Source organism: Schistocerca americana, chromosome 2 (genome assembly GCF_021461395.2).
Source record: "Schistocerca americana isolate TAMUIC-IGC-003095 chromosome 2, iqSchAmer2.1, whole genome shotgun sequence".
NCBI lineage: Eukaryota > Metazoa > Arthropoda > Insecta > Orthoptera > Acrididae > Schistocerca > Schistocerca americana.
The window spans coordinates 659,109,704-659,181,792 of record NC_060120.1 but is presented as its reverse complement, the minus strand read 5'-3'; the positions used below and the strand labels follow the sequence as shown (position 1 = coordinate 659,181,792).

Genomic DNA, 72,089 nt, shown 5'->3' with positions numbered 1-72,089 from the left:
GTTGAACAATAATACGATCTTTTTGTGGTGCTGTCTGTGGTGTCACCGCCAGACACCACACTTGCTAGGTGGTAGCTTAAATCGGCCGCGGTCCATTTAGTACATGTCGGACCCGCGTGTCGCCACTGTGTGATCGCAGACCGAGTGCCAACACAAGGCAGGTCTCGAGATACGGAATAGCACTCGCCCCAGTTGTACGACGACTTTACTAGTGACTACACTGACGAAGCCTTTCTTTCATTTGCCGAGAGACAGAATAGCCTTCAGCTAAGTCCATAGCTACGACCTAGCAAGGCGCCATTAGCCTTACATAGTTTGATAGTTATCATATGAAATGTCTCATCAAGAATGCTGTATTCACATCAAAGAATAAAAGATAAGTATTCGAGGAGCTGCATACTTTTCTTATTAGAATTCACTACTTATCTTGTTCCAGAATTCACGCCCGTCTGCGTTAGATAGCGTGCATTTAGGCCGCCTCTATCTACAAGGTGTTGGCACATTTACCAACACATCACTGTCATTTTGGAAGAGGCCGTGCCTACCCTCCTCGCGTTCTCTTCACCACCCGTTCTTCAGGTATTGCACTTTGGCAAACTGAGCGACGTATCGACACGATCATTCCACGTCTCTCATACCAATGATTCGATCTTTGTTGAAGTTCGAAAGATGGCAGTAAGCTTCACATAGTAAGGCAGAATTGAATAAAACAATTTATTTTACAAAATACCTTTACAGACTTTCGGAGTAATCTCCATTCTTGGTAATGGCAGCTTCGCAACGTTTTGGCAACTTTTGTGTTCCAGACAGCTGTCTGATTATTCGGGTCACGTCGCTGGAATCTTCATCAACTGTATCAAAACGTTTTCCACGGAGCTGTTCCTGCAATTTGGGAAACAAATCAGAGTAACTGGGGCTCATATCAGGACCGTACGGTAGGTGGGAAGTATTTCCCACTCATATTTGTCGAGCATTTCTCTCATGTAGGGCAATATGCGGTCTTGGATTAGTGTTGAAAATGAGTGGTTTTTGAGGGTTTTTTGGGACCAAAACATTTTGCAAGAGCAGTTTATAGTACGCACCTTTTACAGATATCCTTAGGGTACTCTATTTGCAGCTACGTCTCTATTCATGACATACGCGAAAATCATCAACTTCTTCACCTTTGATTGCCGGCGGCGGAAATTTTCAGGCGTGGAGGATCGGGACTTTTCTATTGTGACGACTGACGGCAGTTCTGGCTCAAAATGTCATATCCAGGTTTCTTCAAGTGGAACAATTCTTTTCAGAAACTGTTCTCCTTCTTTCGAGAACGCTGGAGCAGTTCTTCTGCGATTGCTTTGCGATCTGTTTTCTGCTCTTCATTCAGATCATATCCAACCCATCTGGCAGCGACTTTTGTCATCTTTAACTTTCCGCTAATGATTCTGTAAACTAATGTGACAGACATTCTGGCCTCATATCCAATTTCCTCACATGTTTTTTCGTTGATCCTCTCTCAAAATGTCACCATCAATAATCCGGAAGTGTAGTCTGTTGCAGTTGATATCCCTTCACTTCTTGGGTTGTCCTTAGTGCTTATCCAACCTTCACGGATACGAGCAGACCACAGTGATACTGTGCTACACCCCCCTCCCAAAGCGATGTAAATTTCCATTGGGTTCTTTCTATGCAGGGATTCGATTTTGATGCGGGGGGATGGTCACTACGTGTGATCCATCCTGACTCGGTTTAAGCTTCAATTTTAAAACTGAATTACTGAACACACAGCCACGTGAACCAGCAAATACATATACTATCGCCACGCTTAAAATCTCGCGCACAAGTGACATGAATTTCAACTTGATCACGCACCGTGACGGTTGCGCATACGCAGTGTGCAGGACTTTTGAAGTGACCGTCATATTTCGTAACGTTTACCACAGCTGTAATCGTCAGTGAAGTGACAGTGTCTGTTCCTTCAGATGTGTATGCAAGACTGAAGGACATCGTACTGGTGAACACAGAGACATTGTATAAACACAGACAGTGTAACCATAAATGATGTGTTCTTTCAGACATGCATTATAAAATTTAAGGGCTAGGTTGTGCAAACAGTGAAGCTAATTAATAATTCGTGTGAACACTTACTGAAATGAACTTTGTAGCGGAAAATAGTGTGTTTAGTTATTATCTGACCCAACGACATGGCAAATATGAACAATAAGCATCATGTACTCACACTGTTTTTCATTTGTAGGAATGGCTTTTTCTGAGCTACAGTTAAGGTCGCATAAGGATCAATTTTCAATAAATATAACTCACAGGCATATAAATATTGGAGAATCATTTTGAATAAAATAATTTGGGGCATTAGGTCGCGTCATTGCAAAACGCTAAATCGATTAAATCGCGCCGCGCGGGATTAGCCGAGCGGTCTTAGGCGGTGCAGTCATGGACTGTGCAGCTGGTCCCGGCGGAGGTTCGAGTCCTCCCTCGGGCATGGGTGTGCGTGTTTGTCCTTAGGATAATTTAAGTTAAGTGGTGTGTAAGCTTAGGGACTGATGACCTTAGCAGTTAAGTCCCATAAGATTTCACACGCATTTGAACATTTTTGACTAAATCGCCGACGTTTTGACCGACTTGCTGCGCTCCTCTTCATGGTGGTTAACTGCCCTGAAGACGACCGCAGCAACTTGGCAGTTAAATTGCCTTAGTGTTTTACTATGGCGCGTCCAAATATCCAAAATTATTTTATTGAAAATGGCACTGACGGTGGAAGCCTACGAACGTATTGGAGAATCAGTCCGGTAGCACCCTGTCAAGGCGTTCATGGTGTAACAGTTAAAATTTGCAATTGCGTATTCCTAGGAACAAAATATAAAACATATAGAACAATATATAGGAAATGTTGGGCGTAGTATTTATGTAAAGATGCAAAGACTGTCGCAGTATAAGAAGAGGTGAAGGGAAAATTAAAAAGATATCTTACCTTATTAAATTCAGTTTAATTTTCTTTCTTTGACAATGTGAGCTTTTGCTGATCGCTGTCTTGCTCTATGGACCTTCGTTATGATGGTAGCAGGTTTGTAAGTAGATCTGAAAATCGACGGATCACAGAAGTATCTTTCATTGACCTTATAGTTACAAATTACACAGCGAAGGTTTGCATTCACCAAACTTACCAGATTCATGTCAATCTTGCCATGGAGTCGTAGATTTTTGTTGATTTTCGGGGTCAAAAAATTAAGCGGAGAATACAGAAAAATGGAATGCCCCAGGGCAGCGTGATATCTCCATTACTATTCTATATTTGCACCAACCACTCCCCAACAACACAAGACTTTTACCTATGGAGAAGACCTTCCGCTAGTTACCCAGCACGTAACCTTTGAAGAGGTAAAACTCGTAAGGCATAACTCACCCTTAATAGAGCTCTAAAGAACTTGTCACATACTACAAGGCTAACTATCTCAAGCAAAATTGATCAGAATCCCAACTTCGCGCTATACATCTCAGGAAAACTAGGCTCCAAGAAAATTACAGCTCTCCTTTCATCCCAGAGTATCTCGGAATAACGGTGTACCACTCCCTGAATTTTAGAACACACTACTCGAACATTAGGCATAAAGTCAGAGCCAGAAATAACATCCTGAGGAAGTTATGAGGTACAAATTGAGATGCAAAACTATAAGTTCTCAGAACCACAGTATCGGCTATGTTTTATTCTGCTGGAGAATATGCATCACCTGTGTGGCATACGTGATCCCATGCCAAGATCATGGATCCTGCCTTGAACGAAGCTTGCGACTTAATCAATGGGTGGCTAAAACCCGCCCCTGTGTGGAAAGATACACTGTTTTGCTGGCACTGCAACTCCAAGTATTCGTCGAGAAGTCGCTGCTGATCAAGAACGATTGAAGGCAGAGAACGTTGAAGCTCACTCACTGTTTGGCCGACAATAATTTCAACTAGGCTTAAATCATTGAAAAGTTTGATCCAGACACCAATGTCTTTGGAAGTACCGCCAGATAAGGCAAGACTCACTGTGGAAATACCAGCACCAAAACTGGATGGAGCCGGGTGAGCATCTTCCGGCTGGTTACATCGAGGACTGGAGAGCCCTTAATAGAATAAGAACTGCTGTCGGTAGTGCTAAGTCATCATTTAAGTCTTGGGGCTTTTGAGGACAGCAAGCTCGAGTGTGGTCAAGAACAAACGGCAATATGTGCCACTGCCCTCTTTGTCTGTTTTCATGTTCGGAACTAAATTCATTGCTTGCCGGTGATATTGCCCTTGATGTGACTCAGTTTTGGAAAATTTTTATGTGAATGCAGATTGGGTCAATTCCTTTGTCTTGTTAATTTAGCTTTTTGTAATCTACGTACAGCGTGTTTCAAAAATGACCGGTATATTTGAAACGGCAATAAAAACTAAACGAGCAGCGATAGAAATACACCGTTTGTTGCAATATGCTTGGGACAACAGTACATTTTCAGGCAAACTTTCGAAATTACAGTAGTTACAATTTTCAACAACAGATGGCGCTGCGGTCTGGGAAACTCTATAGTACGATATTTTCCACATATCCACCATGCGTAGCAATAATATGGCGTAGTCTCTGAATGAAATTACCCGAAACCTTTGACAACGTGTCTGGCGGAATGGCTTCACATGCAGATGAGATGTACTGCTTCAGCTGTTCAATTGTTTCTGGATTCTGGCGGTACACCTGGTCTTTCAAGTGTCCCCACAGAAAGAAGTCACAGGGGTTCATGTCTGGCGAATAGGGAGGCCAATCCACGCCGCCTCCTGTATGTTTCGGATAGCCCAAAGCAATCACACGATCATCGATATATTCATTCAGGATATTAAAGACGTCGGCCGTGCGATGTGGCCGGGCACCATCTTGCATAAACCACGAGGTGTTCGCAGTGTCGTCTAAGGCAGTTTGTACCGCCACAAATTCACGAAGAATGTCCAGATAGCGTGATGCAGTAATCGTTTCGGGTCTGAAAAATGGGCCAATGATTCCTTTGGAAGAAATGGCGGCCCAGATCAGTACTTTTTGAGGATGCAGGGACGATGGGACTGCAACATGGGGCTTTTCGGTTCCCCATATGCGCCAGTTCTGTTTATTGACGAAGCCGTCCAGGTAAAAATAAGCTTCGTCAGTAAACCAAATGCTGCCCACATGCATATCGCCGTCATCAATACTGTGCACTATATCGTTAGCGAATGTCTCTCGTGCAGCAATGGTAGCGGCGCTGAGGGGTTGCTGTGTTTGAATTTTGTATGGATAGAGGTGTAAACTCTGGCGCATGAGACGATACGTGGACGTTGACGTCATTTGGACCGCAGCTGCAACACGGCGAACGGAAACCCGAGGCCGCTGTTGGATCACCTGCTGCACCAGCTGTGCGTTGCCCTCTGTGGATGCCGTACGCGGTCGCCCTACCTTTCCAGCACGTTCATCCGTCACGTTCCCAGTCCGTTGAAATTTTTCAAACAGATCCTTTATTGTATCGCTTTTCGGTCCTTTGGTTACATTAAACCTCCGTTGAAAACTTTGTCTTGTTGCAACAACACTGTGTTCTAGGCGGTGGAATTCCAACACCAGAAAAATCCTCTGTTCTAAGGAATAAACCATGTTGTCTACAGCACACTTGCACGTTGTGAACAGCACACGCTTACAGCAGAAAGACGACGTACAGAATGGCGCACCCACAGACTGCGTTGTTTTCTATATCTTTCACATCACTTGCAGCGCCATCTGTTGTTGAAAATTGTAACTACTGTAATTTCGAAAGTTTGTCCGCCTGAAAATGTACTGTTGTCCCAAGCATATTGCAACAAACGGTGTATTTCTATCGCTGCTCGTTTAGTTTTTATTGCCGTTTCAAATATACCGGTCATTTTTGAAACACCCTGTATATGTCACTGTGATTGTTATGTAATCAAGTATATATTTAATTGTATGCCGCGTGGGATTAGCCGAGCGGTCTAGGGCGCTGTAGTCGTGGACTGTGAGGCTGGTCCCTGCGGAGGTTCGAGTCCTCCCTCGGGCATGGGTGTGTGTGTTTGTCCTTAGGATAATTTATGTTAAGTAGTGTGTAAGCTTAGGGACTGATGACCTTGGCAGTTAAGTCCCATAAGATTTCACATACATTTGAACATTTTTTAATTGTATGTGTGCACGTTCTGATACGAGTAAATAAAAAAGCAAGTAGATTGATAACAGAGCTTATGAAGCTTACACAAAGTATAGTAACAGCAACGTACGTGCTGTGCTGTTACTTGGTGTCACTACTTTTAATGTTTAGGTTTCGTTATGTTGTCTTCGTAGCTTTCATGATATCTGTATCTTATTGATTATTTATTGACATACGGGAAGAAGTGTTGACATGAGATGATATCAGACCAAGGAAAGGTTTGCTGTGAGAATCCAATAGCGCTTGTATTTGGATAACAATATGATTTTTTAGGTAAAAATTGCGATCTTTTTTAAAAATTATTCAAAACGAGTTTAGGAACTATGAGTCAGTGCAAGATCTGTTACTGGTAGAAACTTGGTCATAAATAAAACTGACTGTGTTTACTGAATGCGGCATGATGCTTTATCTAGACCTGATATGGTATGAGCTAGCAGTTGTAGATAAGGAGGCAAATGGCGTTACGTCATTGCCTAATGCGCTTCTGATGAATGAGCGTCCTTGACGAATATATTTGCAACGTTATTTCACTCAGTATATCCTGAGGACGTCTTGCTAACTGTTTTAGTGTCATCCTGTACACCAAGCAACGAGTCCCTACTCATCAGGGACTACAGATGTTTTAGGATGGATCCGCTGGATCCATAATGGGAACTGTGAAGCTGAGTTTCACTGGACATTTGATTCATTTTTTAACGTGGAAAACAGAAATGTGCCAGAATGCTCAGGGTCAACAATATTTCAACAAAAGAAAGAAGTGTAGACATACAAGTGAAATTCAGTATTATGGGAAAATCATAATAGAATATAATTATATAAATGAGGTGCACTGAGGGTACAGCTTCCGTGTTAAATATTAACTAATATCAGAACATTATTCAATGTGGAGGAAGGCTACTGAACACATGTCTTTCTAGTACTTGCTTACCACAGCACAGAGCACAAATAAATTATCGTTGGAGAATGTCGTGAAACTAAATAAGCTGTTCTGTGAAACTATTGTGCGATGCTGCGAGCAGTGCTGGAATGGGTGACATCACAATACGTGACTTGCAGTTCCAACACACAAAGCTAACAGAATGAAAATGATACATAAAATTACTAATTAAACTTTGAAAGAATGAATCACCCAAACGTTTCACTAAGATCCCCTGTGAATTCACGTACGTAATCCGACTGAAAAAAAAACTACAATCCCTGAACAATCCACAGGCAAATGTAACAATGCACTGTGAGGGCAGCTGTCTACATATGAAATGGGATCGGAAACAAACTGATCTGGTAATGAATTTTGAAAAGCATAGCTAAATGAATGATCTAACTGTACTGTAAACTGATCCTAAAAAACTTCGTGTGGTTTACCTGTGACAACGAAAACTCGGAACTGCTCGAACTGTACATAACATAAGCAACTGCAGCAAGTAAACTGAATGGAAAAAAAATGGTTCAAATGGCTCTGAGCACTATGGGACTCAACTGCTGAGGTCATTAGTCCTCAAGAACTTAGAACTACTTAAACCTAACTAACCTAAGGACATCACAAACATCCATGCTCGAGGCAGGATTCGAACCTGCGACCGTAGCGGTCTTGCGGTTCCAGATTGCAGCGCCTTTAACCGCACGGCCACTTCGGCCGGCACTGAATGGAAAGAAAAGCCTTGTGCAGCACGGTGCAAGTACGTGAAACCGTTCCAAGCAGCTTGTGCTCCAATCACTGTGTTCCACAAAGAGCAATGCGGCGACACGAACAATTTGAAACATGACATTCTTTCATGTGTAGACGCTGCTGGAATTTGATCTTGCCAAATGTTTGAACTTTAAAAACTATACTGCAAAAACTTAAACTCATTATCTGACTATTACAGTCATTTTTACAAAAAAAATTATCATGTATAACTAATTTTGCTCTGCCAAGATTACTTCACAGAAATGGTAAAGAAGTGGTAAAATCTATAACCTCTCGGTGCATGCCAGGTGAACAGGTAACTTTACTTACTCTAGTCTGAACAATGAACTAACCCACACCAGTAAAGAAGAAACTTAGAAAAACTTTCCGTCTTTCAAGCACATCACGATTACGTGCAAGTAAGCATCGCAGCAACACCATACCTCAAAACTCTTCACCTCTCCAATTAATCTTCATCAAATCATTATTCACAATTCATCCTTTTCTACATCTTTATCTCTGTGATTTGCAAGCCATTTCCATCAGCATTATAGCGTAGCCAACATCCGACGTTTTCACTGTCTGCTCCATAAATCTCAACTGCAACGACAGTGCTACCAGCAACCAGAGATGACAGTGCTTGTGCTCAAAAAATCTGTGGTGTAACATGCCGACTATTAAAAACCAATGTTTGAAAAATGTTTAGCGTAGAATTATGAAATATGAACACGCAATGAAAATATAAAGCTCGCATCACTTTCCTTGAATACAAAAAAAAAGAAAAACTAGAAACCTTAAAAGTGACGAGAATGAAATGCAAAATACCACCTTTTTCTATATACCTTTCGCGCATGCAGACGAGAAAGTATTACTTCAAGTGTTTCAGGAAACTGTTCTTGTCAGCAGTTCAAATCTGTTCCACGAAGGTACGTAGATTTAAGCTCGTAAATGGTCGCTGCAGATGAGTAAACGATGTACAGCCTTAACTTCGAATCCATGTCGGTTTTTTTTGGGGGGGGGGGGGGGGGAGGGGCGGGGTAACAGTTTGTTGTCTACGAAGCCCGCCATTCCATTATTTGAAACGCTTTTCGATTATGGCAGCTAGTATCCCACAGAAAATACGTCAGAATTTTGGCTACAAATTGATGAGATTATGGTGGGGAATGAACTCCTTGGAGTGGAAAAATATTTACTATCTCTATTCGACTCAATTCGTGATAATTATTCACACAGTTTCATACAGAAAATATGGTAAATGTCTGAGAGTCTGTCGGGGCGACTTGGGTATGTAAGACAGTCATTTGTCACCTACGGTAGTCAACGACAGTACAAGAGTAAGGTCAGATACCTGCACAACATTGTTTTATGTAAAATCACATTATTCATGTTCCATGCCTCGTCGTAGGCCGGGACACGGTGCAGCGTTCACAAGGGCACTGCGTGATAACGAATAAAATCCAGCATGCATGCGTGTGGAAACTGAACTTTGGCGTGAAACAACACCTATCCAGGATAACGAACTTCTCAACACGTCACGGCAAAATCCTTTTTTTAAACGCTGTGTAGTTGCAACATATCATTGCATATCCCTCAGCAGTGGTTAGAGTTCGGCGCCGGCTTCGGGAGCCCGGGTTACATAGCAAACGTCCGGCCATCAAGAAGAGAGTCCGTGATAATTCTGCTCAGCCATTTAGCGTTTGCTGAGGGCGATATCAATTGAGATTGACAGAACCTGATACTTTCCGACGAGTTGGTATTGTCCTCAGAGAATGATGGCCCACTAACAGCATACAGACCACAAGGCGCCCCTTTCAAATCCAAATATATCCATCAGTCATCCTGCAGTGGCCTTGTGTCTGTGGCAGTTTGGGCCGGGATGTGTTCCAGTGGACTTCACAGGATGGATGGTCGACTTGATGCTGTCGGCATACCCATTTTATAATGTTATGTGCCCGTCAGTTCGACAACTATATCCTGAGAGACCAATCTCCTGTGAACGTGTCAGCGATAGTGAATGAGTGGTTATCAAGACAGAATGAGATTCCTCTTTTCGACTGTCTTCTTTCCGCACCATACCTATCGCTACAGGGGTCTAAGGCTTCCAGTCCCTTGTCGACCAGTTTGGTATGGCAGTTGAAGATAGAAAAACGAAAGCCGAAGTTATAAATTTCACGTTCAAGAAATCGTGCACACAGTAGAATCGCACAAACATACCGTCATTTGGCAATCGGACAGACTCCCGTATGGACAACATAGTAATAAACATACCTGGTCCAGAGGAACAACTGAAAGATTTGAGAGCATGAGTTTCGGATAGAATCCCAGTTAGATTTCACAAATAGCACTAGCTTCTATTTATCGTGAATCTCTCGCCCAGCACAAAGTGCCAAGCGACTGGAAAAAGGCGCAGGTGACTCCAGCATACAGGGAGGTCCATTGATAGTGACCGGGCCAAATATCTCACGAAATAAGCTTCAAACGAAAAAACTACAAAGAACGAAACTCGTCTAGCTTGAAGGGGGAAACCAGATGGCGCTATGGTTGGCTCGCTAGATGGCGCTGCCATTATTACATATTCGTGTAGTACGCAAAGAAATATGAATGTTTTAGTTGGACCACTTTTTTCGCTTTGTGATGTTCTAAATGTTCAAATGTGTGTGAGACCTAATGGGACTTAACTGCTACGGTCATCAGTCCCTAAGCGTACACACTACTTAACCTAAATTATGCTAAGGACAAACACACACACCCATGCCCGAGGGAGGACTCGAACCTCCGCCGGGACGAGATGGCGCTGTAATAGTCAAAAACATATAAGTACGTGGTATGACGTAACATTCCGGCAGTGCGGACGGTATTTGCTTCGTGATACATTACCCGTCCTAAATTGCGGAAAAGGTCGATATCGTGTTGATGTATGGCTGTTGTGATCAAAATGCCCAACAGGCGCGAGCTATGTATGCTGCTCGGTACCCTGGACGACATCATTCAAGTGTCCGGACCGTTCGCCAGATAGTTACGTTATTTAAGGAAACAGGAAGTGTTCAGCCACATGTGAAACGTCAACCACGACCTGCAACAAATGATGATGCGCAAGTAGGTGTTTTAGATGCTGTCACGGCTAATCCGCACATCAGTAGCGGACAAATTGCGCGAAAATCGGGAATCTCAAAAACGCCGGTGTTGAGAAGGCTACTTCAACATTGATTGCACCCGTACTATATTTCTATGCACCAGGAATTGCATGGCGACGACTTTGAACGTCGTGTAGAGTTCTGACACCGGGCACAAGAGAAATTACGGGACAATAACAGACTTTTTGTACGCGTTCTATTTAGCGACGAAGCGCCATTCACCAACAGCGGTAACGTAAACTGGCATAATATGCACTATTGGGCAACGGAAAATCCACGATGGCTGCGACAGTGGCACATCAGCGAACTTGGCGGATTAATGGATGGTGCGGCATTATGGGAGGAAGGATAATTGGCCCCCATTTTATCGGTGGGAATCTAAATGGTGCAATGCATGATGATTACCTACATGCAGTTCTACCGATGTTACTACAAGAAGTTTCACTGCATGACAGAATGGCGATGTACTTCCAACATGATGGATGTCCGGCACATAGCTCGCGTGCGCTTGAAGCGGTATTGAATAGCATATGTCATGACAGGTGGATTGGTCGTTGAAGCTCCATACCATGGCCCCCACGTTCACCGGATCTGACGTCCCCGGATTTATTTCTGTGGGGAAAGTTGAAGGATATTTGCTATCGTGATCCACCGATAACGCCTGACAACATGCGTCAGCGCATTGTCAATGCATGTGCAAACATTACGGAAGGCGAACTACTCGCTGTTGAGAGGAATGTTGTTAGACGTATTGCCAAATGCATTGAGGTTGACGGACATCATTTTGAGCATTTATTGCATTAATGTGGTATGTACAGGTAATCACGCTGTAACAGCATGCGTTCTCAGAAATGACAAGTTCACAAAGGTACATGTATCACATTGGAACAACCGAAATAAAATGTTCAAACGTACCTACGTTTTGTATTTTAATTTAAAATACCTACCTGTTACCAACTGTTCGTCTAAAATTGTAAGCCATATGTTTGTGACTATTACAGCGCCATCTATCACAAAGCGAAAAAAGTGGTCCATTTAAAACATTCGTATTTCTTTACGTACTACACGAATAAGTAATAGAAATGGGGATTCCTATTTAAAAAAAAAACCAGTTTGTATCCGTTTGACCTATGGCAGCGTCATCTAGCGGGCCAACAATAGCGCCATCTGGTTTCCCCCTTCAAGCTAGGCAAATTTCGTTCTTTGTCGTTTTTCCGTTTGACGCTTATTTCGTGAGATATTTGGCCCGGTCACGATCAATGGACCACCTGTATAAGAAGGGTAAAAGAACTGTCCCGCAAAATTACAGACCACTATCCTCGAACATATTCTCAGTTCCAATATAATGAATTTTCTTGAGACTGAGAAGCTTATGTCCGCGAATCAGCGTGGTCTTAGAAATCATCGCTTGATCGAAAATCAGCTTGCCCTTTTCTCGCATGATATACTGCGAACTATGGATGAAGGGCAACAAGCAGATTCGATATTTCTAGATTTCTGGAAAGTATTTGACACAGTACAGCATTGCAGGCTGTTAACGAAGATACGGGCATATGGAATAAGTTCACATATATGAGTGGCTCAAAGACTTCTTAAATAATAGAGCTCTGTATGTTGTTCTCGACGACGAATGTTCATCAGCGACAAGGGTATCGTCAGGATTCTCCCACGGAAATGTGATAAGACCGCTGTTGTTCTATATATACATAAACGATTTGGCGTACACTGCGGGCAGCAATCTCCGATTATTTGCTGATGATGCTGTGGTGTACGGTTAGGTGTCGAAGTTGAGTGTCTGTAGGAAGATAAAAGACGACTTAGACAAAATTTCCACTTGGTATGATGAATGGCAGCTAGCCCCAAATGTGGAAAAATGTAAGTCAATGCGGATGAGTAGGAAGATCAAACCTGTAATGTTCGGCACAGTACTACTAGCGTCCTTCTTGCCACAGTCAGGTTGTTTAGATATCACGTTGCAAAGTGATATGGGATGGAACGAATATGAGAGGACTGTGGTATGGAAGGCGATTGGTCGGTTTATTAAGAGAATTTGAGGAAAGAGTGGTTCACCCGTAAAGGAGACTGCATATAGGACACCGGTGCTGGTGTTTGGGATCCGTACAGATCGGACTGAAGAAAGACATCGAAGCAATTCAGAGGCGAGCTGCTAGGTATGTTACCGGTAGGTTCGCACAACACGCGTAAATGTTACGAAGATGCTTCAGGAACTCAATTGGGAATCCCTGCAGGGAAGGTGACGTTCTTTTTCGAGAAACACTATTGAGAAAATTTAGAGAACCGGCATTTGAAGCTGACTGCCCTACGATTCAACTGCCGCCAAGACACATTGCGCATAAGGATCATCAAGACAAGATACGAGAAATTAGGGCTCACAACGGGTGCATATATTCAGTCGTTTTTCCCTCTCTCTACATGCGAGTGGAACAGGAAAGAGAGTGATGATGGTCATCAGCGCCGGCCGAAGTGGCCGTGCTGTTAAAGGCGCTGCAGTCTGGAACCGCCGGACCGCAACGGTCGCAGGTTCGAATCCTGCCTCGGGCATGGATGTTTGTGATGTCCTTAGGTTAGTTAGGTTTAACTAGTTCTAAGTTCTAGGGGACTAATGACCTCAGCAGTTGAGTCCCATAGTGCTCAGAGCCATTTGAACCATGGTCATCAGCGCCCATACAATTTCCCGAAAGATGATGAATGATGATAAACATTTTATGGAATCATAGTCCTGAGTTGGGTTACATATAAAAACGTGGAAGACTTATAATGTCCTTACAGACGTATTTGCAAGTCTGAAAAGAACCAAAATAACAGCCATATGATGCTTGAAAATCGTAGAAAGAAATAGGTTACGGCTAGATTGAACCATAACACAGTCTTCCCTGGTCCGAAATTTAGCAATGAAAACACCCGAATTATTCTGCAGGATGCAATGTGCACTGAAAAACAAATAAAATGATAATCAAAGAGAACTGTAGGATCCCTTCCGCACCCCAAACGTCCCGGACAAGACTGTGCCGTGAATTTTCTAACCAAGCTAGGTGGTTCGCCAATAGTCTTCGAAATAAACATAACTTAAGAAACAACTATCGCATCAGGCAAACAGCAGCTCAGAAGAAACAACTAATTTATAATATTTAAATGAATTTTTGGATGACTTTAGTCAGTAGTTGTGACCTCATGTGGTCCGCAAAGCAAACAGTTGTTTTACCATCAAATAATTAAAGATAAATGTATCACATTGGAAGTTGACATCATACCATCCAACTCATTACAATAACAAACATGAGATATCGTCTTAAACGTTGCTTTAAACAGTTATTAAAAGTGATTATTATAAGTTGAACAGCTCAATGCAAGAGCCAAATTAAAAGCATTTCAAATAAGATTATAAAGAGAAAACGTGAAATGTATGTAACAAAACAGACATCTGTGGGTCATCAAAGTAAACATTTTAAAATAAATCGTTATTCATGTCTAACACTAAATCAAAGTGGCTGTCGCTTCCGAAATCAAAGTGGCTGTCACTTGCGTCATCAAAGTAAGCATTTGAAATTAAATTGTTATTCATATCTAACACTAAAGCAGAGTGGCTGTCACTTGCGTGATCCACTGTTTTGCTCAAAGCAATAGCCAAATTACAAGCATTCTAAATAAAGTTTTAGAGAAAAACATGAAATGTGTGTGACAAAACTGACCTCAGTTGGCCATCAAAGCAAACATTTTAAATTAAATTGGTTAACGATATTCAACACTAAATTATAATTAACACAGACACACACATAAAAGTTACACAAAATATACACAGTTTTAAAAAAAAAAAACCGCAATACTGGGGGGGGGGGGGGGGGGGCAAAAGAAACCGGACTCCGAGGGCGCTGCCACTTGTAGACATAGTGTAGGGTCCTCACGCTAGATGGTATTAGTAGAGACCTTCATGAAACAGCTGTGCAGACGGCGTCAGTGTAGAGCTGAACGTGCAAGTGTGGTATTGTGTTTCTCTGACTGTTGGCGGGTTACCTCTGCGAAGACGTTATGGCAACTTTAATAGAACAGAGAGTGTGTGTGAAATTTTGTTTCCTGCTTAAAAAAAACTGCAATAGAGACACACCAAATGCTTCAGGAAGCTTTCCAGGAGGTTGCTATGAGCCACACACAGGTTTTCGAGTGGTTTGATGGCTTTAAACGTGGTGAGATGTGTGTTGAAGGCCAAGCTCGTTCTGGACGCCCTTCAACATCGCGAAATGAGGAGAACATTGAAAAGGTCCGCCAAAAGATCAACGAGGATCTTCGCCAAACGATCGGCCAAATTTCAGCAGAGACAGGAATCAGTTGGAGCTCGTGCCAGGTGATTTTGAGTGAGGATTTGCACATGAGACGTGTTGCTGCTAAATTTGTTCCGCGCCTTCTCACACAGGAGCAAAAAACCATCCCCATGAATGTGTGTCAGGACTTGAAAACAGAGACTGCATGCGATCCAAACTTCTTGAACAAAGTCATTACAGGGGATGAGAGTTGGTGTTACGGGTATGACCCAGAAACCAAGCAAGCGTCAAGCCGGTGGAGGACTCCCACTCCCAACTCTCCCAGACCAAAAAAAGCAAGGCAAATGAGGTCAAATGTGAAGACGCTGATCATTGTCTTTTTTGATGCTCGTGGATTTGCTCATCGGGAATCGTACCCCCTGGCCAGACTGTTAACCAGCACTTTTACTTGGATGTTTTAAGGCGTCTGCGAGAGGATGTGAGGAGGAAATGCCCGGAACTTTGGCGACCAGGTCACTGGTTTCTGTATCACGACAACGTTCCAGCACACACGGCCTTACGAGTGACCCACTATTTGGCATCTCAGAGGTGGTCTGTCGTTCCCCACGCTCCCTATTCGCCGGACCTAGCCCCGTGCGACTTTTTCCTACTTCCACGAATGAAAAAAAACGCTAAAAGGGGAGAGTTATGACGATGTGGAGGCGGTAAAAGCAGCTTCGCAAAGGGCAATGCACAATATCAAACTTGAAGAGTTCCAAACATGCTTCCAACAGTGGGAAAAGAGACTTGACAAGTGCATCGCATGTAATGGAGAGTATTGTGAAGGTGACTGAAGTAATTTTGTAAAAAGATTCATCAATAAATTTTTTATGACAACAATCCGGTTTCTTTTGGGTCCCCCCTCGTACTACAAGGTTAAACTCGTGAGTGCACGGCTAGACAAGAATATATTACGTCGGTGGTTTGTAAGTATGACGTCGCAACTTTCGTTGACACTTTGTTTACCATCATAGCTAGTTTCACGCCCTAACACACTAAAGACATACGCGCCTCGACAGATTACCTCAAGACAATCACACATCTATATTATGGGGCGGAAAACACGAAGAACGCTTGCACTTCACTGACAGCGCAGTAACACAAACCCCAAATCCACTAGAGCGCACGCCGTGGTGCCGTAGATTGAAGGACCTCATTGGTGGAACACCTCCTGCCGGCATAGCTGTCAGTACGCATCACTACCCAGGGGTTGTTGGGTTGGGTTGTTTGGGGGAAGAGACCAAACAGCGAGGTCATCGGCCTCATCGGATTAGGGAAGGACGGGGAAGGAAGTCGGCTGTGCCCCTTCAAAGGAACCATCCCGGCATTTACCTGGAGTGATTTAGGGAAATCACGGAAAACCTAAACCAGGATGGCTGGACACGGGATTGAACCGTCGTCCTCCCGAATGCGAGTCCAGCGTGCTACACTATCCAAGCGCCACGGCTACTCGCCAGTTTACAATCTCGCAGAAGTACTTCGTCGTGGTCAGTATCAATACTTCAACTAGGACATCTTATCACACCGTGGTTATTTGACGTTTCTGCCCGACGGATGCAAAAAAATGGCTCTTTTGTCAGCACCGCCCTCGGCAAGCACGGAACGTCGACAACGGATGCGTTTCTTCTGAACATCAGGTTCGTCACTTCAGTCTTCATACCGTCATCATCATCGTTTGTGCACGGCTCGGTTGGTAGAGCCATGCAATGTTCGTCAGGATATTCCCGCACGAGGAAGGCGCTAATAAGCTCTTCTTCGTGCCTTCGCTCAGCAAGCAGGGAACGTCCACTTCAGGTGCCGTTTGGTAGCGGTCAGCTGCACACCTCTGTACTTGTCGCATGGAAACCTCCCTCCCTCTCCCCCCCCCCCCCCCCCCCCTCCTCACCGTGCCGTGAAACTCAGCGAAACCATCTTCCTGAGATGGTTGCGTCTCAATAGACCAGGAGCTATGCTGTCGTCGGACTGTATTAATGTTTTTGGGCTGTACCCCGGGCACTGCCCAAGTCCCGCTTGTGTGTGCGCGAGCGACGCTCCCCTGCATCAGCGCCACATGCCTGCGCCTGGCCTGGGTCAGTGACCAGGGCGATGCTGTGCCGCGCCACGCCATCTGCGCTGGCTGCCAGTCTGGGGTTGGGCGAAAACCAGCATCCGCTCCCCTCTGGCGTGGAAACAGCCACGACCGCTCGCCACACCACTACCTTACAGCTGATGGCAAGGCTCCACAAGACCTGCCGCTGCAGCAAGTCCCGTACTCTCTGATGCGCAGGCTCACTAGGCGGCCAGGCGATGTTCTGCCCGTTAATAGCTGCACTCACAGAGACTTTCACATATATGATGCATATATTACAAAAAAGACTACTACTGATTAATACGCGAAGAATTGGCCAAAAATTGTTTTACAAGGTCATTCTTAACAATATAAAAAAGAAGAAAACTTATATGAGTAATTATGAAGCATTAGGGTTAATTTTAACCGTAAAAGGAAATGAATTTAACTCTTAGGAAATAAAAAAAAAATTACCTAAGCTCCCTTCACAAGAGGGACACTATACCCAAAATTCAAACAACAAAGATACTTCTTATATAACATGGATACAGCTTTACATACGTTGAGAAATGTGTCAGGACAGGTCTTGTACAAGATTTGGTAAGGAAATGGAGTACATTTGGAGATGTTACTAACTACAAACACAAAACTTTATCTGTTACTAACTGCAGTCCCACACACCATCTACAGAATTTGTACTAGTCACCACAAAAATATACAACGACTATGATACCACATATAAAAATATAATTTTTCGATACTTAATACCCATATCACTATTCTTTGACTGCTTCTCCATGGTTTGCAGTACACGTTTGCTGAGCTGTGGAAAATCTCTGTGTCATCTTTTCTATGAACGTTTCATAATAAAAGTTACGGTTAATGAACACAGAAGGTACATACAAGTCATACCTGGAATCATAACATGATAATGTTTAGGCATCAGATTTATCTGAAACAAATTAGTGGCCATAAAATTAGAAATCAAAATCGCATTATCCTATAAGTAAACACATAAAAGATTGTAAAAAAAATCAAATCATTTGCCCATGACCATAATCTATCATACGATACTCACAACCATTGCACAATTAATCACCATGTGTCGCCAGGCATCCTCACATACATTCACTTTATTTCGCACTTACAGGTTGTTACCTTGATTATTTACCAAATACAAAATTGCATGCGGTTATAATGTGTTTCGATATTCATCTTCCAAGGCTTCCATATTCCGTCTCCTTAAATGTACCTAGTACTAGGTGGTGGCAAATTACAACTCCTAATCACTTTATAATGTGGCATCACTGAAAATCAAACACTATTAGTCTCACTTCATACACAAATCCATCAACCTACAAGTGGTCAAATCGTCTCACAAACATCGCAGTACAGTTGCAAATCTCACAAAATCATCCTCATTAAGAGGGAATATATATGCCACAACCGAAATTTATCATAAACAACCACCTTACAACCATTTACTCGCCACACCACCACACTCATGCCTTTTCACTCCTGAGAAAAAAAGTGTTACTTTACCGATAGAGAAAGGGTCTCATCTGATCCTCATAACCATTCATACACTGATGTTATAAAATTAAGCAACACGATCCTTTTCTGCTGAAAATGAGGTACAACACTAAACATATTGAGGAGCTCTTCATAATTCATAGGTAATAATACACTTTAATTTCACCGACCTAAGAAATGAATCCAAAACATAGGGGAAAAACGTCGTTACGATCTCAGAGGTTCATGATCATCTGCTACTTACACAAGATACGGTTTTACATTGTAGATGTGTGCAGGCCCTTCGACTTTCGAGAGCGGACTGTTTCTATCTTAAGTGCGTTCGGATGTGGAATCCCCTTGATTCTGTATGGTCCATTGAATAAGAAAAAGAACTTCTTTGATAACCCAGCACGTTTATTTGAGAGCTTGTGTGAGTGTACAAGTACTTTCTGACTTATGTGAAAAGCTGCGTTCCGCACCTTCTTTTTGCAGGCTCTTACCCGAGCCTCTGCAGCACTCTATATTTTTCAGCTCCACAATTTCAGATCTCTGTAACCTCGGTTCCGTTAGCCACGGAACCACCTCTTTTATCTTACTCGGGGATCCTTGTTTTTCAGGACTAGAATCGGTGGAAGCATCGTCGAGATATTTGGTAATTCATTCAATATATTCTTTGTTGTGTCTAGACAAGACAGCCTAGACACAATGAGAGGAAGCCGAAAGCACGCGCTAAGCCAAAGCAGGATGGCGTGAGGTCTGAAACAGGATACGTAATGAATGCTATAAAGAAAAGTACGTAGCTTCTGGAATACTTAACTTTAATCCATCCTTTTGGTACATCTGGAGATTGTGGCGATACAAGTGAGACTCTTTAGATACATGCAATGTTACTAATGGCGCCTTGCTAGGTCGTAGCCATTGACTTAGCTGAAGGCTATTCTATCTGCTCGGCAAAGGAGCGAGGCTTCGTCAGTGTAGTCGCTAGCTACGTCGTCCGTACAACTGGGGCGAGTGCTAGTCAGTCTCTCGAGACCTGCCTTGTGGTGGCGCTCGGTCTGCGATCCCTGACAGTGGCGACACGCGGGTCCGACATGTACTAATGGACCGCGGCCGATTTAAAGCTACCACCTAGCAAGTGTGGTGTCTGGCGGTGACACCACATTCTTGAAACTGGATAGTTTCGAGTCCCACATCCGGTGGTCACGGTGGCAGTATAACTGACACAATTTTCCAATTTCCTTCATCCACCTTTCACAGGAATTTGCTGAAGGGCAGGAAAGGGATGTAAAGATCGACCTAACCCGCTTTCTCCGAAGCTTACACTCCCAGTGACGTGATCTAAATTGTGTCCCGTTGTCCGAGATCACATGCTTCACAGCCCCATCCTCCCGTAAGAAGTGGTTAGCGAACACGGCGGTACGGCCTTCCCAGTGGCCCTACACATTGGGGTGAGGCAGACGAATTTTGATGTCAGCTCTACTGCCACGAAAATGTATGTAGACCCGTTCCTGGAGCGCACTAGTGGCCCGAATAGGTCTATTGCCATGAGATCCCTGAGTTTACTGGGAACGATTGGGTGCATTGGTACGGCAAACGATACAGTGGGCAGCTTGGCTTGCTGACAGGACCTGCAAACCCCAATTACTTTACGGATATCCCAAAGCATATTATTAAAATAGCAGGTTTCCCTCAGCTTCTCCAACCATTTCCGCGCAGCAAAGTGACCATAGCTCAAATGCATGTACCACATGAGCTTATTCACCAGTTCCTCGGGAATCTTTAACAGCCACTTAGAGTCTTCCAGGGCTCGCCTCTTAAATAGGACACCAATCTGTACAATATAATACTGCCTGATGGCTGCACGAGATTTATCGTGCCATTTCTCCTTGATGTCACGTAAAACTTTGTCCTTGTCTTCCTCCCCCCCCCCCCAATTCCTAGTGATGCAGTGACATAATTTTCAAATACCATGTTCTGTAGATATAAATCACTAAAATTGTTTTCATCTACTGCACTATCCTCAGCATGGGTGAACTCGACAGGCATCTGACACAGAGGATCTGCAATAATGCTCTTGTACCCCAGAATATATTCTACCATGAAATGGTATTCCTGGAGAAACACTGTCCACTGTCCTAGCCTACCATGATTAACATTGGCACTCATTAAGAATTGTAACTCCCTGTGGTCACTGCACACCCTAGTCGTGAGTCTGAACAAATAGTGCTGCAATTTCTTGAATGTCCAGACAATCGCCAGGGTTTCAAGCTCTGTGACAGAGTAGTTCTGTTCACTCCATGAGAGCACACAGCTGGCGAATGAAATAGTTTTCCAGGTAGACGAGTCCTTTCCACCTTCCGTCTGGAACAACACCGCTCCCATCCCAGTCACTGAGCTATCTGTCATCAGACAGAACTCCTGATTCAGATCTGGGTGCGTGAGCAATAGAGCGCTAACCAGTGCATTTTTAAGCCCTTCAAATTCGCTGTATGCTTGCTCGTCCCAGAATCAAACAGTGTTCTTACCCATCAGTGCACACAAATGAGGGGTTGACAAAACAGTCAGATTTAAAAATCTTTTGTAGAAATTGCAGAGTCCCAAATAACCCCAGAGCTGGCACTTTGAAGCAAGCATCACAATGGCTGCAAGTTTGTCGAGGTCTGGATGAATCCCATCTGCTAACACAATATGACCCAGAAACTTCATACTTTCATGTCCAGAGTCACAATCACCCCAACTTTCTTGAATACCTTGAGCCCAGTTGTATTCCTCTCATGACTTCTCTGCAATGAGAATGTCATCCACGTACACTGTTATGCGTGCTTTCAGGTCATCAGGTAGTATGCTATTCAGGCCTCTTATGAAGGTGGCTGAAGAAACATTCAACCCAAAAATGAGGCATTTAAACCTGTAGCAACTTCCATTACAGAGGAATGCAGTGTATTGCCTGCATGACAAATCCAGCATTATTTTCCAGTAGCTACCAGAGATCAATAGACGATAAAACTTACACACCGTGAAAGCGTTACAAAAGTTCTTCCAGTCTTTCTGGCCTATCCATCTCCAACATAATAATCATATGTATTTGTCACGAGTCCAACACCAAATTCACAGACTTGTCCCGCTTTGGTACTATGAGTAATGGAGAGTTATAGGAGCTCCTTGCTCACTCTATTACACCTTGTTCCAGCGTCCTACTTATTTCGCCTTCCACGTTACTCTTGTACACCAGTGGAATAGGGTAGGGTTTAACAAGAAATGGTAGATGTTCACACACTGTAAAGTGGTACAGAAATCCACTGATCACCCCAGTGTGTCAGAAAATACTCGGGCGTGGCTTCTCAGAACATGACACAGTACCACTCGATTAGCATCCGTGGCTCTTGCACCGGAAATACACCTGTCCACCATGCCCATGAAAACAGGATTCCTCTCATGCTCACTAGATTGTGAGTCCAGGTCACTAATCATATTTGCAAAAACCTCCTGCCCAGGTCACAACTCTGTTCTAACATGTAATTTCAGACAGCTCACTTCAGACTCCTTGTGCAAAACACATTCCTCAAAAATTACACTGATGGGGTTGCTCCTGGTGATGACAGTCATAGCACCTCCAGCCACATCAATTATGGCATGGTGTGCATTCATAGAGTCAGTTCCCAATATAATGTTCATTAGTGGCATCGCAAAAAAATTGAACTCATACTCTTGACCTTGACAAAGGAAGTTTACTCGAGCCTGTATTTTAATTTTGATGCTTTTTCTGTATATTGCACCCCTGACCGTGGTTCCTCTCGTCTGGAAAGTCGGCCAACTCCCCGTCTCTTCACACATTCGAAACGCTACCTGTCTGATAAGCGAAAAGGGGCTGCCCTGTGTCGAGGACACACCTAAGGCTGACTTCTCGAATGGAAACAGACATGACTGCGCTTACCGCTGGCACACAAATACTGTGGCCCTCCCTCAACAAATCTTCCCTAATGCCGTCTTCCTCTATCGAACATGCTCCAATATTGACAGTAGCACTGGTCCTCAGTAAGTTGGCGCCTTCTGCGTCAGTCAACTGTCATTGTTACATTTGATTAGGGGCAGACTGGGTCGGGGGCTTGCCTTGTTCTCAGGTGAACCATGTTTGTGGTATAATTGGTTATAGTAGATTCCATCTGAAAAGAGGTTCGGCCTCACCGTGGTTTCATGTAAAAGTGAGACTGTGTTGTAAAACGAATTAATTCAAGGAAGTATATGTATAGCCTCTTTCCCAATGTATGCTTTGCCTATCAAACACCACTCCTTCTCTGATTTGTGTTTGTCATTTTTGATGTTAGAATTATCAGTCAGTTGCAGTTCCAGAAGAAGTAATAAAACTTGCCGTTATTTTGTAAACTTAAATACACCACTGTTCTCATGCATACTCACTCTAGTATTCACTGTTTTTATTTTATTGTGGTGGTACATGGGTAAACCAGCAATTTAAGGTTCAGTCTTATTAAATTCGTGAATTTGATTATTAATTTGAGTTCTGAAAGTGACCACAGGCATTGGCAACAAAAGTTCAATGAGTAAATTCACTAATTGGTATACAAAATTAAGGGTGGAGCTGATGATTTGAGGTTAATATAAGAGCATACTTTTATTTATGTAAAAAACAACATTTAGCATCACTCAGACATATACTTATGCGTAAAGGAAGGGTCTGCTTGCAAATGATGTGCTATCCGACGTCTTTAGACACCATAGCAAGGTATTGTTAATGACGCTTTCATTGAGGTAGTTTCAATATAGATAACAATATATCCATGTGATACAACGAATTTCAGTTGGCATTAAATATAAACTGATGGGAAGAAATCGCATCATGAACTATTTGTGCGACGTAAAGATGGCATCCCTTCAAATTTAACGTGAGTTGCATAATAGTGGCACTAGTAGCTGTTAGTAAAAATTGCCTTTAAGCCGACAAAGGTGCCATTATCAACACCTCACTCAATTAGAACGAGGTTGTGTAACACGGCTACGTGAAGCTAGATATTCCTTCTACAATATTGCTGAAAGGCTTGACAGGAATGTAGCCACTGTACATGACTGCTGGCAGCCATCGTCACGAGACAGTATGAGCTCTGGCCGGCAACATGGCACTTCCGAGAGGGAAGATCATCGTCTACATCTACATCTACATCTACAAGCATATTCCGCAATCCACCATACGGTGCGTGGCGGAGGGTACCTCGTACCACAACTATCATCTTCTCTCCCTGTTTCACTCCCAAGCAGAACGAGGGAAAAATGACTGCCTACATGCCTCTGTATCAGCCCTAACCTCTCTTATCGTATCTTTGTGGTCTTTCCGTGAAATGTAAGTTGGCGGCAGTAAAATTGTACTGCAGTCAGCCTCAAACGCTGGTTCTCTAAATTTACTCAGTAGCGATTCACGAAAAGAACGCCTCCTTTCCTCTAGAGACTCCTACCCGAGTTCCTGAAGCATTTCCGTAACACTTCCGTGATGATCAAACCTAGCAGTAACAAATCTAGCAGCCCTTCTATGAATTGCTTTTATGTCCTCCCTCAACCCGACCTGATAGGGATCCAAAACGCTCGAGCAGTACTCAAGAATAGGTCGTACTAGTGTTTTATAACAGGCCTCCTTTACAGATGAACCACATCTTCCCAAACTTCTACCAATGAACCGAAGACGACTATCCGCCTTGCCCGCAACTGCCATTACATGCTTGTCCCACTTCATATCGCTCTGCAATGTTACGCCCAAATATTTAATCGACGTGACTGTGTCAAGCACTACACTACTAATGGAGTATTCAAACATTACAGGATTCTTTTTCCTATTCATCTGCATTAATTTACAATTATCAATGTTTAGAGCTAGCTGCCATTCTTTACACCAATCACAGATCCTGTCCAAGTCATCTTGTATCCTCCTACAGTCACTCAGTGACGACACCTTCCCGTTCACCACAGCATCATCAGCAAACAGCCGCACTTTGCTATCCACCCTATCCAAAAGATCATTTATGTAGATAGAAAACAACAGCGAACCTACCACACTTCCCTGGGGCACTCCAGATGATACCCTCACCTCCGATGAACACTTACCATCGAGGACAACGTACTGGGTTCTATTACACAAGAAGTCGTGTTCGGAGCGTGGCTTTGGCGCATCGGACTGTTTCTGCAACAGCAATTTGAGCAGCACTTGGCACCACAGTGACACAACGAACTGTTACAAATCGCTTACTTCAAGGAGAGGTCCGAGCCAGAGGCTCCGTAGCGTGCATTCAATGTGCCGCAAACCATCGTTATTTGAGACTTCAGTGGTGTCACGCGAGAGCTCACTGGAGGGGAGGGTGAAGGTTTGTTGTTTTCTTCTGAAAACCAGTTCTGCCTCGGTGCCAATGCTGGCTGTATGTTAGTTAAAAGGAGACCAGTTGAGGGCCTGCAGCCATCTTCTCTGCGTGCTAAACACGCTGGATGTAAGCCTGGAGCCGGCCGAGGTGGCCGAGCGGTTCTAGGCGCTTCAGTCTGGAACCGCACGACCGCTACGGTCGCAGGTTCGAATCCTGCCTCGGGCGTGGGTGTGTCTGATGTCCTTAGGTTAGATAGTTTTAAGTAGTTCTAAGTTCTAGGGGAATGGTGACCTCAGAAGTTAAGTCCCATAGTGCTCAGAGCCATTTGAACCATTTGTAAGCCTGGAGTTACGGTCTGAGGTGCGATTTCGTATTACAGCAGGATCACTCTCGTGGTTACCCCACACACTCTTACTGCAAATGTGTAAGTCAGTCTGGTGACTCGCCTTTTTTGTTCCATTCATGAACAGTATTCCAGGGAGTGTTTTCCAGCAGGATAACGTTCGCCGATATACCGCTGTTGTAACCCAACACACTCTACAGAGTGTCAATAAGTTGCCTTGGTCTGCTCCAACTCCAGACCTCTCTCCATTCGGCCACATATGGGACATCATCGGATGACATCTCCAGCGTTATCCTCAAACAGCATTAACCGGACTTGTGTTGACCGACCAATAGCGAAATTCATGGAACTCCATTCCATTAACTGACATTCGGTACCTGTGTAACACAACGTATGCACGTTTTCATGCTTGCAGTCAACATTCTGACGGTTACACCGGCTTTTAACGTACCAGCATTTTAAATTTGGAATGCCTTATTTCGGTCATACGCTAACCTGTTATCATGGAGTGTAAGTACCTACTGCGTTACCTAGACAAATGTATTCCAGAAATTTCATTGCTCTACATTATCTTTCGGTGTTGCGAAGTTTTTGCATCAGTGTAGATAAAACTTCAGTGCTTATAGCAAAGAGAAAGAAACCAATGCTATCTGATTACAAGATTAGTGGTGATCATCAAGAGCACGTCAGATCATGGAAGATTTTAGGGGGTAATTCTAAGAAATCACTGGAAACGCTTCTCTTAAAATGTAGTACATCTGTAAAGGAAATCGCCGGCCGATGTAGCCGAGCGGTTCTAGGCGCTACAGTCTGGAACCGCGCGACCGCTACAGTCGCAGGTTCGAATCCTGCCTCGGGCGTGGGTGTGTGTGATGTCCTTAGGTTAGTTAGGTTTAAGTAGTTCTAAGTTCTAGGTGACTGATGACCTCAGAAGTTAAGTCTCATAGTGCTCAGAGCCATTTGAACCATTTGTAAAGGAAATCAATACAAGACGCTAGTGCAACCAGTTCTAGCGTGTTTTTTCTACGTTTAGACCTTATCGAGTAGGCACAGCAACAGACGTCCAACGAATTCAGAGAAACGCTGCTAGGATCGCAACATGTTTTGCAGCCTATACGAAAGTCTAGCAGAAAATCTCTGGGAACGTAAATGGGGATTCCGTGGAAGAAAAACGATGTTGTCCACGCGAAATGCTGTTGTGTGTATTTAAAGAACCCATATTCGAAGTAGACTGAGAGACCAACATCGCTTACACGTGCCGAGATCGTGGCAACAAGATGAGAGACATTAGAGCACTTTACAGGGACATACGGACACTCGTTTCTCACTTAATCAGGACCAGAGCGGAGTAGGAAAGAAAATCAGTACCACTGGTATCTTCCGTCATGCGTTGTGCAGCGGCTTACAGAAAATATAGATACAGAACAAAATGAGATGATCACCTCTCTGTTTGCGGGGTTCGGTTTTTACTGAGTTACATTGTTTTTTCAGTTCCGATGGACTGTGAGCGAATGGGAGCGATTGTCTCTGCCTGTGATTGCTCCGCTTCGGACGTCTTCCGTCGTATGGAGTTCGGTCGATAGTTGTAGAGCTACACTTCGGAGCACTTCAGAGACATTTGCAATCCTCAATGGTTCTCTATGAAATGGATCAAGTAAACGACATTCTGAGCCAGTGCCCGACCTCTAGTCGAATCGGCGTATTCCGACCACAACTCCTGGGTATCTAATACCTAAGAAAAGACTGATACTTATGTCCTAAACAGAACTTGCTCACCACGATGTTCAGCCTGTCTGTTTTAATCCTCTGATTGCCGGGCTAGTGTGGATTACGGAGATAATGCTTTCGTCACGCTGTGTTTTTCAATGCTGAAGTAGAGCCTGTTTCAGTGGTATTTCGCGCAAGCGGCGAGTAAATAAAAAGCTGTAAAGCATTTCCCTGATCGCCAGTCTCTGCTATTCTCACTCTTATCTGTAGACTGACGAACCGCGCGATATCATTGTTACTTGCTGTGTGTTTCGTTGTACCAGCGGACTTCATACCAATCTGCTGCTGACGTCTCTGCTACACAGGGCATGTTTGCTGTTGTGTAACCCGTGACGGTGAGTGAGCTGTAATTATGGAGCCAGTCGTGGGCTGGGACCCAACTGCATGGGAAAGAGATATCTTTGTACCGGCGTTCTCGGAAACGCGCATAGTGAATTGTCACCTCCCCCCGCAGTATATAAACAGGGGACACGCTCAACAGCCTGGGGCGCGTGCGCAGTCGATGTCTAGTGCGCGCACAGGGAGCAGCGTGGCAGCCCCACGTTCAGTCGCAGTATTCCGAAGTGCGTACGGACGCCTTGCTAATCTCCGAGGAGAGGAAACCGCAGTAGACGTAAGCTCTATTCTTACTGCTTTCCGAGTGAAGCTATTTTCAGTAGCTATGGCTGAAACAGAAATCGAGAGATATGTAATATTGTTTTATTGTTAATATCCATCTCTTGCTGAAACATTTCACTGCTAATGTCACTGTGTTCCGTTGCTGTTTCAACATATAATCGGAGTTGTAGCACGCGTTCTTAATCAACGCACACAAATTAAAATGCGAGCAAACAAACTGTACTTTTTTTTGCCATTTTACCTTTAGACAATGTACGTAAATGAACTCCCCAAACCATATGAGTTACATAGTACGTGTAGTGGATCTTATCACATCGGAAGATGGAAGCTATTTGCCGCAACCGGTTATGTAATTATTTTATATGCATTCAAGCGATCGGGACGCAATAAATTAATATGCAAACACAACGATATCATATTTCCTGCTGACAATTTGTCAATTTTTGACAAACTTTAATTTGCGCCAGGCACTGAGTCGATTCGTTTTTATATAATTCCCTCGCCAGTAACCTTGTTTTCAATTTTTAAATATTAATATCATCAACTACTTCATTAATTACAGTTAGCCTGGCTCTTTCAAACAACCTATTTGAATTTGTGTCATTTCGAACAATATTCGGATAAATTTTATCTATCTATTCATCTGGACTGTTGACGATCACTATATTTTATAAATTAAAGTCACCCACTTTTGCCATATTTATGTTCAGACAATGCCCAATGACTATTGTAGTACTTTATATGATTTTCTGTAGTAGACAGATTGATTCACGAGCAAGCATTGTGTATGTAATTAATTACCGTTAAACTACGCAAATCATCTGATAGTACATACTAAGAGCATTGGGGAAACTTCGGAGCGTCGTTAGTGTGTTTTTAAGTTCAATTTTGCCAATTACACGATCAAATGGGTGAGCGCTTCATTAGTTTGTGTTTTTAGGCAAAATATCGCGCTTCATCATTGGAAAATTCGACTCTCATATTTTGTTCTTAACTGGCTTTCTTCAGTCTGGTCAAAAAGAGATGACAGCTTCAAACACACACTTATTTCATCTGCTAAAGCTGATTCTGGGATAAGTGGAAGCATTTCCCGAAAGTATAACTCTACATCTACATCTACATTTATACTCCGCAAGCCACCCAACGGTGTGTGGCGGAGGGCACTTTACGTGCCACTGTCATTACCTCCCTTTCCTGTTCCAGTCGCGTATGGTTCGCTGGAAGAACGACTGTCTGAAAGCCTCCGTGCGCGCTCTAATCTCTCTAATTTTACATTCGTGATCTCCTCGGGAGGTATAAGTAGGGGGAAGCAATATATTCGATACCTCATCCAGAAACGCACCCTCTCGAAACCTGGCGAGCAAGCTACACCGCGATGCAGAGCGCCTCTCTTGCAGAGTCTGCCACTTGAGTTTATTAAACATCTCCGTAACGCTATCACGGTTACCAAATAACCCTGTGACGAAACGCGCCGCTCTTCTTTGGATCTTCTCTATCTCCTCCGTCAGACCGATCTGGTACGGATCCCACACTGATGAGCAATACTCAAGTATAGGTCGAACGAGTGTTTTGTAAGCCACCTCCTTTGTTGATGGACTACATTTTCTAAGCACTCTCCCAATGAATCTCAGCCTGGTACCCGCCTTACCAACAATTAATTTTATATGATCATTCCACTTCAAATCGTTCCGCACGCATACTCCCAGATATTTTACAGAAGTAACTGCTACCAATGTTTGTTCCGCTATCATATAATCATACAATAAAGGATCCTTCTTTCTATGTATTCGCAATACATTACATTTGTCTATGTTAAGGGTCAGTTGCCACTCCCTGCACCAAGTGCCTATCCGCTGCAGATCTTCCTGCATTTCGCTACAATTTTCTAATGCTGCAACTTCTCTGTATACTACAGCATCATCCGCGAAAAGCCGCATGGAACTTCCGACACTATCTACTAGGTCATTTATATACACTCCTGGAAATGGAAAAAAGAACACATTGACACCGGTGTGTCAGACCCACCACACTTGCTCCGGACACTGCGAGAGGGCTGTACAAGCAATGATCACACGCACGGCACAGCGGACACACCAGGACCCGCGGTGTTGGCCGTCGAATGGCGCTAGCTGCGCAGCATTTGTGCACCGCCGCCGTCAGTGTCAGCCAGTTTGCCGTGGCATACGGAGCTCCATCGCAGTCTTTAACACTGGTAGCATGCCGCGACAGCGTGGACGTGAACCGTATGTGCAGTTGACGGACTTTGAGCGAGGGCGTATAGTGGGCATGCGGGAGGCCGGGTGGACGTACCGCCGAATTGCTCAACACGTGGGGCGTGAGGTCTCCACAGTACATCGATGTTGTCGCCAGTGGTCGGCGGAAGGTGCACGTGCCCGTCGACCTGGGACCGGACCGCAGCGACGCACGGATGCACGCCAAGACCGTAGGATCCTACGCAGTGCCGTAGGGGACCGCACCGCCACTTCCCAGCAAATTAGGGACACTGTTGCTCCTGGGGTATCGGCGAGGACCATTCGCAACCGTCTCCATGAAGCTGGGCTACGGTCCCGCACACCGTTAGGCCGTCTTCCGCTCACGCCCCAACATCGTGCAGCCCGCCTCCAGTGGTGTCGCGACAGGCGTGAATGGAGGGACGAATGGAGACGTGTCGTCTTCAGCGATGAGAGTCGCTTCTGCCTTGGTGCCAATGATGGTCGTATGCGTGTTTGGCGCCGTGCAGGTGAGCGCCACAATCAGGACTGCATACGACCGAGGCACACAGGGCCAACACCCGGCATCATGGTGTGGGGAGCGATCTCCTACACTGGCCGTACACCACTGGTGATCGTCGAGGGGACACTGAATAGTGCACGGTACATCCAAACCGTCATCGAACCCATCGTTCTACCATTCCTAGACCGGCAAGGGAACTTGCTGTTCCAACAGGACAATGCACGTCCGCATGTATCCCGTGCAACCCAACGTGCTCTAGAAGGTGTAAGTCAACTACCCTGGCCAGCAAGATCTCCGGATCTGTCCCCCATTGAGCATGTTTGGGACTGGATGAAGCGTCGTCTCACGCGGTCTGCACGTCCAGCACGAACGCTGGTCCAACTGAGGCGCCAGGTGGAAATGGCATGGCAAGCCGTTCCACAGGACTACATCCAGCATCTCTACGATCGTCTCCATGGGAGAATAGCAGCCTGCATTGCTGCGAAACGTGGATATACACTGTACTAGTGCCGACATTGTGCATGCTCTGTTGCCTGTGTCTATGTGCCTGTGGTTCTGTCAGTGTGATCATGTGATGTATCTGACCCCAGGAATGTGTCAATAATGTTTCCCCTTCCTGGGACAATGAATTCACGGTGTTCTTATTTCAATTTCCAAGAGTGTATATTGTGAAAAGCAATGGTCCCATAACACTCCCCTGTGGCACGCCAGAGGTTACTTTAACGTCTGTAGACGTCTCTCCATTGATAACAACATGCTGTGTTCTGTTTGCTAAAAACTCTTCAATCCAGCCACACAGCTGGTCTGATATTCCGTAGGCTCTTACTTTGTTTATCAGGCGACAGTGCGGAACTGTATCGAATGCCTTCCGGAAGTCAAGAAAAATAGCATCTACCTGGGAGCCTGTATCTAATATTTTCTGGGTCTCATGAACAAATAAAGCGAGTTGGGTCTCACAGGATCGCTGTTTCCGGAATCCATGTTGATTCCTACATAGTAGATTCTGGGTTTCCAAAAACGACATGATACTCGAGCAAAAAACATGTTCTAAAATTCTACAACAGATCGACGTCAGAGATATAGGTCTATAGTTTTGCGCATCTGCTCGACGACCCTTCTTGAAGACTGGGACTATCTGTGCTCTTTTCCAATCATTTGGAACCCTCCGTTCCTCTAGAGATTTGCGGTACACGGCTGTTAGAAGGGGGGGGGGGGGGGGGGGCAAGTTCTTTCGCGTACTCTGTGTAGAATCGAATTGGTATCCCGTCAGGTCCAGTGGACTTTCCTCTATTGAGTGATTCCAGTTGCTTTTCTATTCCTTGGACACTTATTTCGATGTCACCCATTTTTTCGTTTGTGCGAGGATTTAGAGAAGGAACTGCAGTGCGGTCTTCCTCTGTGAAACAGCTTTGGAAAAAGGTGTTTAGTATTTCAGCTTTACGCGTGTCATCCTCTGTTTCAATGCCATCATCATCCCGTAGTGTCTGGATATGCTGTTTCGAGCCACTTACTGATTTAACGTAAGACCAGAACTTCCTAGGATTTTCTGTCAAGTCGGTACATAGAATTTTACTTTCGAATTCACTGAACGCTTCACGCATAGCCCTCCTTACGCTAACTTTGACATCGTTTAGCTTCTGTTTGTCTGAGAGGTTTTGGCTGCGTTTAAACTTGGAGTGGAGCTCTCTTTGCTTTCGCAGTAGTTTCCTAACTTTGTTGTTGTACCACGGTGGGTTTTTCCCGTCCCTCACAGTTTTACTCGGCACGTACCTGTCTAAAACGCATTTTACGATTGCCTTGAACTTTTTCCATAAACACTCAACATTGTCAGTGTCGGAACAGAAATTTTCGTTTTGATCTCTTAGGTAGTCTGAAATCTGCCTTCTATTACTCTTGCTAAACAGATAAACCTTCCTCCCTTTTTTTATATTCCTATTAACTTCCATATTCAGGGATGCTGCAACGGCCTTATGATCACTGATTCCCTGTTCTGTACATACAGAGTCGAAAAGTTCGGGTCTGTTTGTTATCAGTAGGTCCAAGATGTTATCTCCACGAGTCGGTTCTCTGTTTAACTGCTCGAGGTAATTTTCGGATAGTGCACTCAGTATAATGTCACTCGATGCTCTGTCCCTACCACCCGTCCTAAACATCTGAGTGTCCCAGTCTATATCTGGTAAATTGAAATCTCCACCTAAGACTATAACATGCTGCGAAAATTTATGTGAAATGTATTCCAAATTTTCTCTCTGTTGTTCTGCCACTAATGCTGCTGAGTCGGGAGGTCGGTAAAAGAAGCCAATTATTAACCCAGTTCGGTTGTTGAATGTAACCTCCACCCATAATAATTCACAGGAACTATCCACTTCTACTTCACTACAGGATAAACTACTACTAACAGCGACGAACACTCCACCACCGGTTGCATGCAATCTATCCTTTCTAAACACCGTCTGTACCTTTGTAAAAATTTCGGCAGAATTTATCTCTGGCTTAAGCCAGCTTTCTGTACCTATAACGATTTCAGCTTCGGTGCTTTCTACCAGCGCTTGAAGTTCTGGTACTTTACCAACGCAGCTTCGACAGTTGACAATTACAATACCAATTGCTGCTTGGTCCCCGCATGTCCTGACTTTGCCCCGCACCCGTTGAGGCTGTTGCCCTTTCTGTACTTGCCCAAGGCCATCTAACCTAAAAAACCGCCCAGCCCACGCCACACAACCCCCGCTACCCGTGTAGCCGCTTGTTGCGTGTAGTGGACTCCTGACCTATCCAGCGGAACCCGAAACCCCACCACCCTATGGCGCAAGTCGAGGAATCTGCAGCCCACACGGTCGCAGAACCGTCTCAGCCTCTGATTCAGACCCTCCACTCGGCTCTGTACCAAAGGTGCGTAGTCAGTCCTGTCGACGATGCTGCAGATGGTGAGCTCTGCTTTCATCCCGCTAGCGAGACTGGCAGTCTTCACCAAATCAGATAGCCGCCGGAAGCCAGAGAGGATTTCCTCCGATCCATAGCGACACACATCATTGGTGCCGACATGAGCGACCACCTGCAGATGGGTGCACCCTGTACCCTTCATGGCATCCGGAAGGACCCTTTCCACATCTGGAATGACTCCCCCCAGTATGCACACGGAGTGCACATTGGTGTTCTTCCCCTCTCTTTCTGCCATTTCCCTAAGGGGCCCCATTACGCGCCTGACGTTGGAGCTCCCAATTACCAGTAAGCCCACCCTCTGCGACTGCCCGGATCTTGCAGACTGAGGGGCAACCTCTGGAACAGGACAAGCAGCCATGTCAGGCCGAAGATCAGTATCAGCCTGAGACAGAGCCTGAAACTGGTTCGTCAGACAAACTGGAGAGGCTTTCCGTTCAGCCCTCCGGAATGTCTTTCGCCCCCTGCCACACCTTGAGACGACCTCCCACTCTACCACAGGTGAGGGATCAGCCTCAATGCGGGCAGTATCCCGGGCAACCACAGTCGTAGTCCGATCAGGGGATGCATGGGACGAGCTGGCCGTCCCCGACAAACCCCCATCCGGACCCCCACAGTGATGCCCATTGGCAACAGCCTCAAGCTGTGTGACCGAAGCCAACACTGCCTGAAGCTGGGAGCGAAGGGATGCCAACTCAGCCTGCATCCGAACACAGCAGTTGCAGTCCCTATCCATGCTAAAAACTGTTTTGCAAAGAACGTCTGAAATAATCTACAGAGAGCGCAAACAAATCAACAAAATTTAAACGGTTATTAAAATACAAGATTGCCTAGTAAATGCAGTAATGCTGCTACTTGCGCACTGGTGACACTGCTCGGCGGCGGAAGGAGACTACGCGAATTTACACTATTCAGGTACTAAAACGCGATGCTACACTCTCAAATATTATAATACGCCCGAAATTTATGAATTAAACAATGCAAGTACCAAAAACACGCAAAGAAATTAAGAATTAAACTATGTAACAAATGAGTGAGCTAGGAGTATACGACTTGCTGCTCAGCTGCTTATCCAACGGCGGCAGGGAGCACACTGACTGTGACCAACCGACACTGGCCGTTCAAAACAAAAACAGAAGACAAACGACTACGCGAATTTACACTATTCAGGTACTAAAACGCGATGCTACAACTCTCAAATACTATAATACGCCCGAAATTTATGAATTAAACAATGCAAGTACCAAAAACACGCAAAGAAATTAAGAATTAAACTATGTAACAAATAAGTGAGCTAGGAGTAAACGACTTGCTGCTCAGCTGCTTATCCAACGGCGGCAGGGAGCACACTGACTGTGACCAACCGACACTGGCCGTTCAAAACAAAAACAGAAGACAAACGACTACGCGAATTTACGCTATTCAGGTACTAAAACGCGATGCTACACTCTCAAATACTATAATACGCTAGAAATTTATGAATTAAACAATGCAAGTACCAAAAACACGCAAAGAAATTAAGAATTGAACTATGTAACAAATGAGTGAGCTAGGAGTATACGACTTGCTGCTCAGCTGCTTATCCAACGGCGGCAGGGAGCACTTCACGTTATAATTTTCAATGCCGAATTGTACATGCGTTACAAATCATTCTTTTTAAAACTTGACCTCGTCCAGATGCTCTTAATATATTACAAGCTCGAAATTATTGTTCTGAAACGAATAAATATTCGGAAAGCAACGAACATACAACTGCAATCAGTGCCAACGTGGACGGCTAGATTCGAGTCTCGCAAATACCACCGAACACACTAAGGCACGCGTAAAAAGAGCAGGAATTCCTGTGATACACGAGAATAGGGACTTAATAGCCTAGTTTTAGGAGAAGCTTGCTTACTAGAGATTCCAAATCACTGCAGAAAATTTACTTTATTTGAAGCGGAAATTCATAAAGAAGGAAATGAATGAGGGAGTAGATGTCATTAACCAACTGTGTGACAGATACTGAGCTGAGCAGGTAAACTGTACTTGAAGAATCCTACTCTCCATGTTTGATTAATAATACTTGATGGAACACGAATGATTGCAAACCAGACAACACCCGACTTCTGACCAAATGAAACTCTTACAATGACAATGCGCAGTTCTGCGAATGTACTGAGGCAACGATGTAGGGGGAAACAATATCCTGAAATGAAAATTGTTGCAACAAATTATAAGCTAGAATAAATATTTCTGTCTTTGATGCTTAAGACTAATGGGGAGAGGAGTTCTTTTTTCAGAAGATATGCTGCAAGTTGTAACAAATAAGGATTGGCTCACACCACCCTGCTCTGTCCACGCTTCTAATTTATAAGTTTTATATATATATATATATATATATATATATATATATATATATATATATATATATAAAGGTAATATTACGATAGTGAGCACATGTTACACAAAATATCAGTTTTGCACAAACAGAAGCCGGTCGGGGTGGCCGAGCGGTTCTAGGCACTACAGTCTGGAACCGCGCGACCGCTACGGTCACAGGTTCGAATCCTGCCTCGGGCATGGATGTGTGTGATCTCCTTAGGTTAGTTAGATTTAAGTAGTTCTAAGTTCTAGGGGACTGATAATCTCAGAAGTTGTCCCATAGTGCTCAGAGCCATTTGAACCATAAACAGAAATCCTCTTCAGAAGCGTATTATTCATGTCTTGCTACATACTGTTCTGATTATATTGTGATAATTAGATTCACTAGAAGCCGTTACGTTGCAATAGAATGGTCCTTAAGCAACACAGTGTGAAGTCATCTGCGGGTTGTAAGCAGTGTCTGAATTCGAGTAAAACGCTTTAAGTATATGTGAATTTATTGCCACTGTATGTTTTGGGAAGGTAATTAATATTTCGTGTACCTTTAATATACTTCAGAACTGCTTAGATGACTGTCGGTAAACTGCTATAGGATGTGTAATAATCACTTGCGTAAAGACTAGTAGAAAACGTAACATTTAATGATCGCAAACGCACGTTTCCCTTGCCTGTTAGAAACATTTAAGCAGCTTGAGACATAGTTGTGATCATAGGAAATCAGTGACTTGAAACTATAAGTCAACTGTTTGACTTTTCATTTAGTTGGACGTAGAATCCTGTCACATAAGTTTTCAGACTGTGAACCAGAGTATGTGTGCTGCTACCAAGTGCAGATCCTCCTATAGGTAGCTGCCAAAATGTGACAGTGTTGTGACCGTGTTCGTCATCTGCGTGTGTGTACAACGAGTCAAGTGACTGCCAGGAGACATATAAGGTATCTTTAGCTGTAGCAGTAAAAAATTCATTTCTTATCCCTGTTATTGTTGCCAACAAAAAATGGTTCAAATGGCTCTGAGCACTATGGGACTCAACATCTTAGGTCATAAGTCCCCTAGAACTTAGAACTACTTAAACCTAACTAACCTAAGGACATCACACACACCGATGCCCGGGGCAGGATTCGAACCTGCGACCGTAGCAGTCCCGCGGGTCCGGACTGCAGCGCCAGAACCGCACGGCCACCGCGGCCGGCACTGTTGCCAACACTTTGGTCTACTTCAGAGTTGGTAGTATGAGTATATTCTTAGAGAATCTTTTCCTCCCCAGCTACTGGAAAAAGACAAGGTGCGGTAAACAGCAAATTACTGTGACACACTGTCTGAAAATTCTCCGACATTCACGAAGGGCAAGCGCGTCACCAAGGTAGCTTTCCCAAGCGACATGCGTGTGGGATGCCAAATATGTACCCGTTATTTTACTAACACTGGGAAGCCCGTCTTCTTTAAAGGACATGTCTATTGAGCAGGCTGCTGAGGCATTGATGAAACGGGAGTTACACCTCTGCAGAAGAAATGTGTAATTTGAGTCTTTGTAACAGAAAGGCAGACAGAAATATTTCTCCGAAAACCTGTCGCAAGCAACGAATATTAATCATGAAGGGTGAACACAATATCTCCCTTTAGAAATCCAACAAGAAGAACAATCAGAATTAAATAAAAGTATGCAATACTAAATACAACCATTATCGCTAAATACAATATAGAAGAAAAATAAAAAGGGGTCAGTTTCATTGTGTGGTATAGTTAGAAGAGGCTGACCATAGTGTTTTCATAGATAACTCACTTCTGCGAAATCTAAACTGACATACAGTCACAATGGTTTTGAGAAAAAAAATGACACATCTTGCCCCAGGTCACTGTCGATTCAAATAATCAGTCTGAGATTTTCTGAAAAATAAGTAGTTCATGAAAATAGCAAATGATCTTGCACAAATAAATTTTTCGAGCATGCATATAGACTAATCAGTGCAGTTTGTGTCATGTGTTCCTGTACAAAGGAAGTAAACAACGATAATGATGAATGATAAACAATGATAAAAAATATTTGAGACACTTCTAATATTTTTAAGTCTTACACTGAGACAATGACATATCCAACAGTGATAAAAAATTACAATTACGCTCCTCATGTTATTTCAGAATTATAGTGTAGTGATACGTTGCGAACAAAAAACAAGAAGAAACACTTTAAGTCTCTCTCACTCTTCCTCTTTGTACTATTTCATAAACGTGGGAGAATCACAGGGTGAAAAGAGGCTTGAGTTTCGATGTTTGTTAAAAGAAAAGTGATAGAAGAACAAGTAAGACTTGCTGTCTTCTGTAGGGCAACGGTGTAATGAATCCAGTCCGTAATAATGGAAAACGTTCGCGAAACAGAAAACGCTTGCACAAAGGGAGCAGGTAACTAGGAACCATGTGGAGACCAGCAGTATCACAATATTGCTAAGCCAGAACAGATAACTGAATATAATTAATTTTCCCATGATGTGCTACAAATACAAAAGTGACAAGTCCTGTATTTGGTAGAGCTTTGAGGCTAATGATCATCGACTGAACTCTCTATAATGCAAATGTATTATATCATTAGCCCTTATTAATTACGTGAGCTGCAGAAATACAGTTACTTGTTTCTTTATGTTGGGATTTTGGGAAATAATAGTTCTCTCTTGGATCTGATAAGCGCTTAAAATCTGTTACACAAATTTGGCACCTGTGCCAATAATCGACATACACAGATTACATTTAGTACAACATACGTATTCTAAAGGAATGGGGAAGTGAATTCATGCCCATGATCAGGCGCATTCAAAGCAAACGAGATTCATACACTCAGAACACACAGTGCGACCTCCAATGAAACTATGGGCTCGGCTCTGAGCACTATGGGACTTAACATCTGTGGTCATCATTCCCATAAAACTTAGAACTACGTAAACCTAACTAACCTAAGGACATCACACACATCCATGCCCGAGGCAGGATTCGAACCTGCGACCGTAGCGGTCACGCGGTTCCAGACTGAAGCGCCTAGAAGCGCACGGCCACACCGGCCGGCATGAAACTATGGGAAAAGCAACCCAGAAGGATGTTCATTAATGTAAGGGCTAAGAGGAAAGGCTGTATTCCGAATGATGGCTAGTGGTCTCGGAAATCACTCCACTTGAGACGGACCTAACACAAACAAGGCTTAAAAAACAATAATTTTAAGAAACCGCATGACTGCAATAAACTGGCGGAAATGATGAACGTATGTGTGTTCAATAACCAGGTCAAAGTGCTATGAAACGCGCAAAACTAACATTGACTAGATATTCGGTGAGCAAGGAAAATATGCTTCCAGTCTAGCCCAAAAAACTAAAACAAATACAATGCATAAAAACTTCAGTTAAGAATATATATGGGGGTGTACATATGAAAAGGTTAAAAACAAGTTATCAGTCATTATAACGCTGACGGTTGGTATCGGAAGCAGAATGATTTTTCAAACAGAACTTGGAGTTTAACACCAATAATAATAATTTCAAGAATTATAAGGAAAATGAGCATGAAAGATTCCACCAATCCCAATGAAGGGGAGATTTCAGTAAAAGACATGAGCCGTGGCTGGCTCGAGTCATGCTTGTCTTGGGTTAAACTATAGTTGCCGTATTATGGTTTTATTTCTTCTGCAGTTATCGCGATAATGTTGCTGTCCTTTCCATGAGTGGCAGCAGCAGCGTGTATCGATACTAGTACTGCTGTACTATCTTTGGTGTGGCGGATATAGTTTCCGGCTGGGCGGTGTGTGACCAGTCGGTCGGTTGGCATGGAGCAGCAAGGAAGTCTCCATCTTCCACAGTAAACCGAGACTAGAAAATATCTTTGCACACAATATTGCACAGGTAAAAGATACACCAAATTTATGGTACGCGAGAATAGGGACAGAGTAACCTAATTACAGGTGAAGTCTACCGATTGGAGATTTCAGATCATTAAAAGGAAGCTATTTTATTTGATCAAATGAAACTGTATGGTTCTTGAGACGTTTTCAAGTCTCAAACATCTGTGACGTATACAGGGAGTTCAATTGACACATGGAAAGTACGAGCCAAAAGTAGCTAAAAAGCTCCAATAAACATGTGTTCACAAATTAACTGTTGTCCAGATACAACACATTTTCCGTTGCGGTTCGTCGGTGTCTACGAATACTTGGAATATCTGAACATTAAAATAGGTGTTCGAAATCTTGTCCATGCGTCTGAATGCCACATTGAACTCGTCTCTTAACTGAGTTGCGACTTCTCTCAGACAGTCCTTGGGAATTCTGTAAATGCTGGAAGGCTGCTTCAATCCGCAAACATAATTCCTCAAGAGAGTTGACCTCGGTAGCGTAGACCAGACTTTTGACATGACCCCACATGCAGAACTCCCTGGGATTTAAACCAAAGACGTTGGAGGCTATGGGTCAGGCCCTCCTCTATCTATCCCATGTTGACCATACGTCTGAGCTAGACGCCGGCACACTCGTAAAAGAGAATGTGCTGCAGCACCGTCGTGCATGAACGACGTGTTCAGAGGTCGGTTCAGTGGAACATCGTCATGTACATCAGGAAGTACAGTCCGCAGAAACCGAACGTACTGCTGTCCGGTTAGTCTCTGTCGTAGCAAATATGGTCCAATTATGTGGTCTCCGAGCAGTCCTGCCCAGAGGTTCAACGAATAACGCTTCTGATGTCGTGATACTTGTATTGCGTTAGGATTGACATCGGCCCAAATGTGACAGTTATGGTAGTTAAGAGTACCGTCATGCGTAAATCGAGCCTCATCCGTGAACAGAATACTGCTTGCGAACAGGGGATTCTGGGTACACTGTTACTGCATCCACTGGCAGAAATTTTCTCTCGGCGGGAATTCCGAGTTTTTGAGGGCTTGCGCTCGCTGGAGATGATATGGATAGAGTACCGCCACACACTGCTATGACTCAGGAGACGCTCTTGGGTATAAATCCTCCTTGTTGAAATACTCGGACGTTTGTGTACAATGCGTAACATACTTTCCTCAGCACCGGCTGCTATGGATGGGGGTCGACCTTCTCGTACATGGTGTGCGAAATTCTTGGTTTCTTTAAGGCGCTGATGTAACCAGCTGTGCGCCCGAAGGGCAGCCGGCGGAGAGGAAAAGCTTCTCCATGCAATCATGGAGACTCAAGGGCACTGCTATTCGCTTTATCATACAAGAAGTGCATGTCAACATACTCTTCACTGATGTAACCTCTGTCCATGGTGCCTTCACGCTTTATGATTAATTGTGGCGCCGATACGGCACAGTGCACGTAGGGGGAGAAGGGAAGTAGTTGCGCATGCGCAAACAAACAAATTGTCGATTCAAAATCTTGAGGTGCCAACGTGAATACTGCAGAATCCGGGGGCGTTACAGTTAGTTCTCACCTCGAACTAATGCGATTCCACGCTACGGTTGATTTGTGGACCCAGGACCTTTTTAGCTACTTTTGGCCTATACTTTACATGCGTGAATTATTGACTGTCACTTCTGAAACAACGTGCATGTGCATACTAGAAGGGACGAATAAAAATTTGTACAAAGGTCAGGATTCGAAATCCGGTCTACTACTCACTATTAGGCAGATGCACCAGCCGCTACGCCACCCTGACGCAGTAATGATACCCAACTGCACGTGACCTAGTGGTTAGCGCATCTGCCTAGTGAGCAGAATACCTGGGTTCGAATTCCGGACTTGGTACAAATTTTCATTTCTTCTTTTATTGAGACTTGAAAAGGTCTCTGGAATAAAATAGTTTCATTTGATTAAAAGCACCTATGCCTAGGTTCCAGGCAGCATCCCCCCTTTTCGTTCACTGCCGAGGTGCCATTCCAATATATTTGTACTTCTAGTTCAAGGACAATACCAAGTGGGCTGAGGCGTGAATGAGAATTTTGATTGAGGAGGGAGGCGTGCTAAGGTAGTCCGCGCAGTTGTGCGAAACCACTGTGCCTGGGTGGCGTAGTGGTTAGTGCACCTACCTGTTGAACAGGAGAACTGTTGCAAATTTCCGTTTGTCGATTCAGTCTGCATGTATACGTACTTTATTTGAGACGGAAATTCACAAAAAGGAGATGAATGAGGGAACAGAAGTTATTAATCAACTCTACGGCAGGTACTGAATTTAAGGCCGTAGTGAATTAAAGACCGTAAAATCAAGTAAATACCCAGAAATTACAGTGATGAACAACATAAATTGGAAGGAACAGATAAAAAATGTTGTGGGGAAGGCTAACGAAAGAATACGTTTTATCGGCAGGACACTTAGAAAATGTAACAGATCTACTGATGAGACTGCCTACACTACTCTCGTCCTTCCTCTTTTAGAATAATGCTGCGCAGTGTGAGGCCCTCACCAGATAGGACTGACGGAGTACATCGAAAAAGTTTAAAGAAGGCAGCACGTTTTCAATTACCACGAAATATGGGAGAGAGTGCGTAACCACCCTCTTACTAATCGGCCTATCCTGCTTGCGATATAAAATATGACCGTGGATCGCGTGTATGCCTAATGGACTTTTTTATAATTGTATAAGGCTATCTTTCCCGAAGAAGTGACACCGATAAGTAGGAGGAAAGTGTACAACCGACCCTTCTGATGGAAAGTATATTGAAAATGAAAGTAATTAAACCGAACAGGACTATAATTTGGAAAATGAAAGTTATTTTGTGCATTCACGCGCGAACAACACTGGACAGAAAGGGGTACCACTGATCATGAATCCAAAAGTTACACTAATGAACGAAAAGGCAGTAATTAACAGTCGCCAGCGCACTAGGGCAATTTACATCCAAAATCCTGTACAAGATGATGGGAAAGAAAAATATGTATTATTCAACACTGACGTGGCAGCTAAAGGTTGCCACGGTTCTTTTGTTTTTTTTACTAATTTTAAGTGACTATGTAATGATAAAGAAATCTGAGAAGTCACTGTTACGTTATTTTGAAAAAGGCAATCGAGTAGTGATTTGAAAATATGCAGTTAAACTATATGTTAGTACTGAACTTCATTACGTGAACAATGACTTTCGGTGACCTCAGCACAACGTCAGCAGAGAAATTTAGAAAAAAGCAAGCACTTTGTTTCTTTGCCATTACTTATTTTGCAAATAGGATTTGATATTATTGCATGAACAACTGAGCTTTTTTAACTGACTTGAACAGAATTAAATAGTAGAATACGTACCAAACCAAACAGGCATATGCTATTTGTAAAACAAATAAAACTTCTGCACTCTTAATTTACGCATTTCTTTAGATTTTGATTTTTTCCAGTGATTGATTCTCAAGCTTGAAAAATGAAAAAGCTTTACTTTAGTCATACACTGAAGCGTCTGTTGTACAACAGTTAATTGAAATAGACTGGGGCTAAAATTCTTAAAAGAGAAATTATTCATTAATAAACTGGCTGTAAGTATTCAGTTTGTTTCTTATGTCACTCAGTTAGTATATTAGGAAAACAAAAGGAACAAGGATCCTGCTTGGCAACAATGTCTGGGGGCAATGAGGACACAATCGCCCTGAGTTTAACTGATTGTTATTTAAATAAATAATATCCATCAAATCACATTCAGTTGTGCTGCTGGGTTAGCCGTTAATACTTTCTAACAATGAACAGTCTTACTTCAGTGCTGTGCATACGACGAAACTCGGAGCCGACGACGAAACTGTGTTGCTGGAACTGCTGCTGTCGTTGAAGACGGTAGCATATTGTGGAGCCATGGCTAATTACAGGAATGGGCAATCGTAATTAATACAGCCTCTCCCGCCCGTCCACTGTTTATACTCCTGCTCTAGACATCTGGCCGACGCGTGTACATGATGCCGCCGAAATGGTACATTCTACTGCGAGAGCGTTAACACCACACTTCCGCACACTACAAGCGCTGGAACCCGTCTCTCTCTACCCTCGCGCTCTGCGGAATAACTCCCTACCCAAAGATTTTACAGCGCACAAGCACTGCTATTATCGTTGCTAGTCGATGCAAATAACAATTCCTTTGGCTTTTTCTCAGAACTTATAAGTTTCACAGTAAAACACAGATAAATACAATGAAACGTCAACAGACTTCTACCTAAATGTACACATACAGTGAAGCAATGTCGTTACTTATTAAAAGAAGCATTTAAATTACAGATATTTACATACAATTAAAAAAAATTAAATATCGTCAGCAGGTGCCATGCATCCTGCATTTTCGGTGTTACAAATGTCACTGAAATGGTACAGGATTTGGGATGGACATCATTGAAACAAAGGCGTATTTCGTTGCGGAGGGATCTTCTCACGAAATTTCAAACACCAACTTTCTCCTCCAAATGCGAAAATATTTTGTTGGCGCCGACTTACATAGGGAGAAATGATCACCAAGATAAAATAAGGGAAATCGGAGATCGTACGGAAAGATATAGGTGTTCGTTCCTTCCGCGCGCTATACGAGATTGAAATAATAGAAATGGTGAAGGTTGTTCGATGAATCCTCTGGCAGGTGCTTAAATGTGATTTGCAGAGTATCCATGTAGATGCAGATGTAGATCTAGAAATGGCTGAACAGTACTCGTGCTTGAAGAATCTTGCTCTGCAAATAACACTGCTAACACATGGTAGAATACAGATCACTGCAAACTAGAAAGAAAAACGTCTTCTAACGCAATACCACTGTTACTAGTAGATATCCCGAAATGTGAACGTGCAGTTCTCCATAAGTACTGAAGCAACAATATAATGCTAATACAAAAATTGTTACAACACACTATAAGTCAAACTAAATACTTCTATGACTGATGCTTAAGCGTAATGGAGAGAGAAGGTCTTACCCCAGCAGATGCGGTGCAAGTGTAGCGGGCGCGTTCATGACCTGCGTGTAAGAGCCGTGGGGTGACAGGTCGGGTATCTTAAGCAGGAGTAGTAAAAAGTTTCGTTTCTGAGCCCGGCACAACAGTGACCATCGCTGGAAGTACTCTAATAGCCAAATTTATTTTATTCTAAATTTTCATATTATTGTTAAGCTATAATTCCATTAACGGGAAAGAAAATTTCATGTAAACTGCCTTGTCGATCTATAAACGTTACACGGGTACAAAGTATCAGTAAATAAATCTTACTCAATGTGCTGAAAAAATTCGTACGAATGGATTGCTTTAACGCTTAAAATAGCTTTGTGTCTGTAGTTCCATCTACAAGATTACGTCTATTACAAAAAAAGGCAAGTTTTCATATTCATACAGCTTTCTTCGTAATGCTTCTCATAGATTACTACGCCAGATGCGGAAGGTGTGACGTTACAGTTGATGTTACATGCCATTTCATGATTATAGAATGTAGACAAATAAGCACGTTCAACAGAAGATTTCTCGCTGCGTTTATGTAGCCCTGTGGGCTGGAAAGGGTTCAGTGAGAGCAAAAGTTCTTAATTTCAGCCTCTCCTTCTGAACATAGATCTTTAGTGATTCTTAACAGCTAATTTAAATTACTTAACTGTTTACAAATATATTGTTGTGTGTTTTTACACTTACATACAATTGCATGTACTTTTCATGTATTCATCTGTTTCTTTGCATGTACTAGAATCATGTAGTAGCGATTTTTCCACTCAATAGGCCACATCTAAACATTTCACTGCACATTACCTAAACTGTAGCATACTTGCATGTGGTCCTTCTCGAATGCTTTAGGGATGACTGAGGGATCATGGAAGCCGTAGAGGGTGAGAGTAAAATGGAATGTTGGGCTGCGGTGGAGGGCGGATGGGTGGTGCGGCTATGAGTGAGTGTGTGTTTTGTGAAATTTTATTATCATTTTTTTATGGAAAACTGTGAATCAATTTGAATACTGTACTACTTTTACTCTTTTGGTCTTGAGGGTATTGTCGTTTCATTTAGGAAATTCTGTAGAGTAAGCATTCCCTTTCTTTTGCTGTTCTGGCATAAGACTACCATATCTATTTTTATCCCAGTGCGAAGGTGATTTTCTTTTATTAGATGTTGTGTATTACGTGTCCTTATAAGTTATGTGTACCTGACGTTAAAATTTCTTACGGTCATCCCGTTATATTTAGAGTGTTGTATTTTAATTCATACACTGCTCGGCCAGAACATTATAACCAACGACCTGTTACCGGATACAAACCCGTCCACGCGTTAGCAGTGTCAACTGGCGTGGATGACTGCTAATCAGACACACACACACTGTCCATGTAGTATCAGTGAGCGTGCTTCAAATGGTTGAAATGGCTCTGAGCACTATGGGACTTGACATCTAAGGTCACCAGTCCCTTAGAACTTAGAACTAATTAAACCTAGCCAACCTAAGGACATCACACACATCCATGCCTGAGGCAGGATTCGAACCTGCGACCGTAGCGGTCGCGCGGTTCCAGACTGAAGCGCCTAGAACCGCTCGGCCACCGCGGCAGGCAGTGAGCGTGCTATCCGAGAGTAGAATGGTGTTTGAGCCAGGGCAGATTGTGATGACACGGAGACGTGGTATGAGCATTTCGGAGACTGCACGACTTGTCGGGTATTCGAGGAGTGCTGTGATAAGAGTCTTCAACACGTGGAGGAACCAAGGTGAAATCACGTCCAGACGTCGTTGGGCAGGGCAGAAATCCCTTATTGCAGATATTGGACGTCGTAGACTGGGCAGACTGGTAAAACAGGACAGGCGGCGAACTGTGGCGGCACTAACATCACACCTTAATGCTGGGCAGAGTAAAAGTGTGTCTAACACACAATGGTTCGAACATTCGCAACAAAGGGTCACCGCAGCTGAATACCCATTCATATGCCAATGTTAATACCACGACATCGGCAACTACGACTGAAATGGGTACGTGACCATCGGCACTGGATGTTGGTGCGTGGCAGAGCGTTGCATGGTCTGATGAATCCCGGTACCTTTTTCATCATGTTGACGGGAGGGAGCGAATCCGTCGTTTTCCAGGGGAACAGCTCCTTAACCCATGTAATGTTGGACGAAGACAAGCTGGCACCGGCTCCATTATGCTCTGGGGAACATTCACGTGAGCGTCCATGGTCCAGCGCATCTCTTGCAAGGCACCGTGATGGCCAAGGAGTATCATACATCCCTTCATGACGATCATATTTTGCGACAGCAGTGACATTTTTCAACAACATCCAATTGATGTGCTCACTCACCGCCCCCCCCCCCTCTCCCCCGTCCCCCACAACTCGCCAGATCTGAATCCGATATTCTAACTTATCTGCGATGTTCTTGATGTCTAATTCCATTGGGAACTGCGTGCACCACGACCCTATTATTGTCAATATATTTTGGATAAATGGCAGCATTGGATGTAAATACTGAAATCCTTTATTTCTAAGACCGACTTCGGTCACTGTGTGACAATCCTCAGTGCAAAGGCTATTACATGAAGATGGTGTCTGGTGTTTCGGACATGTCCGAAAGAACAGATAGCATTGGTGATTCGCGCCGCCCCCATCCCGCCAGCCTACACGAGACTTCCAGGGCACCCTGGACGGCATCGAGGGACTGGAATAATTGGCATTCGCTGTGTCACAGGGCTCGTTGGTCTAGGGGTATGATTCCTGCTTAGGGTGCAGGAGGTCCCGGGTTCAAATCCCGGACGAGCCCTAGCGTTTTGTGCAAACTGATCGCACGTCAGTGGCTGAGTCAGCGCAAAAAGCTCGCCGTCAATATCAAATGATTTTCTTATTTGGTGTGAGCAATTGACACTGTGGTCCGACGCGTGAAGGCGATTACGAATGTTTCGGGTACAGGTGGTAGCAGATGCATGTTAGTAAGTCTTGCTTAAAGTGATGAAAAAGTGTTTCCGCCCGGGATCGAACCGGGGACCTTCTGCGTGTTAGGCAGACGTGATAACCGCTACACCACGGAAACTGCCTGTGTGCGCCTTACTTCACAGACAACTTGTAGTGATGTTGCCATCGTAACTAAAAAATTCAATAAATGTGGTACTTGCAAAACGAAGGGACATGCAGCAGATCCGCACACGACGTGGCTCGTTGGAGGACAATACGACATAGGCAGGAAAATAGTGTTCCCGCCCGGGATCGAACCGGGGACCTTCTGCGTGTGAAGCAGACGTGATAACCGCTACACTACGGAAACGACGGACTAGGAGTCCATCCTTGTTCACTCGAACTTGCCTCAGCCTTTCTCTCGTCCGCGAATGCACACACGACAGTTCTTTTGTCAGCCTGGAACCCATCACAGCCGAGGGCTCTAGAAGTCTTCGGGGTGATCGAGAGGGTGTCTGCCGTGGCACCCCTAACGAGATAGCGGCGTTTCGCGCAGTCGTTATTGCAAGTCTTATCAGCAAAAGCAATCACTTTCTCAGCAGCAGGCAGAAGAATGAAATTCAGACCATTAGCTGCTTACAGGGGTTCATAAATATCAACGGGGACAGTTGAAAATATCTGCCCCGACCGGGACTCGAACCCGGGATCTCCTGCTTACATAGCAGAAACTCTATCCGGCTGAGCCATCGAGGACACAAAGGAAACTGCGGTTGCAGTGACTTATCTCTGGCACGCTCCCCGTGAGACCCACATTTCCAACTTGCTGTCCACACACTACATTTCTAGTGCCCCTGCCCACTATACTCATTGCTCGCGGCAGTCACTCTACCGAATGCAGTAAGAGTTTGAGCAATGTGAGTGCATCCGCACTAAGAAAATCATTAGTCGGTAAGCCTTATCTATATAAAGATGGTATCTGTTCTTTCGGACATGTCCGATTCATAGAGGAATTAGAGAAGAGACAAACAATAGCGTGTTTCGTTACACGTTTATTTGGTAAGCACAGAAGCGTCACGGATATGGGCATCCATCATCAGTGACAGGCGCTGAAAGAGAGGCGTTCTCCATCACAGTGTGAATAATTGTTAAATTTCCGAGAGCGTACGTTCCTAGAAGAGTCAACAAAACTGTTGCTTCTTTTAACATGTGTCTCGGGAAAAGACCATGAAGACAAAAGCAGAGAGCTTCGAGCCCTCACAGAGGCTTACCAGCAATTAGTCTTCCCACGAACCATCCGCAGCTAGAACAGGAAAAAGACAAGCGACACTCCGCAACAATGAATTTGCTGCTGTGTAAAAATAACGCGAGCGTTATGTAATAGAGTGCGTTGATTCCGATTTTGCAATCGGATATGTTGCAGCACGTCTGGATTTAAAGTTATAGCTGAAAGTCATATGATATTAAAAGCATGTACATGGGTTAATATGTAGCTGCATCAACGAGTCGTGTTTGACGTACGATTGTGTGAGTGTGTATATATGTGGGTGTTCTCAAGGTTACTCTGCTTTATGCGTCTGTGGAAAGATAAGTGTGCACTAGTAAAAATAAAAAGGCAGGCGTGGACAACTTCTAACTAGTCCGCTCAAGTTCCAACTTGTCCATAAGCTACAGAATGCAGGCATGTTTCAACATGTCTTATAAAATTAGTTCCAGTGCAGTTTCTCCTGTTTGTCCACTAGTCTGATTCAGAGGTGACTGGAGAATAGTTCGTACTGGTGTGGTTCTGTGTTTTAGTAATCAACAGTCGCAGTAACATACGTTTAAGTGATTTCGTATAAGACGATTCGGTAATATGGTATATGGGGAATCAGTAACCGAAAGATGAATAGGCGAAGTTGTGTGAATTGTCCGGACTGCTTTTGCTACATTTGCGGCCTGTAAACGACGTCCGACCAAGGCAAGAACATGATCAGAAAGCTACATATAGCTTACAAACATTACTTCGGATGTGATATCGTAGATCAAACAAAATCCTGGGTTCATCATATCTGTTGCATCGTCTATTACCCCGGCATAACCCAGTGCTTAAAGGGTAAGCGAAATCTAACGCCTTTTGTTGTTCCCATGATTTGGCGGGAGCCGAAAGATCACTATTCGGATTGCTGGTTCTGCTTGACCGACATATCCAGATACAGAACAAGTCAAAAATGGTGTATCCAGATTGCCAGTCTGCTCTAAGACCTATGGCGAATCGTACGGATTACCCGGTATCAATTCCTCTTTGTACCGATGCAATTAACAACGAAGAAAGTGATGCTGAAGGCAATGACAGTGGCGCCGGAGCTATGGAATGCACGAATGTTTCCGACAATGATATTAAAAAGCCACATTTGATCAGCCAAGCGGAACTGGATGAACTGGTTGGCAATTTGTACCTGACGGAAGAAAAGTCTGAACTGTGGTGTTCCACACTGAAGGAGTGGAACTTACTCAAGAGAGGTAATCAAATTAAGCATTTTCGAGATCACCACATGAAATTCTATGGACTCATAAAGGAACTAGATAAAAAATACGCAACAGAAGAGTGCAGACTTCTCATTGATTCCAGCTCAAGTAGGCCGGCCGGAGTGGCCGAGCGGTTCTAAGAACTACAGTCTGGAACCGCGGGACCGCTACGGTCGCAGGTTCGAATCCTGCCTCGGGCATGGGTATGTGTGATGTCCTTAGGTTAGGTTTAATTCGTTCTAAGTTCTAGGGGACTGATGACCTCAGAAGTTAAGTCCCATAGTGCTCAGAGCCATTTTTTTTCCAGCTCAAGTAGTCTCAGAGCTGCACCATTACACAATGGCAACCAGAAACCGTCAACTCCTATTTCTCATGCCGTGGGAATTCAGGAAACCTACGAAACAAAGAACACTCTCTTGATGCTGATTAAGTATTCTGAGCATACTTTGAATATCTTCGGTGATTTGAAGGTTGTTGCCCTTCTGCTAGGAATACAGACTGAGTATACAAAGCATATGTGCTTTCTTTACCTGTGGAGTAATCGCATTGACAAGAGTCACTATATAATCAAAAATTGGCCACCCAGAAATTTACCTGTAACCTGACAACGCAACGTTTAACATGTTCTTCTTGTGGATCGTAAGAAGATTAACTTACCTCAGCTCCATATGAGACTGGGTCTTATGAAACAGTTTGTTGCAGCAATGGCTGAAACAAATAGTGGTTTTCAGTACCTAAAAGACAACCAATGCACAACTGCGTGCACCACGACCCTATTATTGTCAATATAGTTTGGATAAATGACAGCATCGGATGTAAATACTGAAATCCTTTATTTCAAGACCTAAAAGACAAGTTTGGAAAGTTGAAAACTGACGCAAAATTCAAAGCAGGAGTTTTCGCTGGACCAGAAACACGGAAGTTGATTCGAGATCCACAAATCAGATTGGAGCTAACGGGACGAGAACTAGGAGTTTGGGACACATTTGTGCTTGTCGTGCACAACCACAGAGTAGACAATTATGCAGAAATTGTGGATAACTTGCTAACAGCCTTCCAGCACCTCGGGCGCTTAATGTCACTAAAGATGCATTCGCATATCACCTTCTTTACGAGAAATATGGGGGCCGTGAGTTACAAGCACGGTGAAAGATTCCATCGCACTTTTAAACCACATCTTTGTCAATCTTAGTGTAACTAAGGCCCCCTAAATCATTTCAGAGGTAAATAAACATTTTATAATTCACTTCTTAATTATAATATTTAGTGTTTTCATTCCAAAGTACGAACGTTAATTTCCCAAAAAATTTTCACATTCGCAGTTCAATGTAGTTAATAGCATTGTTCTTGATAACTTTTATACGTACGTAACATCTTTTTCTGACGTGCCAGAACAAATCCGACAGCAGTTCTGTATTCAGCGCGTATGAATTATTATAAGGAACATATTTTAAACCCAGTAGCAGTGAAAATATTTTATTTTGTTGCATGGTGCAGTCCATCCTTCTCCGCATCTCATAAATTGTCTTTCGGTTTAGAAATGTACTCATAGATGCAGAAAAGCAGACTTGCGTCGTAGGAAAAGTCAGTGTTCTTGTTTTATGGAAAAAAGTGTAGGTCGCATCTTTGTTTAACTGTTGATCGAGACTGGTTTGTTCGTTACAGAACAATAAAATATTATACAGCCTGTGTCCGGAAGAAGTATGACCTTGAGTCAAACTGTATGCTTTGACATACAGGAAGTTTGCATGCTATGCAGCATTATTTTGTCTTGTGGTGCAGTATTGAGTCTTTGCACTTACGTACTGAGGTTCAGGCAACCACAGTTGTTACAGGGTTTGGGTGGTAGCCGTCCTATCAGGCGCGAGTGCCGTGCCTTAGAAAGCTTGATTACGATGTTTTTGACACAGAGCTTGAATAACGTGTTACTTTGTTGAGTTAAATAATAGTATTGCAGGAGGGATGGTCACTGCTGAGGGATACGGCAGGGAAGCAAAACATTCTAGTAAACTTGGGCCCGAAAAGGCGTACCACAGGAGCTGTAAGTACTTCGGTACTTCGTCATTGACACTGTAAAACAAAATTCTGCAAGCTCTTTGCTTTCCAGATTTTGAGAAACTGTAGCATGGAGCAAAACAAGAAACAAATGTCCAATAAATATGGGCTCTAAAGAGCATACGTTAAGAGCTGTGAGCACTTGTTCATCTTCGCTACTGTGAAAGGCATTTCTTTCTCTGAACAAGTGCTCGAAGCTTAGAGTCTTTCCTATCTACGAGCCACTGAATAACTTTCCGCTCACATGACTAAAATATAGAGGTACAGTCTGGGTAAAAACTGGTCAGCTGGTCCCACAATGCAATGATGAAAGCAAAGAATGAGGAAATCAAAGGACATCTTTCCATAGTCATGAGAAAATATGTATGGCAGATGAGTTATCCAATCCTCGGAAACGAACCACCAAAGAAAAATATGGAGCTCCCTCAACTATGTGATAACTGGCGATCCCATGACCAAAAAATCAATACACACTTTGGGAATGATGAATAATGGTCAATGTGGCTGCTTAACATCGGAGCAACAATTGGACCACATTATGTACGACTGGCCAAAAAGAAAATTTGTAGGTACTCGGACTTCGCAGCGCAAAACCTGAAGCAGTCAAGTGACTAGTATTTGCTAGGATGGAATATGGTTATCTCAACATTTTATAGTTACTGTCAGTTCTCAAAATTACGCAGGTTGAAGAAAAATTCACGCACTCGGATTTCGCAGTGCGATTGCTCACCTTCTAGCAACGCAAAAATGTCTGTTACAGACTTTCATTTGCGCATATTTCCGGCAGTAAATGGAAGTTTAAGATTGGCAATCTGGCAATCCTGTAATTTCTTATATGGTAACTGCCTGATTCTGTGCAGTTGGTGCAGTGGAAAGCGTTGCGGGTTAGCATGTAGGAGGTCGATGGTTCGGTTCTGGGTCGAGGTGAATTTGTTGCTAAGTGTAGTCAGCGTGGTACAGTATCTCGTGCCTCAGTCGTCATACAGAGATTACAATGGGTCTTCTACGAAATATTTGCACTTACGTACTCGAACACAGAAATTGAAATCCAATCGTTTTGATTTGTCATCCTTAAAATAAGCCTTTTGCACATCGTGGACGCGAATTATTTCGCACCACTGCATCTACTAGATTCCAAACAGGTTTTCTGTGTACCCTCCCCCAATGGCCCCATCGGTTAGTACCAATTTTTATTCTTGCTCATGCCCATTACATTTCGTTCGGGCCTTAAATCACTAGGAGGGCTAGCAATGAGCTTTGCAAATAATTTCCAATTTCGATTACCAATTCTTCGTATTATCACCATGGAACCAGTAACTATGCCCATGGACATTGCGTCTGATAAGCGCATACTGTTTAGTAAATATCTCCATGCGTTAATATTGTTATTATTATTATTATTATTATTATTACTATCGATGGAAATGTGGAAACATCACGTCCATTACCGTGAGGGAAACAGCGTGATTCGAAAACGAACATTTCACAATAGCCAACGTCGGAAAGAATCAAACAGAATAAATGCTGTAAGAGAGGTGAAGCGCGTTAAGTGGAGCAGACCGCTGCGACTAATGATGTGTTTATACTGTTTGCGCTGTTCACCAGACAGTTGCTAGCGGAGTAACGCGTCCGTAATAGACTTCATGTACGTTCATAAACATGTTGTATTTTCTTCTTGCGTCATTTTCAAAGATTGTGGCAGATTTATGGCACACACACATTATGAATAGGTGGATATGCTTCTGGTCCTTGCTGCATCTGATATCCCGTCTGGCGTTGCCGCTCGCGAATATGCTGCTAGATCTGCTAGATATCCTGGTTGATGTCATGTAGATAAAAATGTGTTCCGTCGACTGGAGCTTCACCTTCGGGAGAGTGGTTCTCTCCTTCAACCCTCGCGTGACAGACGTTGTCCATGGACTCTCCTACTGCAACTACTGCGGAAGTTATTCTGGAGGTCATGCACAAAGATCCCTGCAAAGTACATGCAGCGTAGGAAAGCAGCTGCTCGTCTCTCAACAGACGGTCGTTGACGAGAGGCAGTTCTATGAATAGTTCCAACAACAAGGGGCAGCCAACAAAGACTTCATAAACACTGTAATTGGGTCGGATGAAGCAGCGTCCACTCGTCAGGGTGTCTTCAGTATGCACAACGTGACGTTAGCCCGAACGTCTCCCGCGACCTTGGATATCAGGTTCGCTTTGGCATCAACGTCTGGGCCGGAATTTTGGGAGACAGGAGTTTGGGTCTGTACTTGTTGCCTGACTGATTGACTGCACGAAGATATCATGTATTCCTCCCAAATTATTCACCTGAAGCCCTGGAAGATGCTCCAGTTCATGTTCAGTGGAGGTTATGGTTCCAACACGGTGGTGCACCTCCACGCTTTGGAATTAATGCGTCACGATATTTACACAGAATATTTCCAGGGAAATGGCTCCATCGATGAGGTCCAGTTGTATGGCCTCCGCGTTCATCTTACCTAAATCCTCCGGGTTTCTACCTGAGGGGACACTTGAAGAAGCATGTGTATTCTACTCTACCAACACCTGTGGTAGAAGTGATAGGGGGTGTTCATGCTGCCCGTGTATCTGTGGTTGCAGCCATGTTGCGAAGAGTCCAGAGCTGTATGATCCAGCGGGTCTTGCAATCTTTGGACGCGCAGGGGTCTGCTCTGAGGACAACGTATTCTTTTGTAAACGTCATGCAGTCATTAATTTGAAAATTATTATTGTCACTGTTTGCCAAAGTGCTACATCCGAGCGGACGTACTGCATGTAGCACAAATGACTAGTAGAGGCTGAGTTATTTAACTGAGCAGTCATCTTTAGCACCTCATTGTTTTTGTAGTTATTCTGTCCTATGACAGGTCATTTTTTAGTCGTCTGTTTCTGATTTGCTTGACCGCGTTTTTGTTATGTTAACCATTACAGAACACTGTAGGAGGATACAAGATACCTTGGACAGGATTTGTGATTGGTGTAAAGAGGGGCAGCTGACTCTAAATATAGATAAATGTAAATTAATGCAGATGAATAGGAAAAAGAATCCCGTAATGTTTGAATACTCCATTAGTAGTGTAGCGCTTGATACAGTCACGTCGATTAATATTTGGGCGTAACATTGCAGAGCGATATGAAGCGGGACAAGCATGCAATGGCAGTTGTGGGGAAAGTGTATAACTAATACGACATATTCTTGAGTACTGCTCGAGCGTTTGGGATCCTTATCAGGTCGGATTGAGGGAGGACATAGAAGCAATTCAGAAGCGGACTGCTAGATTTGTTACTGGTAGGTTTGATCATCACGCGAGTGTTACGGAAATGCTTAAGGAACTCGTGTGGGAGTCTCTGGAGGAAAGAAGGCGTTCTTTTCGTGAATCGCTACTGAGGACATTTAGAGAACCAGCATTGGAGGCTGACTGCAGTAAAATTTTACTGCCGCCAACTTATATTTCGCGGAAAGACCACAAGGATAAGATAAGAGAGATTAGGGCTCGTACAGAGGCATATAGGCAGTCAATTTTCCCTCGTTCTCATTTGGAGTGGAACAGGGAGACAAGATGCTAGTTGTGGTACGAGGTACCCTCCGCCACGCACCGTATGGTGGATTGTGGAGTATGTAGATGTAGATGTAGATGTAGATGTAGATGTACTACATAAAAGTTGGATTCGTGTGGCTTAAGAAGCGATGTGTATTCCAGTATTATATGGCAGAATGAAATTGGCAAATAAAACCAATATGCCTCCACCCAGAATCGAACCCTATAATTCCTACATGCTAACTCAACCGATATCACTGCACCAATTGCACAGCACTAATGTGATACGCCGTCGGAGGTAGTTACGTACATCTGATTACAGTGCTGCCAGAGTGCCAATCTCTAACGTCCATTTACTGCTGGAAATATGCGCAGGACGAAATTTTGTGATAGCCCTTTTTTATTGCTGGTATGTGAGAAATCGCGTTGTGAAGTCCTAGTGCGTGAATTTTTCTTCGCCCTGAGTAATTCTTTGAGCCATACACTAAATAAATAATCTTTCCCCTTAGCAGTCGCCTACCAGAATCTTGTGCCAGTTGAGAGATCATAAAGACACTTTTCCAGTTCTGTGGATACACGTTACTTGCCTTTTTCATCTTTATCACGAAGCGAAGCGGCACGTTAATTAGCATGCTGGACTAGTATTCGGGACGACAACGGTTCAAGTCCACATTGTGCTATCCACTTTTAGATTTTCCATGGTTTCCCTAAACCACTTAAGGCAAATGAAGGATGGCTGCATTGGCAGGGCGGGGTCGGTTTCCTTCCGCATCCTTTGCTAATTCGAGCTGGTACTCCGTCTCTAATGAGCCCGTTGTCGACAGGGGGTTAAGCCCTAATCTTCCTTCCTCCTTGCAAACGCATGTTGTTGATTACTGCTAATTCTCCCACCTTTGCAAGAGGTTGCCCTTATACTCTGTCCACTCCTCTGCATCCTCTGACAAGGCTTTTGGCAGAACAAGGGAAGTCTTTAGCCTTTATTGGTTATAAATCCCGTTAAATATTTATACAGTGGCTGGGCCCGAACCCAGGACACACGTTTGAAAGTCAAAGATTCTGCCATTTGACTGTAATGGGTCTTTTGTGTCGCCAATCCTCAATATAATTATTTGTGCCTATAAAAAGTGTATTCTTTGTGCAGGAAACCCAGACGTATTGCAGCAGTGATGGGAACCGTACCAGATGAGCAAAAGGCCATTCCATCGTGGCTGGACAGAGCATTCATCGTGAGCGCACTTAAGTGTGGCGACCCGACAGTCGACGAATCAAGTGTCCAACTAAAGTCGATGGGCCAGGTTGGTGGTGGACTCCTAAGTGAAACTTACAGAGTAGTCGCTCAATTGCACTCTCTCGGAGAGTCCCATGAGCGGGAAACATCAGTTATCGTGAAGAGCTCGCCAACAGTGGGTGGCTTCATCAAGGAACTGGCGGACAGCGGTGTGTTCACCAAGGAGACGGTCGCCTACGGCAGCTTCCTGCCCGCCATGGACGCTGCGCTCGAGACCATAGAGGGCGAAAGCTGGAGGCCACTGGCTCCCAAGTTCTACCACCACGGGTCGCAGCCTACCAGCTTCTTGGTGGTCGAGGATCTGGACGCCTCGGGATTCCACAAAGTAGCCCAAGGTGTCAGCCTGGACGTGGACCAGTGCAGAGCTGTGCTGCGAAATCTGGCTCGCATGCACGCCGCCTCGGTGACACTACTCGATGACCAGCAGTACAACGAGAAACTCTTTCACCAGTCACTCATCTTCTCCAGAAGACTGGTGGACACTTTCCAAGACAAAAATCAGAGGTATGCGGACGGTACATTCGATTTCCTGGAACATTACACGTGGTTTCAGAAATACGTACACAAGATGGAAAAACTGTCCACGCGTTTTGTGGGAGAGGTAGTGGATGTGGTGGAGCAGTGCCAGGTGGACTTCAAGGTCATGGTGCATGGAGACCTGCACAAGAATAACGTGATGTTCCGGGAAGATAGCGACGGCTTGCAGGTCCGGTTCTACGATTTCCAGGTGAGGAACAAGTACACGCTACTAATTACATATTTAACTGTCTACGGAGTTGGTAAACTGCAGAAACTCACGGCATTATCATTCACTGTTACGAAAGCTTCTCACGTACTGTAACATCTACAGGTATTCTTCTTCTTGTTCTTGTTCTTCTTCTGCTTCTACACTTCAAGGAGTATAGGCTTGTAGCCTGTTCTGTCTTCAAAAAAGCCAACTTTTCCTTATGTTCCTATACTTCTGATTTCTATAGGGGTATAGTCCATTACGTATCCGACTATTCTTTCCATCCCCATTCTTCCAATGCGCTTCTTCCATTTTCATATCTCGTTTCCTGTCCTTCCATTGATGCAGAATATATTTAACTCGTTCCTTATTTCATTATGTTCTCTCAGAGTGCGTCCTTTTACTTTCCTTATTTTTTTTATTTTTATTTTAGCTGACTGTATCCTTCTTTGGTGTTTCTTAGTTTTTGTCCAGGTCTCACTTTAGTATGTGAGCATAGGCGTTGTCATTATCTTGTAGAGTTTTGTCTTACTGTCTTTCTTGGTTTTATTGGCTTTTGTTCTACGTATACTGCCACATGTAACATATTCAACTTATTGGAGATGTCATTTTCATATTCATAACTTTAATCACATTAGACACTTGTTCAAATGATTTTCAATTTAGCATTATTTTAGAACATGGTATGTAATTTCCTTTAAAAGCCCTACATTTGGTTTTATTTTCTGATATTTTCAAGTTACAGAGATTATCCATTGAGTCTAAGCGATGTAGAGCAAATTGTAAATCACCATGTGTGTTCCATAAAATTATTTGATCGTCAGCAAAGAGTATAGTATTTAAATGCGATAACAACTTTTTAATATTACTGGAGAGTACCAGCGATCTTTGGTTGGTTAAAATTCGAATCAGTCTCGATCGCAAGGGTTTATTAAAATTAATAATCGTACGTCCAAATGGTTTCGATTTTATCAAAAATTACCTTGAGACCATGTCTCGTCGGATGGTGAACAGAGTCGACGGCTGGGGCACTGGTCACTGTCAGAGGACACAACTGGTAACTGATCAATCAGGACTGAATAGTATTTTAATCTAAATGTGTATTTCTAGGAACTAAGTTTACCGATTAATCAAAATTTCGTTGTTTAAATACAACTTTTTATGACCTTTAATAAGACTCTTGTTCTGGTCTCTTTTCAGTTATCTGCCGCACTATTCTAATGTTACGGCATGATCACCCTTTTCTAGAACCATTTTGTTCTTCCAATAAGAGGGCGTCAGCTATTCTTTTCAGTCGGTTATTAATTATTGGTGCATGAAATTTATACCTAGTGTTCAACAGTCTTATTCCTCTGTAGTTTTCACAAGCACTTGTAATTCCCTTTTTATAGACTGATGTTTCTTCCGTCACTCTCCAAGAATCAGGTATCATCTTAAAGTTCTAACTTTCATGCAGCAGCCTCAGTTCTAACATTAAAACACAATATTTAATAAAATCTGCTTTAATATTATCGCGTCCTGCTGCTTTTCTACTTTTCATCTGCTTCAATGACTCTTGGATCTAAGGCGGTGCAGTCATGGACTGTGCGGCTGGTCCTGGCGGAGGTTCGAGTCCTCCTTCGGGCATGGGTGTGTGTGTTTGTCCTTAGGATAATTTAGGTTAAGTAGTGTGTAAGCTTAGGGACTGATGACCTTAGCAGTTAAGTCCCATAAGAATTCACACACACGTTTTGAACATTAATGACTCTTGTATCTTCCCCAAGTTAATATTGTCATCTTGGTATATTTTATCTTTTGTTCTTTGTTCTGGTCTACTTTCATTAGTTCTATTTTATCATTGGTTTCTTATTTCATCCTCTTGTTCTTTTTTCTGCTCTATTTTCATTAGTTCTACTTTTTCTACCATAATGCCTGATAGCGTTTTATCCATGCTTCTTTGTATATGACGTGTAATCGTCCAGAATGTTTCTCTTGTCTATTAAGATTTTATCAGGAATTTATATTGCATGTCTTGTCTACCATGTAGATCAATTTCAGTGTTTGATATCATTCTATCCCAGGTCCTTGATGAGGTGCTCTCACTATTTTTTCTTTACGGTTTTCTTTATTTCCGTTTCTTCTGTATTGTGCGGTAGAAGTGTACAAGTTAATGAGAGAACTGAATCGTAGTCGCCAGTTAGCGTATTTGGGGGTATTTTGTAAAAAGATCACAGGTCCTCAGAAAATTGAAAAAAATTGACTTTTCTGGCTGCTGCACCAAAAATATTGATATTTTCAAGTAAATTCTACACCGATATTGAATTATTCATCACGCAGAAACTAATAATGAGAAAATAAATTAATAAACAGTACTGAAATAGGAATTTGTTTATAAATGTTGCACGTAGTGTTCTCATTGTTTTTTGTTTTTTTTTGTTTTTTGTTTTTTTAGAGTTAGTAACCCTAGCCGACACCGCGCTAATACCGAGTAACGCAACGTCTAGTCTGGATAATGACCTCAGTTCGGTGAGGAAGAGTGTCCGCAAGTTGCTTGGGTGTATTGTATGTGGCGTCCTGTCCACTCCTCACTTACAGGGTGCCTAAAGGATCCTGCTTTCTCAGATAGCTATACAACAGTTCAAGAAATTCACATGAATGGTTTCTTATTACAATAAAGTATGCTGACAATACTTAACTTTGATTTACAACAACGTGTCTGGAGTTACGGGCGATATGCAAACAGTCAGGGTCCTTTGCTGTATACAATGTACATGCAGGAGATTAATACAAGGCACAGGTATCAGTATAACAGTTAGGATGTCCGCGTCTTCTACTCTCCGACTCTGCTATTGCCGGTCTACTGCCGTCACACCGAGGCTGGCGGGAAAGGCGCTTATATTCTCTTCTTGTAGAGGCCACTCCTGTCGTGGTGACGTCCTAGTCAGCATGCTGTTGGCTGGCGTCGTCTCACAGCCCTCTCTGCTCTTGCGTTGTTTATCTTCGTGCCGGCGTTTGTCGTTAGGCCGGGACATTGTACACTGCTGGAGCGTCTTATTGATGGCTCGATACCATAGAGCTTCCAAACTGTGAGGACATCGACTGCTACGTTTAACCTGTTTCAAAGTAGTCCGAGCCACTTTTTGTGGGATTATGAGCAGAAGATTTAGCAGGGTACTCGATGTGTGACAGGGTGCCTGAGTGTTAGCCAAACACATACGTACACTCCTGCGAACACTCCGATTGTCATCTTGTAAGAGGCAGTGTCCACAGTATAGCTCTAGAAGGAAGTGTGAGACTTGCACAGCACGAATGTTAAAATAACCATCCTCCTGGTTCAAGTTCACGATAACCTGAATGAGTGGGGCCAAGTAATCGCATGAAATACGCCCCCAAAACATGACAGCACTGCTTCCGGCCTGCACGGCACCTTACGGGGTTAAAGCTTCACTGGGCCTCGTAGCATTTGGAAAGAAACGAAATCGCCCTCGACGTCCACACTACAAGCCTCTAGTCAGCTACCGTCCGACTGGAGACGTGCACTTACATTTCCCCAGGTGAGAAATTGACTTCGGTAAGGTAGCTGAGTGGAAATGTCCATTACATGCAGCTCCCTTGGCAATATCCGCTCGTGAACTGGAAGAAACGGACGTGCATTCACTGACGGCAGGAGTTCCTGTCGGAATTGACAGTGTTTGTCACTGATGAAGCTTGACACTGTTCTTCGGACCATGTTCTCACATGTTACGTAACTGGGAGACGAACACCAATTCTTGTAAACACTCTGGACAGTCGCGTTTGTAAATCAGCAAACTAGGAAACTTCATTCACACTGTGGGCACAGGAACGTCCAAAGACGATAACTCCTTTCTGCCATTTTGTCGCATCTCCATATAGACCCATATATTATCTTGAACTGCGGGCAACCGCAGCCAAGTGTCCATATTTTTACATAAAGGCAACAAACACCGCTGTGACTGTAGAAAGTTTATTAAAACCAAAAACGGTTTCATCCCAATTTAGGCGCATCCTGAGGTCACCTAAACAGGGGTTGCAAAGAAAGTATTTTCATTTTTTCTTTTTACATAGGCTTAGTGGATATTGTTACATGGTGTAGAACAGACCAGCACATTAGGCACTTACATAATTGTGTCTACAACATTATTTAACCCTTTCTTGAAGCCTCTCTTCGTCGTTCACGTCGTTGCTTAAAACCCGCTAGAAGCGTTTGTGAAATAGACGAAATGCGGTGTCCATAAAACAAAATAAAATCATTATGTGGCGCGGGAGAGTGAAATAAGCCCTTCAAAGCGTATCAAACCGTGTATAAAGAACAATAGAAACATATGATAATATCAGCAGCAGGCGATGCGGGTTCAGCCATAAGGAACACTAAACTATCTGGAACCCTATGCAAGCAGACACCGCGGTATCCGAAAGCCCAGCGATATGGCGCTAGACAAATTAGGGCTACTGGACCGAACAGCGAAACGTGGTAGAGGGGGAGGTGCTGTACATAAAATAATTACAATTTACATCAGCAGTTGATGTAAAACATGGAATATGGTTGGACAAAAAAGTAATACTATTAATCTTGTATGATACAGACCACTATTATTTTTAATGGATATTGTACCTTACATTGTAAGAAACAATGGAGAATTTATAAACAGTAAAAGCTTTTACTCGCAGCAAAATACGTTGTCGAAAATTAGGACAATGGGCTATGTGGATAGGTAGTCCAAATTTCCTACAATATTCCAGTGTCTCAGTTCCGTCTGGATGTTCAAGGTGAGCTGAGGACATTTTTGTAAGGCTCGGAAAGCCGCAATCGCTTCTAAAATACTAAGGTTGGTTCAAAATGGCTCTGAGCACTATGGGACTTAACTACTGAGGTCATCAGTCCCCTAGAACTTAGAACTAGTTAAACCTAACTAACCTAAGGACATCACACACACCCATGCCCGAGGCAGGATTCGAACCTGCGACTGTAGCGGTTGCGCGGTTCCAGACTATAGCGCCTAGAACCGCTTGGCCACCACGGCCGGCTACTAAGGTTGTTACCCTTATTTCCCACATATGTGATCTGAATACTCTTGTGTATGTACGTCAGTTATCTGATCTGCTGTGTCCCGTAAATACGCCCTTAATGCTGACCCTGAATTCATGCAATCGGTATGCTCTTTAAACAGAGTTGAAAAACTTCTGCCGATTTGGCCTATATATCTGGTTCCAAAATGCAGTAGACGTACGATGACTTAAACTTAAACCTCTCACTCACGCTTCTTCCTCTCATTGTTTCCCGTACGTTATTTGCTTCGCCGATTCTGCGGAAATTTCTTGTAACTCCAGTTGATTTTCAACAGTCTTCTGTAGCGCCACGTCCCACTGGCATAGAGTCTCTTCTCTTCCGGTTTTTTCGCTATACATATCTTACTGCCACCCCATGCTGTGCTCCAGACGTATGTTCTCAGAAATTTGTTCCTCAGCTTAAGGCCTATGTTTGATACCAGTAGTCTCCTCTTTACATGAGGCACACTGATTCTTAGGTCCTCCTTGCTTTTTCCGTCCTGGGTAACAGAATTCCTTAACTAAGTCTTCCACGTGACCTCCAGTTTCTAGTTTAAGTTTCTCGCTGTTCACATTTCTGGTACTTCTCATTACTGTTGCGTTTTTCGCATTTACTCCCAATCCATATTTTGTGCCCATTAGACTGGTCATTCCGTTCAACAGATCCTGAAGCTTATCTACATTCTCACTGAGGGCAGCTATGTCGTCAACGAAACTTATCATTGATATCCTTTTACCATCCTTTGACCATGAACTTTAATCCCACTCTTGCACCTTTCTTTTATTCCCATTCTTTTAATGTATAGATTGAACAGTCGGGGAGAAAGACTGCATCTCTGTCTTACACCCTTTTAATCCGAGCATTTCGTTCTTGGTCTTTCAGTCTTATTGTTCCCGCTTGCTCCCTTTCACACTGTCAGTTGCTTTATCTGTATGACAGATCGTTTGAGTGTGACATGATTTTTCTTCAGTCTTGCCACCAAGTTCAAAGTTAGAACATGTCTGTGGTGCCTTTACCTTCCTAGACCAAATGATCGTCATCTAACAGATTTTCAGTTTTCTTTTCCATTCTTCTGTATATTATTGTTGTCAATAGCTTTGATGCATGAGCTCTTAAGCTAATTGTCCTTTATTTGCCGCACCTACCTGACGTTGCTACCTTCTGAATTGTGTGCACGATATTTTACGGAAGATAGAAAGTACGTCGTCGCTATCATAGATTCTACGCCCCACCTTCAATAACCGCTTGGTTTCCATTTCCCACAGTGATTTTACAAACTTCGATGGAATATTGTGCATGCCTTCTGCCTTTTCTGATTCCTAGTCTTCCACAGCTCTTTTAAGGCCCTCCTCTAATTGTGGATCTCCTACGTCTCCCTTATCAACTCCAAATCTTCTTCCATCAAGTCATCAGACAATTCGTCCGCCTCCCAGAGGCCTTCACTGTACTCTTTCTACCTACCAGCCCTTTCTCCTACGTGTAACAGCGGAAATCCCATTGTACTCTTAATCTTGTCACCCTTACATTTAATTTCACCCAAGGTTGTTTTGACTCTTCTATATGCTGAGTCAGTCCTTGTGATGGTCTTGTCTTTTTCGTTTTCCAGCAGTCATTTCACATTGGCTGTCCGGCACTTCCTATTAATTTAATTCCTAAGTGAGTCATATTGCTGTTACTTTCCTTGTATTTATGTTTGAATGTCCAACATTTGTAATTACCTTTTTCAGAGAGTTCCAATTGCCAACAGCTAAGCCAGCTGCTGTTGTTTTCCTTATTGCAGATCCAGATCCTTAGCGAACTTCAAACACATCTCATAGTCTCGTAATTTCTCCCTACCATAGTACCCCACTTTCTTCGACACCGATTCTTCCGGAAGAACCTTTAGAACTTGAGTCTGCTCTTCGTCATATTTAGTAAATTGTGATTGGAGTCTATGTCTTCTCATGGGTACGCTTTAAAGTCAGTTCATGATTTCGGAATGCCTGTGCGACTATGATGTAATCCAGTTGGAATACCTGTGTCTCCGGGTACTTCCAAATATACGTCCTCCTCTTGAGATTCATGAACCGCATATTCTCCATTACCATCTAAAACTTATTGCTGCACGCAGTTAGTCTTTCTCCTCTCTCATTCGCGCTGCTAATCCTATATTCTTCCGTAACCCTTCCTTCTATTTCTTTTCCTATAACCGCATTCCAGTCCTCCATGATTACTGGATTTTCATCTCGATTTATGTACTGAATTGCACGTTCTACATCCACATATACTTTCTCTATGTCTTCATCTGTGCTTGCGGCATCGGTTTGTATACTTAAGCTATTATTGTCGACTTTAGTTTGCTGTCGAATCTGATGACAACAACCTACCACTGAACTGATCACAGCAGCCCTACTTTCCCATTCATAACTATATGCCGAAAAAAAACTGAGATAACAGCGACGGCACTGTAGTGGTTTCTAGCAAATCTCGATTTACTTCTGGAGGATGGATACTGCAACACACAAAAAAATATTAAGTCAATTTATTAAAGTGTGAAGTCTGTAATATACTCAACTGGGAAACAATCCACGTCCACAGGAATGTCTATGTATTCGTTACTGCCGCAGAACACTTTATCACTTGATACAATACATAATGAAAGTCTCTTCTCAACGTACGATTGGCTATGAACTTCGATTGGCAGTTTGACTTCTAATGCAGCTCTCGCTGCTGGATCTGACGTCAGATGATGCTGTCGTCGTAAGCGATGATCCAGACCGGGCAGAGTGACCCTGCGCTCCGGCGTAAGTAATCTTCCAGCAGCAGCGGCTTGTGCAACGTCCTCAGGTCGTGTCTTCCCCGACGTCTCTCATTCGTAAATGCGTCAGGCAGCGACTGTTCTTGCTTGTGGTTTCGGGGGACCTCGTTCGCCCGATGACACCACAATAACAAATGCTACTTCCATTACACCACTATACGCTGCTGTTGATATTACCCTGCATTCGACTGTCTAGAAATCCTTGGCTTCTTTCCATTTCATTTCACTAACAGCGTCTAAACATTGAACCTTTGCATTACCCTTTTTAAATATTCTAGCCTTCCTACTACGTTTAAACATCTGACATTCCCTGCTCTGACTCATAGAATGTGGTTATTCAATATGTTTCTCACGGTCCCCTCCCCCTTCACAGTTCCCTTTCGGATATCGGAATGGCGGACTTATCCGGAATCTTTTGCCAATGGAGATATCATCTTGACTCTTTGTTAATCTAAGGTCCTGTGGTTACACTTCATATGTCTTTAATTCTTCTCCATGCTCCTGCCACTGATCATTGCTGATTCTTCCGCCTTTAGAAGCAGCTGTGCACCTCAAAGACTAGACAGTGCTGTGAACTTCTGCCCGCTCTTCCGCCCTCATTGACAAGGCAGCTGGTTTGCTGGTATTCGGCCACCACTGCTGATGATTTTTATTCAGAATTTAACCAGTGATTAGGTTCTAATGCGGGACGCAGGAGGAGTTGATTACTAGTGAAAGATCCTTCTGCAGCTAGCTGTTGTAATCTGTCTGTGTTGGAGACTAAGATAGTGGTAAAGGGCTTTCCTTTTGAAGAGTGAACGCATTTATCGCGGTACGTGAACTCACAGTCGAGGTTGGCAGCCTCAAAAACGTCATCAGCTATATCTAGAGCCCGTGTGTGTTTTGAAAAGTGGAGTGGAGTGTGCAGTCAGTGCAAATAAAACTACTGGGCTGATCTTTTACCATCAAACCATAACTTCTGACAGACGTATGCTGCAGTCTTTTCCTCAGAGAACTAACAAACAACGAAAAGACCTACGCTTATTTCATACACGACAATGCGAAAGAATACACAGCCAGTGCACCTATGACAGTGCTTTTGATGATAAAGTATACTTAGATCTTTTAGATACTTACTAGTTCTCTGAAATGTTTCAGTACATTGTCCAGATACGTATTATATGTTATATAATGGTGGAGAAAAGTCGGTCCAGTATCTTAAGTAGCACTAATTGCACACCACCCTCCTGTTTTGACACCATGCTGAGGCTTTTGATGAGGATTTTCGAAACTGCAAAGTCTTTTGTTCTCCATGTTCATGTGCCGTACAACGATGAATGTTGACAAGATCCACCAGTACAAGCTCTCCATCACAGACTGCAATTTTCATCTGCAGTACTAGTACTGACAGACTGAACTAATCAATCTGTGCATTGCCATTACTTTGGACAGTTGCACTCTGAATTTTTGTATAGCTGTAAGTTCGTATGGTTCCAAGGCCAGTACCAATTCGAATAAAATGATTTGGGTATTACGCACCGTCATTTTTAAAAGCAGTACAGCAACTAAACTGCCGACATTTCGACTGACTTTTCAGCATTTCTGTTCAGGGCGGTTAACTGAAGAGGACCACTGCGAAGTCGGTCGAAACTTCGGAATTTTAGTTGCTTTAGTGTTTTATGATGACGCGGCGTAATACTCAACATAATTTTCTCGTGTACAGCTGAGTGAGCTGATGCTAAACGGCACACCGATATTTTTGAGTCTCTTTCCGATGCCACTTCTATTTTCGGTTTAAGAAGTTGTGCCATCTGCCACACTGATCGAAGAAAAGGGGTCACAGCGTCTTGAAATTCCTGTGCAACACCGATGACTGATCTTTTATCTTACGTGAAATACCCTAAATTCTTCTTGTTCTTCTTTTTAGGATTACGTTCCTCAGTCGGTCAACCTTTATAGGTTGAAAGGTATGTGCTAAGGTCTGATCAGGGTAGATTCAGAAAATAAAGTCGATAGTTGTCAACCGCAAGGTGGAATGAGTATAATATCTTTGAGTAGGAGGATCTTTGATGTTTAAGAGAGCCAGATGCGCTCAGTAAAAAACTATGTCGTCGCAGCTAGGTGCTCCAAGGAAGCAGATGTGTTATGACAGCATTAAGGTAGGATTTGCGCTACGCAGTTTTCAGGTTGTACACTGAGTAAACTTCAGCACGTTAATGGGAGAAGCTACAAAATAATTTAAAAATGGTTTTTGTTAGATAATGTTCGAGTTAGGATTTGCATGTCCGAGTTTTGACACAGTAAACGTTTTGTAAAATTGTTTCTAAGAGTGATTCATGCTACAAGTGTATATATATATATATATATATATATATATATATATATATATATATATATATATATATATAGTTAAAAATGTAAATCTTACACAAAAATTACCATTTCCAACATCTAACAGCCTGAATCATAATCCACATCCTTTGTTTGTATTGAATATGAAAATGAGTAGTAAAGTAAAGTTACCCACCAAATGAAAGAATGTAAAGAAATGAGGCCTCTACTCAAAATATATGTGCAGTTCATGGTTTGAAATCGATTTTGGTATAACTAAAGTTATCAGAGCAAAGTTATTTCAAATAACTTATTTTATGCCATTGCACAACTGGAATTATTCAAGTCAAAATATAATTTCATTAAGTAAACGTCAGGGCAAAAAGTTAATTTTTCAGTACCATCATGCCACTGCCCAAATGGCACTATTCTCCTAAACTTGATTGCTGACTCAAATGCATGTTTCATTACTGGCAAAATGGTGGAGTGCACGAAACAAGTTCACAGACACAGTCAGATGCAGGTTTGCTGAATGATAATTTTGGAATAATTTTACCTTTGATACTTTCACTAATTAAAAAGGAAATAGTTTTGGGTTAGATACTTTCACTTTTAAAGATAATTTTGGACATGATACTTTCAATGTTCACTTTGTTGTCTGTCTGTCTGTCTGTCTGACTGTTCAAAACCCTTTTTCCCAGAAACAGGTAGATGTATAAAGTTGAAATTTGAATCACATATAAGGTCTTCGGTTCCTTGTCGATGCAAGAAAACTATGAAGTCAGTGCAATAAAGATATGTAGCCATTTATGTCACACATTTTGAAATTCGCAGAACTCACTTATTAAATCTTGGGGATACTTCCTCTTGAGTTAGAGTCGTGAAATTGGGCAAGAAATACTTGTACAGTACAAGTGAAGGAAAATAATTAAAAAATTATGAATTTGTAATTATGTGACCCAAAAGAAGATATTCCTTTTCTCATTTGTTAGCCGATTTCAAACTTGGAATTGAAACATTCTAGAAAGTCTTCCATCTGTGGGACCAATATCTTCCCATTATCATATTTGTTAACAGGCTGAAATCGAAGAGATCCTTGATTTGTGGAATGGGTGAACTGGCTGTGTACATAACTAAGTTTGTATGGAACCCTCAGTGGGCGAATACTACTCGACCTGACCAGTTTTTTTTCTCCTCACTCCCCTGATTGTTTTGATGCTATCCACCACAAATTCCTGTTCATCTGAAAGTAGCGCTTCCATCCAACACCCTCAATTTTTTGATGGGTGTAGTTCAATCCGTGTCTCCTCCTGCAGCTTTTACCCTCTGTAGCTCCCTCTAGAACCATCGAAGCTATTCCTTGATGTCTTAACACATGACCTGTCATCCTATCATTTCTTCTTGTCAACACTTTCCACATGTTCCTGTCTCCACCGAATCGCGCAGATCCTCCCCATTTCTGATGCACCACGTCTTTAGGACCCCACATACGGGTGACTCATCGGAACGATCCGTCGAATGGGCGACCGATAAGCTTCGTAGATCGCGCGTGTGTACGCAAATCGCAGCGATCGGCCGCTGATCTCTGGTCCCATTGAATTCGCAGGCAATCTGGTGGATTGTATGCGGTTCGTTCATGCAATATGACTGCCTGGTTGGTAAGCAGCAGTGTGGTGCAATGTGGTTGCGACTCGTTTTTCTCTTTATTAAGAGTGATTGTGCAGTTTTGTTCCATTTCACTTTGTCCACATTGAGTAAGAAATTTACGATAGAATTTATAGTTATCGAGGAACCAGGAACTATCCTGAGAAGTGAAGTTGAAGCCAGAGTTTCCATTTGCATTAAGATGTAATACAAAATACAGCACCCTGTTTTGCAGTGAATAACATTGTGAAGCTTGTGCTGTAAAAGTAGAATTGATGGTAACTTCACAGTAATAGTCGCGATACAGTGGCGCCCTCTTATCATTTTGAGTTATTTATGAAATAATTATAAGCATTATTAAGATTTGTAACTTCTAACCAGAATGACATATGTGCCTATTGTAATGTTAAGAGGACACTTACAATGTTCAGGGCAAATCTGATGTACAGTTACAGTCAAGTTCCTTATCATTTGATATAATCTAACTCTCCTTCGTACAGTTTATAACAAGAGTTACAGTAATCAGCAGTGCTGCTGTTAATAACAGCTCTATAGATACACTGAGTAAATTATTCAAACACTTGTAGTTAAACTATAATACTAATGCTTAAAAATGGAATTGAGGACTAATAAAAGTAAAACGAATTATATTGGCACACGGAAAAGAAGCACACAATGCATTTGGGGCCATTGGATAATCTAATAAATTCTGTAAAGTAGCCTACAGTTCCCGAGAAAACAATTCAAACCAAGTTTAATAATCTATAATTGCGATTTATTCTAAATTTGTGTTTAACAAGTATTTGTGGATAATACCGACTGAAATTGCTTGGCAAATCGCTCGTGTATAGGATGTCAAGGCAAGCGACATTGTATGTTGACGGATCACTGCTGTCAGTCTCTCGTGTGTGCGTCCCTCTAAACGCTTCGATTCTCTTATTTTCAGCCTAAGGTAATTAAAATTTGACATGTTGTGATACGTTTCGCCTGTGTGCTGCAGGGAATCCACATCGGGTCTCCAGCGGAGGACCTGCAGTACTTCTTTCACACGAGCGCCAGCCTGGAGGTGATGCGCGACCACACGCAGGGCCTGCTGGCCGACTACCACGCCGTGCTGCAGGGCACGCTGCGCGCCCTGGGGCTGCAGCGGCAGGCGGACGGCTACCCGCTCGAGCAGCTGCTGCGAGACATGGACCACTTCGGCATGATCGCCGTCTTCGTATCTTTCACTATGCTGCCTTTTATGCTCAATTTCGGCGAAATGGAATTTGCAATAGATACTTCGGACGATCAGTTTGAAGTGAAATCCAAGAAATTCTATGAGAAGAGTTGGCGGAACGACAGATACCTTGCATATCTTCAACATCTTTTGCCTGTCTTCGATTCGAAAGGGCTCCTTGACCAGAAAGTTTGATTCGATAAAAAATATAGGGGTAATCAAGTAGTTATATTGGTTCCCACCTGTTTACACGTTGCGTATACTGAGCGAGGCTGGCCGGGGTGGCCGAGCGGTCCTAGGCGCTTCAGTGTGGAACCGCGCGACCGCTACGGTCGCAGGTTCGAATCCTGCCTCGGGCATGGATGTGTGTGATGTCCATAGGTTAGTTAGGTTTAAGTAGATCTAAGTCTAGGGGACTGATGACCTCAGATGTTAAAGTCCCATAGTGCTTAGAGCCATTTGAGCCATAAGACTCGTCGTGTATAGAATCTCCTTATGTGGAAGGACGAAAATATTGATTGAGCAATTACACAAACTATTAATAGTTGCTCTGTGTATTTCCCGTGATAATGTCGCAATAAAGATAACTTTAGAAAACAGTTAGGAATCTACGTTCAGAATATAGACAACTAGTTTTTACTTGGGGACCTACATCCTCAACGGTGCCCACATACGAAAAATTAGCGTTTTTACGATACGCCCTTACATATTACACAATTTCGTTGATCGTGTAACATTAGTAAGACGAAAGGAGTACAATGACTGGCGTGTATAAATCAGAGAACATCACAGAGATAAAACAATTGTAACATTAGAAGACGAAAGGAGCACAATGACTGGTGTGTATAAATCAGTGAACATCACAGAGATAAAACAATAAGTGCTCATTGGTTTGTATGTTAAACTTCTAAAGTGTTCGCAGAAATAGCAGGAGCAACGATTGGAAAAAGCTTCGATGGTATAAATGAGGTTCCAGTCAAGTTAATTCTCAATAATGGAGACAAATATGCCAGAAAAAAAATGAAAAGAATTTCCTAGTATTCACAATAAAAAATCGCGCACGTACATGTCGATTAAATGTATATTGAAAGAATAAATATTTATTTTAACATGCTGTGAAATTGTTCTATTTTAATTGTACTTAGTCCTAAATTATATATACTAGTTATATACTGAAGAGCCA

The 72,089-nt window shown here is 43.2% G+C and overlaps 1 protein-coding gene and 4 non-coding genes across 5 annotated transcripts; 2 read left to right on the top strand and 3 right to left on the bottom strand.

The window, feature by feature from the left end:
- Nucleotides 1-27,833: 27,833 nt before the first annotated feature.
- On the top strand, nucleotides 27,834-71,265 carry LOC124596127. The gene is made up of 3 exons (XM_047135147.1): nucleotides 27,834-27,951; nucleotides 57,016-57,889; nucleotides 70,688-71,265. The coding sequence occupies exons 2-3, from the start codon at nucleotides 57,041-57,043 to the stop codon at nucleotides 71,099-71,101; spliced, it is 1,263 nt and encodes a 420-aa protein (XP_046991103.1). The 5' UTR covers nucleotides 27,834-27,951; nucleotides 57,016-57,040; the 3' UTR covers nucleotides 71,102-71,265.
- On the top strand, nucleotides 47,573-47,644 carry Trnap-agg. The gene has a single exon. It is a non-coding gene; the product is annotated as a tRNA-Pro (tRNA).
- Trnav-aac lies at nucleotides 47,839-47,911 on the bottom strand. The gene has a single exon. It is a non-coding gene; the product is annotated as a tRNA-Val (tRNA).
- Trnav-cac lies at nucleotides 48,070-48,142 on the bottom strand. The gene has a single exon. It is a non-coding gene; the product is annotated as a tRNA-Val (tRNA).
- Trnat-ugu lies at nucleotides 48,452-48,525 on the bottom strand. The gene has a single exon. It is a non-coding gene; the product is annotated as a tRNA-Thr (tRNA).
- Nucleotides 71,266-72,089: the final 824 nt, after the last annotated feature.

Coding starts and splice junctions, on each gene's coding strand:
- LOC124596127 (XM_047135147.1), top strand. CDS start 57,041: ATGGGAACCGTACCAGATGAGCAAAAGGCCATTCCATCGTGGCTGGAC. Junction 57,890..70,687: donor TCCGGTTCTACGATTTCCAG/GTGAGGAACAAG, acceptor TGTGTGCTGCAG/GGAATCCACATCGGGTCTCC.